The sequence below is a fragment of the Mus caroli genome, unplaced genomic scaffold (genome assembly GCF_978045245.1).
Source record: "Mus caroli unplaced genomic scaffold, Mus_caroli_1 scaffold_13, whole genome shotgun sequence".
In the NCBI taxonomy this organism is placed as follows: domain Eukaryota; kingdom Metazoa; phylum Chordata; class Mammalia; order Rodentia; family Muridae; genus Mus; species Mus caroli.
In genome coordinates, this window is record NW_028227268.1 from 59,131,776 (window position 1) to 59,203,454 (window position 71,679).

The 71,679-nt window shown below is 47.2% G+C and overlaps 1 protein-coding gene across 1 annotated transcript; it reads left to right on the forward strand.

Annotated features, from left to right (window-relative positions):
- Positions 1-17,381: 17,381 nt before the first annotated feature.
- Positions 17,382-52,451, forward strand: Hs3st3b1 (heparan sulfate-glucosamine 3-sulfotransferase 3B1). The gene is made up of 2 exons (XM_021177328.3): positions 17,382-18,370; positions 48,488-52,451. The coding sequence occupies exons 1-2, from the start codon at positions 17,817-17,819 to the stop codon at positions 49,104-49,106; spliced, it is 1,173 nt and encodes a 390-aa protein (XP_021032987.1). The 5' UTR covers positions 17,382-17,816; the 3' UTR covers positions 49,107-52,451.
- Positions 52,452-71,679: the final 19,228 nt, after the last annotated feature.

A 71,679-nucleotide genomic window follows, 5' to 3' on the forward strand; every position in this document is an offset into this window, starting at 1 on the left:
AGAGTTTCATGCTACCCAAGTCACAGGTTTTCAGGTCTAGCCTCCTCACTCTTCTTTGCTGTCATAATAAAGTATAGCATCTTTGAGTGCATGCTTTCGGGCCTTTTGGGTACACAATTAATATAGTAGAATTGCCGAATCCCACAGTGATCCCAGGGTTAAGTGATGAGAGTCTGCCCATGGTTTCCCTGCAGAATTCCCACTGGCAGCACACAAGGACTTCCATTTTCCACTTCTCTATATCCTTGCCCACACTTGGTGCTTCCCTGGATGTTAAAATCTTAAATTTGGAGGTTCATATGTTTAATCAAGCACTGGCCACTGTTAACCAGCATGATTTCCTCTTTTTAAGTTTTGTTATATTGTTTTATAAGTGCTTGTCTGCATATATGTCTGTGTACCATATGTATGCCTGACCAGAAGAGGGTACTGAATCCCCTGGAAATGGAGTTTTGAGCCACCCTGTGGGTGCTAATAATCGAACCCAGGTCCTCTGGAAGAGCAGCCAGTGCACTTGACCAATGAACCACCCCTCCAGCCCAACCATTGCCCATATAGCCCATTGCTACCCCCCGCCACGTGTCTGTCTGTCCATCCATCTGTCTCTGTCTCTCTCCTCATTCTTGGGTTCCTATACATGATATTAGTTCACTTCACTGAGCCTGTGCATCCCTCAGGTTCATGGTTCTTCACTCTCTTTTATTTCAGAGTCTGATAATTTTACCTGTCCTGTCTTTGAGTCTGATGTCTTTCTCCTTTCTTTACTCTCTCTCTCTCTCTCTCTCTCTCTCTCTCTCTCTCTCTCTCTTTCTTTCTTTCTTTCTTTCTTTCTTTCTTTCTTCCCTTGTTTTACCTAATCAGATTTGCTCTGGGGCCGGACATGATGGCACACACCTGTATTTCCATCATTTAGAAGGCTGAGGCAGGAGGATCATCATTACTAAATATCAAGAGTTGACTCCAAAAAGGAAGAGGAGAAGATGGGAAAGCTGGTTTTCAACATTTCTTTTTTTTTTTTTTAAAGATTTATTTATTAGTATATGTAAGTACATTGTGGCTGTCTTCAGACACACCAGAAGAGGGCGTCAGATCTCATTACGGATGGTTGTGAGCCACCATGTGGTTGCTGGGGTTTGAACTCGGGACCTTTGGACGAGCAGTCAGTGCTCTTAACCGCCAAGCCATCTCTCCAGCCCCCTCAACATTTCTTATAAATTTTTCATGTAGGTTTTCTGTTTGATTCTATGATGATGATGATGGTGATGGTGATGATGATGGTGGTGGTGGTGATTTCTATCCCTTTAATGATATCTTCTCTTCATTTGCTCTTTTACACTAGTTCTTTTTTGGTGTGAGAGCACATTTAAGACAGTTCCTTTTAAACCCTTGTCAAATAGCTCTGATTTCTTTGATTCCTTAGGAGTGAGTCAGTTTCTGTCTCCTTGGCCCCTTTCAGCGAGCCAAGCCTTCCTGTGCCCTAGTGCCTTGTGATTTTGCTGTCTCCGACAACTGGATATTTAACTGCACGAGGCTCTAATTGTAGAGATCAGCCCATCTCCCTTCCTGAGGCTTTTAGACGTTTGTTTGTTTTCTTTGGGTTTTGCTCATTTGCTTTGATTGTTGAAGGCTGTAATTGCCCACTGAAAAACAACCACCACAAAAAACGACTTTCTAAGTCACTTTGCAGAAGACAATTACTCCTGTGTAGACCCTGGCCTCTTCTTTTAGCTTGTGTTTAGTCAATGTTTTGACATAGATTCCCTTGAATGGCTTGAAATAAGATGTGTACACAGAGTCCTGCTGCACACAAAGGAAAAGGGGACCTGTTGGTGTTTGCTGTTGACTTTGTTCTGGGACACTCCCTCACTCTCAGCAGGGATTGCACTAAATGGCAGAGGAGCCTAAAACAAAATCCTAATGTCTTTTTGTTCTTTTCCAGAGCTGATTCAGCTAGCCTGAGGCATGTGTGTGGCTCTCTAAATCCTGCCATACCTGTGGCTGGTTTCCTAGCCCTTTGTTTCTGGCAGGCCCTGGGTGGTCTAACTGTAAGACCTGGCCCACTATGTCTCTCTCAGGCATCTCTGAGTCTTTGGTTGGTCAGTCTGGTTTGGGTTTTGGGGGGAGATGTTTGTTTTGTTTTGCTTGAGACAGAGTCTGCAGATTTGAGTCTCCATCTGTAGCCCAGGTTGGATTCCTGCCCCTGCCTTTCTGTAATGCTGCGATCACAGGCAAATCTCAAGCACCTGCTGGTGTCTGTGGGTCTCTGGGATGCACCTCCAGCTTCGCTTCTTGAGAGATGCCCATGTTTCTGTCCACCAGAATGAAAGACCCATCCTTCAAGTTCCTCCAGATAAGTTAGAACAGATCTGCATGCTGGTTTGCTCCCCTTCATTCAAAGAAGCAGAGTCCCAAAGTGGGGGCTCAGGCTGCTGCTCCTTCAAAACCAAGACTGCCAGCATGCTGGGGTTGAGGTGAGGGGTGGGGTGGAGCTCAGCTCAGTGGGGGGTGCCCCCTGCTTTCCTACTGTTTTGAAGACAGATGAGCATGCTTGCTATCATTTGCCATTCACATAATTAATGTAAAACATTGAACTGTTTCCAAACTTCTGACAGAGCTGGTTCTGTGTGCTTCTGTTTGTCTGTTCTACGTCATCATGGGGGGAAAAGACACCCTGCTTTGCCCCATCCCTCTGGTTTGCCATTCTTCCACATCAAGAAGACCAAAGGTGATCCTGGGACATTCACTATGTGACTCTAAGCAAAAGAGACATCAGCACAAAGGAGAAAGATAGAGCCTCTGTCCATATACAGTACCTTTTACAAGACCTTCACGGTACTACGAGGGGAGAAAGACTGATGGACTAGAATGATTGGAGCCATGGAGAATGGGGAAGCTGCTTTCCTGCAATCCCAAGGAAAGCCCCTTTGGGCTGGTCATGTGTGAGTGGGAGCAGGGAGCTGGGAAGCAAAGACCACATGAAGAGCACAGGTCAGTGGATGGTATCATCCAAAGCCATGGTGGACAACGATGCTCCTAAGACTGAAAGGCCACCAAGGAGGTGAAGGGCTAAGAGGAAGGGATGACAGGAGGTGGCCGAGGTGGCTGGATGAGAAGCTGTAAGTCAGACAGGGAGTGACTGGTCCTTTGGCATAGTGCTAAGTGGAAAACTGACTTCAAGGTAGAATGTGGGGGGACCGGAAGGCAAAGATGGGGTGTGTCCTAGTCCAAGAGAGAAGCAAGGTGGTAAGAACTGGGGTGGAGGCAGGGGAGATGCAGATGTCCCTGGAAGTACTGAATGGAAATGCTGGCCTGGGCCTTCAGGAATGAAGGAAGGGTAAAAGAAAGGAAGGAGGGAAGGAAGGAAGGGAGGAGGGAAAGAAGAAAGGAGGGAAGGAAGGGAGAAGGGAAGGAAAGAAGGGAAGGAGGGAGGGGAGGAAGAAAAGAAGAAGGGAGGGAGGGAAGGATACAGAAAGCTTTCGTTCTGATGGATGATTTATGTTTGCACTTACTCTAAGGTTTAAAGCAGACTAGAAACTGGCATTGTGTCAACACTGATGGGTGTTCGGTCTTATTGGGATGCAGAAATCCAAGATGCTCCGTTGCCTTAATTACTTTCAGTTCTAGAAATTTGTTGAACACGTTCTGTAAGTCTTGGACTGGGCCAGGCAGTGGGGTGGGAAAGGGAATGCAGTTTCCAAAGAGACTATGAAGTCATTCCCTGGGTGATGAATCTAGATGTGTGTGTAAGGAAGAAAGGTCAACCAGGCAGAGACAGACTGGGTGGTAAAGTTGATCCACACAGCTCTGAGGGCCACTCCTGGTACTAGAGGCCCATGGGTGCTGGGGACACCCCTGATGATCTGGGTGCCCTTCAAAAGTCACCTCCGCACTGGCAATGGCCTTCTCATCTATGGGAGAAGCTTACATTCTGTGCACAGGGGAGCCATTTCTGCTTTAATGCTCTCTTTTCCTCTGGACTTTGGGATCTGAAAAAGGGGGACAGGCTGTGTAGGCCACAGGCTGAAGGTCAAAACTCCACAGGTCTTGCCTGTAGTGCAGACCATGTTCGGCTAAATCATGACTGGCTCTGTGCATCTTCAAATTCAGTTTCAAATTTGTAACATTTAAGGTCAATTACTGTTTGATCTACAGGTGACTTCCTGTGAATGCCAATCTAACAATCCCTAGCCTGCAAGGTACCCTAGCCTGCAAGGCTCAGCCCTGCAGCCCCCAACTTCAGAATAAATACAGTGAACAGGAGTTGCAAATTTGTCTTACAAGAAAGCGACTCTCACCACGTCAATAGAAAGAGGAGGTAGATGGTGTTCTCTGGTATCAGCAGAAATGGAACTGGTTATGGGGATGGAAAGGCAATTATTAGCAAAGCATTACTTCATGCTGCTTCTATGAGGGAGGATATGAGATGGGGGGCTATGGGGGTTATGAGGTGTATGCAAGGGTATGGTGTGTGGGGAGGATATGGTGTGTATGTGGGGGTAGGGGGTATGTGGGAGAGATTGTTGTGTAGGGAGGTATAGGGTGGAGGGTATGGTGTGTGTGTGTGTGTGTGTGTGTGTGTGAGAGAGAGAGAGAGAGAGAGAGAGAGAGAGAGAGAATGTGGTGTACTCATATGTGCAGGTATGTGCATGTGGAAGGGAGCCAAAAGACCATCTGTTGATGTTGTTAGTTAGGAACATACACCTTTTGAGATATGGTTTCTCATTGACTGGGATCTTGCTGATTAGTCTAGGCTAGGCTGGCTGGCCAACGAGCTTCAGGATCCGTCTGTCTCTGCCTCATCTGTTTTATGTGGGTTTGGGGGATCCATCTCAGGTCTTCATACTTAGATGTAAGCAATTTACTGACTGTATCTCATTAGCTCCCACTGTTTATTTCCTAAAACAAACAAACAAACAAACAAAAACCCAAACAAATTAAAGAAGCAAACCAGGAGGCCATTCTGAGTTTTCTGACCATGGCCTTGGCGTGGGTTTATCCTTGTCACCTCTGCGCTGTCTGAGCAGAGCCCCTGGAGGTTTAGAAACTGGACTGAACGTCGAGAAGGGAAGCTTGCCATTCGGAAGGTAACCACTTCTCATGGGTGGCTTCTGACAGTCAGCCTTGAAGCTTCAGGCTCACACACTTCCATCAGCGGAGTGCCAGGCACCTGTGTGTGACATAGGTCTCCCAAAAGTCCCAGGTTAAGGGACTCCCAACATGATACAGAAAAGCACTGGGCAGGCTCAAGTCTGAGAACAGCCAAGTGTCTACAGGGCATTGCATGATGTGGGGGAGACGGCAGCCATGGGAAGGACAGGAACTCATCTATCTGTTTCTCCAGCTTGTTTGGCAACGTCCGGAGGGGGAAGGAGTGGGGAATGGAGAAGCAGTAAACCACATTAACAGTGGGAATGAAGGGGCCACAAACGTCTGTGGAAACCTCTGGACCCAGCAGCGCCTCAGCTAAGAGAGGAACTTAGCACCTGCACTTATTTTAAACCCTTATTATTTTATGTAAATGGTGTTTTGTAAGGATATATGTCTGTGCAGTTGTGTGTAGTGTCCCTGGAGGCCAGAAGACGGCGTTGGATTTCCTTGAAACTGAGGTAAAGGTGATTGTGAGCTGCCATGTGGGTGCTGAGAACCAAAATGGGTTTCCTAGAAACTAAGTGCTTTTAGCTTCTGAGCATCTTTGTAGCCCCAGAATCTGCATCTATTAAAGTCAAGCTGGGTGTAGGGTGGAGCTCTAGGACAGAACCTACAATGCTCAAAGCCTTGAGTTTGATGCCCAGCAACACACACACACACACACACACACACACACACACACACTCCAGCTGAAGAACATAGTGGCTTGTCAGAAATCCAAGACAACAAATTCCTGGCTATAGGGGGACTCTGGAGTAAATATACATCTCAAGACTCAGAAAGGGGACTGGAGAGATGGCTCAGCGGTTAAGAGCACTGGCTACTCTTCCAGAGGTCCTGAGTTCAAATCCCAGCAAACACATGGTGGCTCACAACCATCTGTAATGAGATCTGATGCCCTCGTCTGGTGTGTCTTAAAGATAAATACAGTGTACTACTTCTATATAATAAATAAATCTAAAAAAAAAAAAAAGACTCAAAAAGGACCTCCAGTTTGAGTTCCATGGAATTGTTAGTCTGTGCTGACAGCCAGCAGGACATAAGTCAATAACTTCTTGCTGCCTTAAGCCACATCAGCTTGGAATGTTGGATACACAAATGCAGACCTTGGGGAGACATGTTCTAAGTGCCTCTGATGCCCCAGATACCTCTGAAGATTTTCTCTTCGATTAAAGCACCATGATTCCTTTTTTTGCCAATAAGCAAATAGAATCTGGTTCAAAGACTTACAAACTGCCACCTGCTACTTCAAAAGCTCCTTCAATTCCCTGAGCAATTTACTGAGGCATCTGGACTCCTGGGTGTGGCTCCACAGCTCTCTCTCTCTCTCTCTCTCTCTCTCTCTCTCTCTCTCTCTCTCTCTCTCTCTCTCGTGGTGTGTGTGTGTGTGTGTGTGTGTGTGTGTGTGTGTGTGTGTGTGAGGTTCTCAGTGAACACACCCTCTCAGGTAGAAGCCTTTGTGGCTGTGGCGGTAGAAACAGAAGAGGGCTGATTTTGATGGTCTAAGTGTTTAAGGGCATGGGGAAAAACCTGGATTATGCTGGAGTGGCAGGAAAAGCCTCACTGGTGGGTGGCCGTGCTGCTGAGTCTGCAACCTGTGTAAAGAAAGCATTCTTGGTGTCAGATTTATTAGGGAACCAAAACCAATGCCACGTTGAGAACTTCACACCCATGAGGACCACTGCTGCTAAAGAAACAGAATTCACTATGTAGCCCAGGCTAGCTTTGAACTCTTAATCCTTCTACCTCATCCTCTTGATTTCTGGCCCCGTGGCAGCAGGCTTTGGATTCTTGGTGGGGTGCAGATTATTTAAGTAGCACATACAAGATCTTGGCTCCAACCTCAAGTAACAAAAACAAATGAAAGAAAGAAAGGAGAAGGAGAAGGAGGAGAAGGAGGAGAAGAGAAGGAGGAGGAGAAGAAGAGAAGGAGAAGGAGAGAGTAGAAGAAGAAGAAGAAGAAAAGATATGGAGAACAAGGTTCATGAAGCTGTAGAAAAGCTGGAACCCTTATGTACTGTTGTGAGATTGTAAAATGGTGCATCCATTACTGAAAACAAATGTCGTTCAGTTAAAAAAAAATACAATAAAGACTAGGATAACTCAATGATTTTATTCCTGGGTATATGATTTCAAAAACTCCAGTCAGTCTCGGTGAGATATTTGGTCCATGTCCTTAGAAGCATGATTCACAGGTGGAAGAGAAGTGGAAGCGTCCCACTTGTGCACTGATGCGAGATAAACACTTTGTGAGATGGGGCAGTCAGACTGTTGCTTAGGAGGGGAGGGCATTCAGGAGGCTTTGTGTTCAACTCTTCCTCTGAAAAACCAAAGATCAGTATGCACTATAGAGAGGCAATGGAATATTATATGGCCTGGAAAAGAAGAGACGTAAATTATGACCCATGCTATAACATGGATAAACCTTGAGGGATTATACTAAGTGAAACACGGGAGTCATTAAAGGGCAAAGCCGAATGGCTGTCCTTGTGTGAAGATAGGCAGGGCAGTCGCATGCAGAGACACAATGGGGGCCTAGAGCTGGGGATGGGTTAGAAACTTTGTACATAATGAGACCATTTCACTTTTTCCAGATAAAAAGAACCTCGAGGCTTACAAATAATATGAACATAGTTGTGTAGGAAAAATGGCCGAGATGTTGTTGCTCATTGGAGCTGAAGATGGGATTCCATGAAACAGCACTAGGATGCTTTTAGCATGCACAGAGTAACTTTTGTGTTAGGCAACATCAATACCGACAAAAAAAGAGTAATACAACAAAAGTCCACGAGTTCTAAATCTGCATTGGGGTGGAACAACAAGCCCATCCTGGTTATATAGAAGTTTTGATGTGTCAGTGAGAAATCCAAGTTGAATTGTTATCATTCAGTTAGATGGTGTGATGGTTTGCATATGTTCAGCCCAGGGAGTAGCACTAATAGAAGGTGTGGCCCTGTTGGAGTAGGTGTGACCTTGTTGGAGTAGGTGTTGCCTTGTTGGAGTAGGTGTGTGACTGTGGGTGTGGGCTTTATACCCTCATCATAGCTATCTGGATAGTCAGTCTTCCACTATCAGCCTTCAAATGAAGATGTAGAAGTCTCAGCTCTACCTCCGCCATGCCAGTCTAGATGTGCCCTTGATGATAATGGACTGAACCGCTGAACCTGTAAGCCAGCCCCAATTAAATATTGTCTTTATAAGAGTTGCTTTGGTCATGGTGTTTGCTCACAGCAGTAAAACCCTAACTAAGACAGGTGACTTCATCCAAACCTTGAAAATCAGGTCTGGGTTGCAGGGGCACATCGGGGTTCGTCAGAAAATGCAAAGTGTTTGGGCTAGGCAGAATCATACTGCATCCCCATGTAGTACAGCTCCTTCTGGTCCTGTGGGTATTGGGGCTGGAGTACTTGTAAAGGTCTGGCTGCCTGAGCCTTGCAGCAAGTTTAGCGGTAAGCAAGCTTTTGCCTACTAGATGCAACAACCAACAAAATGTCCCCATATATTGTTAAATGTCACTAGAAAGAGGGTGAAGGTAAAATCTGTCCTGAGTGAGACAGGCTGAGTCAGGGAAAGGGGTCCAGGAGAGCTGGAAGAATATGTACATTTGGAAACAAGGGAACTACGACAAGAGGAAGGGCTGCAGACAGTGATGTAAGATGAAAACAAAACCGGCTAAAGCCTGCAGTGTGGAGGAGACAGTGTGAAGCTGAACTCAGTGTGGACGGAAGAGTGTCTTCTGGCTTCCTTGGATTCTGGAAACATGCTATCTCAGACGTGTTCAGCTCCAAGATTCTCCTAAGAGAGAAGTAGCAGGGCTGGCCCTGGGGCTTAGTGGTAGGGCACAGAGCACTGAATAGCTTCATCTGCACAGTGTCCTGGAGATTCTCTCCAGAGGGAAGCTGTAGCTGTCCATGAGAGGTGAGAAGAGGTCTGTATCCCAGTCCTCTGTCCCGTACAAGATAGGTCTGGTTTTTCCCCTCAGCCCCATGCTGCCAGAAATAAGACTCAGGCTCAAAATATATTTACGAATACCTTGGGTGTTTAGCTAGACTCCTCTCTAACTAGCTCATAACTTAAAACAACCCATTTATTCTAATCTATATTCTTCCGAGTGGCTGGTTACCTGTGCTCAGGTTCCATGCATCTGTCTCTTTACATCTTCCTGGGGGGAATCTCCTGCCTGGCACTATCCCGGAATCCTTTGTCTCCCGGATGTTCCACGTCCTATTTCCTACCTCCTATCTTTGATGCCAGAGGCCATCAGATGTATTTTGTCAGGTGCCACATGCATACAGACATAACATATTCTCTCTATGCTGTCCCTGTTGACCACTCCATAGAATGACAACACTGCCTCCCTGAAGGCACACAGCAACAGAGGCTGCCCCTGGACTCAGGACTACCCCACTGCAGGCACAGCCTCAGTAAACAGGAGATATCCCCACTGAAGGGCCCAGGGAAGACAGAACACAACAAGGGGACCTAGCAGAAAGAGGAGACGAAGAAAGCAGAACTGTGACTAATAAATACAGTAATACATTCTGCAAGAAAGCCCTTAAGCCCAGGAGGGCGTGGCCTCTCAGCAGCACAGGTGAGGGAGTACCTAAGTAGGGCCAGCAAAAAGAACCACCCAGCTGCTATAGATGCACATGAAATAAATGCAACAATAGGGCTGTTGAGATGGCCCAGGGGGTAAGAGCACTGACTGCTCTTCTGAAGGTCCTGAGTTCAGATCCCAGCAACTGTATGGTGGCTCACAACCACCCATGTCTTAGTCAGGGTTTCTATTCCTGCACAAACATCATGACCAAGAAGCAAAATGGGGAGGAAAGGGTTTATTTGGCTTACACTTCCATACTGCTGTTCATCACCAAAGGAAGTCAGGACTCGAACTCAAGCAGGTCAGAAAGCAGGAGCTGATGCAGAGGCCATGGAGGGATGTTCCTTACTGTCTTGTCTCCCCTAGCTTGCTCAGCCTGCTCTCTTATAGAACCCAAGACTACCAGCCCAGAGATGGTCCCACCCACAAGGGGCTTTTCCCCCTTGATCACTAATTGAGAAAATGCCTTACAGTTGAATCTCATGGAGGCATTTCCTCAACTGAAGCTCCTTTCTCTGTGATAACTCCAGCTGTGTCAAGTTGACACAAAATTAGCCAGTACACACCCATAATGAGATCTGACACCCTCTTCTGGTGCGTCTGAAGTCAGCTACAGTGTATTTATGTATAATAATAAATAAATCTTTGGGTCGGTGCAAGCGAGGCCGACTAGAGAGAGTGGAGTTGACCAGAGTTGACCAGAGCAAGCAGAGGTCCTAAAAAAATTCAGTTCCCAACAACCACATGAAGGCTTACAACCATCTGTACAGCTACAGTACAGTAACATACATAAAATAAATAAATAAAGCTTTAAAAAAATCAAAAAAATGCAAGAGTAAATAGAGCAAGTAGGACAGAATGAATGCAAGAGCTGCCATTCTGGTGATACTGCCACTGGCTGGAGACATGGCTGGGTAGCTAGGAGCACTGACTGCCCTTAGAGAAGACCCAAGTTCAGTTCCCCATACCCACATGGCAGCTTATATGTGTCTGTAGCGCCAGCTCCATGACACCGTTTTGTGGCTTCTGTTGGACACACGGTACACATACATACAGGCAAATACTCATACTCATAAAATTAAAATAAAATAAACCCTTGAAAAACAAAGTTCACCGTAATTGAAGATTTGAGCCTTTAACCAGAAGAGTTTTATAGGTAGATAGAAGGAAATGAAGGACAGCGTACCGTGTCAGACATATGCCCCTGAGAACACATTTACATGAGACAAATAATTTGAAAAAAAAAAGTTTCTTCTATATTTGAGGGTATGCTCTGTTCCTGTTATCAGCTACTTCAGAAGAATCCACTTCAAAATTCAATGACTTCAAAGCTCGGTGCTCAGAGGGTAAGGGTGCTAGCTGCTCAGAGGGTAAGGGTGCTAGCTGCTGGACAAGAGAACCCGGATATGATACCTGGGACCCACATGGAAGAGGGAGAGAACCAATTCCCGAAAGTTGTCCTCTGACTTCCACATGAATGCTATGGCATGTGTGCGTACTACCCTTGAATGAATGAATGAATGAATGAATGAATGAATGTAAAGCCTCAAGTTAGTGACTTCAAGTTACCACGATTTGTTTCATCATTAAGTGGTGGAACCATTCGGAAACAGAAGCACTGGTAGGAGTCTGGTGGGTGTCCTCTTGCAGTGGGGCCTCATTGCCTTCTCCTCTGGAGGGAGGGATGCTATATCTCAAGTGGCCAGAGAGATGGGGGAGGGGCCATGAGGCTGAAGCTTCATGGCTCCATCAGCTCCCAAGATCATGCATCTTTAATGACATAGCATTAGGTACTGAGGCTCAGGAAAATACAGAAGACCCTGTAGTGACATCTGGGGAGAAAAAAAAAAAAAGAAACTATAAAGACGTTAAAAGTTCATGAAGGAGGGCAGTGTCGGAATACTGGTCTTTTAGGGCAGGAACCTGTTCTGTAGGTCCTTAATAATGATGGATTCTTGCCATTATCCACTTGTCAAACCTCACAGAATGTTCTACACTGAGGCCAAAGCCTAATGCAAACTGTGGGTCTTTAGTTAATACCCTATCAATACTGGCCATCAATCGTAACAATAGTGTAGCATTGAAGTTACCTATATACACACACTGATAGGCCATGGTCACCCATGTCAGGGGAGAGTTGCTATTTAATACTCCCAGCTTTTAAAAATGAAGTGCAGGGCTGGAGAGATGTACCAGCGATTAAAAACACCTGTTGCTTTGTTCCCAGCCCCCTCATGGTGGTTCATAACTATTTCTATCCACAGTTCCGGGAGGTCTGTTGCCTTCTTCTGATTTCCGTGGGCACCAGGCACCCACATGGTACATGTACACACATGTGGGCAAAACATTCAAACACATAAAAAAATACATGTAGAGAACTGTATTAGACTGTGTACTTAGCAACTATGGCTGTGTCTGGTTTGGTTCTGAAAGAAGCGTAATCTATATTTCTTGTACATTTGACTTTTTACTTTTTCAGGAGCTATGTGATTTTCCATCCTTAACAAGTAAAGGTAGTTCAACACAGATGAACTAACAGGTGCGAGGATAGAAACTGTACACAGATATTGCTGCGGAAACCGAATAGGAATAGGCTGGGGTCGCTGGTATGAACCATGCCAGAAATGGTAGGCACAGATGGGTCCCGTGAAGTGTGCAGGTGCCCTGTTCACCCTTCCCCAACTGCAGAAGGGTCAGGAAGCAAGTTTGGGCAGAGGGCAGAAGTGGAATTGAGACATGGGTCCACACCTTTCACCCTTTCCTGACTCCATAGGAGGCTCTGGAGCGTACATGATTTCAGCCAATCAGCAGAGGATGCCCTGTGACAGGACCGCCCTTAAGCCCCGCTCCACTACTCTCTCTATAGGGACTCTGCAATCAGAAAAGGCAGCTGGATGAATAGCCTGCTCTCAGCTGGTAGCTGGGAAAGAGATATCCTTGGGGCTAGAAAGTGCTACTGGGCTCACTCCAGGGAGCCCGCAGCTTCCTCTACAGTGAAAGCAGGGACAGAAGGCAAGGCAGACCTGTTGGAGAAGCTCGATACCCTGCCGTCTATGTGGTCTCAGAGATGTTCCAGAAACCCTTGTCTTGTTGTAGAGTATTAAAGCTCCCCCCTCGCACTTCTTTAATCCGGGCACTCAAGAGGCAGAGGCAGGAGGATCTCTGTGAGTTCAAGACCAACCTGGTCTACAGAGTGAGTTCCAGGAGAGCCAGGACTACATACATAGTGAGGCCATGTCTCAAAAAACAAAACAAAACAAACAACAGCCAAATAAACAAAGAAAGCTTGTTTTAGACAGTGGGGAGTTGGGTGTCCTGAAGACACATAGTAGGGTTGTAGCACAACTTTGTCTCCATAGGAAGTTTCTAGTGGAAAAATTAAATGGGATTAGTTTTTTTTTTTTTTTTCAGACTTCTGTCCGTCCCTGGGAGAACGGAAGACAGAACTGGTGGGGATGATGATGATGATGATGACGGTGATGGTGTGTGTGTGTGGATGGGGGGGGGGGGGAGGGTCTGCTTCTAAGAGGAAGGGCTGAATACAAATCTATGGCCTGATCTTCTGCGGCTCAGGAGAGCGACTTGACTTTGACCAGTCCTGACCCGCAGGCAGGTAGCGGGGAGGCAGATTATAGAAGCAGTGCAGATCTTCTGGAGCACAGGTCAGTGTCCGCACGGGAAGAATCACTCCTTCCAATTGGAGGCCTGACGAAAGTATAATCACAGAACTCTTTAATTGGCTGGAGAGTCCCAGCTGTGGCAAGGCACAGCTGAGTGAAGGGCTTCCACCTGAGAAGACCTCCTGGTAGGGCCTGCTGACAACCAAGCTATAGGTGGAGGACATCCTGACAGAAACTGTGACTTCCAGAGCAGGGAAACATCCATCCTGAAAGGCTCAGGAAGTTTCTGGGTTCTCTCACTTCCCATGCCTTGCCGAGGTCTCCAGGGTACAGGGTAGGGTGGGCGGGGAGGACCCCGGCCCAGTGTGCTGTGCATGGTGCAGGAAAACTACAGAATGAGCGCATCACTTAATCCTCACGTCATAAATTCAATCTGAGCATCACACTCTTTTCCCCCATTATGAAATGGGAACTCGCATCCCTAGCGAGGCTGGCAGCTGAGTCACTCAAAGACCCCAGACTTTACTCAGAATCCAGGCTCAGCTCTCCGTTAGGGCTGATGTTGCCTCTCATAGAGGGACTTGGGGTCTGAAGCTTTTCTAGCCTATTGGTCAGCCACCGCCTCCACCCCTACCCCCCCATCGCCATCTCCAGGAATTCCTTACCCATTCTCCCCATCCTATGCTTAGCTTCTAGGCTGGGGCGCCTATAGCCTTTTGGGGAAACAGAGAGGACACTGGCGCCTGTGACGTCCAGGAGGCGCCAGCAGCCGTAGGTGCCGAATCTAAGCCAAAGTTGAAGCCTTTCCGCCCTGCTCTGCTGAAACCAGATTGCCGCAGCCATCAGTCCAGCAGCAGCGCAGGTCGGAGCGCTCCCTGGTGGGCGGGCAGGGTACCCGCGGCCGCGCTCACAGCCCGTCCCTCCAGCCCGTTCTAGGAGAGCAGATCCGACTCGCAGCTGCTCAGTTCCAGGGGCGGCAGAGCTGGCAGCGGGCAATGCAGAGGGTTCCGGTGGCAGGAACTGGGGCTCTGGGCCACCGGTTCAGGCCGCCCAGGAAATGCCTGCTCTGCCGTTCCGCCGGGACTAGCGGGGGATGGGAGGGCGAAGCCATCAGAAAGGAGGCGGGTCAGACGCAGCTGCTAGGATAGAAGCCGGAGAGTGTGTTCTGCTGGAATCTTAGCACAGGCCATTCCTTTTTAGAAAGTTTGGAGTCACAAGAGGTTGCTAGCTACAGGACCCAGGGAAAGAAGGCAAGGACCACCACTGCCTTGCAGATTAGAACCTCCCTTCAGGCTCTGGGTACTCGCTCTCATTAGGTAACCATGAATAAACGAACCCAAATAAGACATAAACCTCACAGGTGTGCTGAAGTTGAATTCTCTCCTTAACATATTTTCCAAAGAGTAAGCATTGTGGAAAGGTTTATTGGAGGTCATTTTTTTTTTTTTCTGGTTGTGGTGGTAGCACTTGGTGGATACCCAGGAACGATAGATAAAGGTAGGGTGTTCCAGTCAGCTTGGCATCAGCTCTGCCCAAGATCGAATCTCAGGCTTCGCGTTTGGTGTGTAAGGCCAAGCAAGAAATGGCATGTGCTGAGGTCTGAACGAGGGGAACTGTAGCACAAGAGTAACTCCCAAATCACCCCAGGACAGCTCCTGGGGAGTTTGAAGGCCAAAGAACCAAAGCTTGCGGTCGCAGCCTGCAACTTGCGCCGAACTGCAAATTCTGACCCCGCCCACCCGCTGACCTTGGACGGCCGAGGCCCTGGCTTGGCGCATAGAGAGAACTCCCCTATTGTTCTCCGCAACAGGACCTAGTAGGCAAGCTGCGATTTAGCCCTGAGGCACTCAGCTCAGCGCCACACTCTTGGCAATTTCCGACGCCCACGTCTTTGCTTCCACTTGTTGGCTTCCTCCCTCCACCCCCGGAAAAAAAAGAGACTCCAAATATATCCGGTGGTCTCGATGTGTAATCGCTCACTTAATGGCCTTTGCTAACCCTCAGGACAGGGACCATTTCTATTTACACGTAGTCAGGCCTTCAGGGAGCCACGTGGGAACTGCAATTCACCACTTTCAAATCAGCAACTTCCTTCCCATCTAAATAACGAGAACTTGAAAAGGCTCCGGTCGGACACCCTGATCTTTCCTTCTCGATCTGAAAACAAAAAGCCGGACTAGTGCTCAAAGATGCATTTGTTCCTACATTGACTGATTAACTTTTTGTTAAAATGAGGGCTATTAAATCACTTCGAAGAACCCACATCTCAGCGACGGCGGTGGGGAGGGGTGTGGAAACCCTAGAAATCCTAACAGCTGCAATAAATGAGAAGAAAGAAAAGTGTCCTCCGACTAAATGATTTCCCTCTCAACCGTTTTGTAGGAAATTGTCTTGGGCTAGACACATAGGGATGTCAAAAGAGTTTAGCAAGAGCGCATAGGTCCGGTGGCGGCCGCTCTGTCACCTTTGGTCACCGCTATAGCTAAGATGCACTTTCAAATCCGAGGTGCACAACTCAAACCTACTTCTTTAGCTTGGCTCTACCGTCCGGAAGCCGGACCGTGGAGGAGCAGCAAGAGCTCTGGACACTTGGGGACATTAATTCCGGGAGGGAGACAGTATGCGCTCTGATTACCCCCACACTGTTCCCAAATAGTTGAGTAAAGGGAGAAAGGATAAGGTCGGTTCCGCTTCGCTCGCCCGTGCCCACCGGGAAGTGCAAGGCGCCTGTGGCCGCAGAGTGAGTCACCTCCTGCATCCCCGCGGCCTGCACGGGGGTCGGAAGGAATGAAAATTCTGTCCCGGAACCGCACGCAGCCTGGCGTTGGAGGCCTTTCGGTCTTGCGGAAAATGGATTCCAGGCACCGAAAGGCTCTCAAGCCGTCACTTGGGTTAACGTCCCTATCCCGACTTTCCTAACTCCGATCGCCAGCGCAGGAATTTGGCCAAGCCCGAGCTTCCCGCACCAGAGCTGACAGTTTCTAAGAAGACCACTTTCCGGGCCGCCCCCCTGGACAAAGGTGCGAAACAAGGAAGAGCCTCGGAGTGGATTTTCACCATTAAATAAGTGCTACTCACTACTCCTGAATTTGCCCCATATCGACATTCGACTTAAAAAAAAAAGTTATGGGGGAAAACGCCTAGGATTCAGTACAGTGTCATAGGTCAGAAACCCAACCGATCTTCTAAGCAGGGGCAGATGCCGGCTTAATTGTTTGTTCAAGAGAAAGAAGTTAGAACATCTATCAAATTAATGATGCCAAGGAACAGATACCCATATAAAATTCCGACATGTGACTTTAAGTTTCAACTAGTGTCTTTAAACTAAACAACCCCCCTTCTCTCTGTTCGCCTCCCAGGCCTTTTCAAGAGAGTTTGGAAAGCGTGAGATAGTGTTTACGTCCGTCCCTATTAAGCGGCAGGCGCAGGGAAATCATTCTGGACAATACTGAGAGAGCCGGGAAAGTTAGTGACTTCCGCCGAGGTTTCCCCTGCTTAAACTTCCTAAATCAGAGTCTGTTGGGGGCCCTTCCCTGAGCCCCGATTATGAAACTGGGTTTGCGGGTGGGGCTGGAAACACGTCTGGTCGGCTTTCCCTCTTCCATCCCTGTCTCTTTTCTGCAGCTCTTACACTCAGGAGCCGGATGGCGGGACACTTGGATGGGGACTGGCGTCTTTGTCACATAGGCGACTACAGCCAAGACTGGCCTCAGAAGCGAGTGTGGAAAAGCGCGCGTGTATAGGAGAGCGCCACTCAACCCGGTGGGACCTCTTTCAGCGTCGGGTCACTCCAGCATCCTCACCATCTGCTCCTGTCACCAGCCGGTGGCCTCGCCTCCCCGAATTCTGAAGCCAATAGCAACCCGAGACTGCTCTACCCCCCTTCGCGAACCCTTTCCACACCCCCACGTTCCGAGAGACGATTGGCTGTTTCGACTTGGGTGAAGCTCCGGCATTTGCATGCTGCTCGCGCTTCCTGGTAGGTAGCGCAGCCCGTCACTCGGAAGGCCGGGACCGCCCACTCCACCTCAGTGCTGGGCTCTCTTCCTGCGCAGTTCTCCGCCGCAGCCTCCGCGGGCAAGCGCCGGGGCTGCTTTCAATCTCCTGGCTGCGAGGAGGCAGCCCCGGCGAGCTGTCGTGCGCCCCGTCCAGAGGAACTGAGTGCGGGGCACAGCGTAACTGACAGCGCGTCTGCTCACAGTTCCCGCCGCCCGGACTTAGCTTTCCAACCCCGGCTTCTCGTAGGCATCATGTCAAGAGCCGTCGCCGCTGCAACCGCCGCCGCCACCCGGAGAAGAGCCGCAGCTTCGGCAGCCGCGCGCGCACGAGGGCAATAAACCGAATCACTCCGGGCTCAAAGTGGCAGGGGACCGTCGCGGTGCTCTCTGTTCCGGCGGGACTCGTGCCATGTGCTGAGCCATGCCCCTGGCCGCGCCCGCGGGCCGCGTATGGGGCAGCGCCTGAGCGGCGGCCGGTCCTGTCTCGATGTCCCGGGCCGGTTCCTGCCGCAGCCGCCGCTGCCCCCGCCGCCGGTGAGGAGGAAGCTCGCGCTGCTCTTCGCCATGCTTTGCATCTGGCTGTACATGTTCTTGTACTCGTGCGCCGGCTCCTGTACCGCAGCTCCCGGCCTGCTGCTCCTGGGCTCGGGGTCCCGCGCCACTCACGCTCAGCCAGCCCTGGTCACAGCTCCGAATGAGACATCCCCTAAGATGCTCTTCCGGGCACCTCCGGCCAACTCGCTGGCTGCAGGCAAGGATAAGACAGTAGGCGCCGGGAGCCAGGAGGAGCAGAGTCCCGAGGCGCCGGACTCCCCCAGTCCCATCTCCAGCTTCTTCAGCGGCGCTGGGAGCAAGCAGCTGCCGCAGGCCATCATCATCGGGGTGAAGAAGGGCGGCACGCGGGCGTTGCTGGAGTTCCTGCGCGTGCACCCCGACGTGCGCGCCGTGGGCGCCGAGCCCCACTTTTTCGACCGCAGCTACCACAAGGGTCTTGCCTGGTACCGGTGAGTTTCCTCTCCAGGGGCCGCTGCGCCGGCCGCGATCCCGACCGTGAGCCCCCACCGGCCGTTGCGCGTCAGGTCGGGAGGGAAGCAGGGGTACAACTTTGGTCAATTTAGGGCGGGCGGGAACCAAAGTGCGACCGCACACTGCGGGTGGACAGTTGAGAAATCATTGCTCCGGAGTAGGCTGAGACAGCCACCTACAGAAACTTTTAGCTTGACACCGTTGGCTAGTATGCTGCGCCCTAGAACCATTTAGGTGACCTCGCTACAAAGACACCCACCCGGCAGCTACTGGGAAAGCGCCGGAGGAATGGGTTACCTTTTGGCTGTGGCCGCATCCCACGCGAATAACTCGGAGTGGGTTAGGATTTTTGTCGTCTCTCTTGCAGCCAGGGACGCGGGGAGGAGTGTTGTGCGCCTCTGGGTCACAGCCTTTAACGAGCACCAACTGCTAGAGTCGCTTCTGCTGCCCAGATGGGGAGAGGGGCGCAGGCTAAGGCGCAGAGCCAAGGGCGTTTCGAGTCTGTTAACTTTTTGTTACAATTTTCCTTGTTGCTAGAACCCGAAGGGGGTCTGACTCGCTCAGCTTGCGAGCCGCTTGTGCTAGGGAGGGTAGCCGGGAGGCTGTGCGACTTTGCTGGCTGCGGCGCGCCGGGCGTGGAGCTGTGCTGGTCCCTGTCGGGCAAAAGCGCGCACTGCAGCGCGCAGCCTCTTTGAAGGCTTCTGGGCGCCCGAGGCGCTGCGGGCGCTGCCGCTTCGCCTCCCGGGTCTCGGTGCTGGGAGGGCCAGGACAAGGACGTGTACTTCTGCGGACCCGGTACATGTCCGACCTCAAAGAATATCCCTGGGCCATTGATTGAGAAATGAGGGTTGTTTCGGGGTCGTGGCTTCCGGCTGTGAGCCCAGTTCTAAAGGGACCGAGGCTCCTGGGTCACATTCACGACCTCTGCCCACTGCATCCTGGGCTGCTGGTCTGGTGTGAGTTGCTGGAGGGGTCACACCCCAGTTTCCGGAAACCCAGCCGGATCCTCAGCGCTTTAAGTCATCACCCAGCACTAGCGTCTCCCTAGATTCCCCCCCCCCCCCAGACCCAATTACTTTCAAAGAGCATCAGGATTTCCGAAAACAAGGAGAAACACGAACCGAACCCCGCTTTCTGCCTCGACCATACTTTCTAGGACACGGATGGCGTGGCAAATAAAAGGGCCTGACCCTGAGGATTAAAGCAGCTTCTTTCCCAGCCTCTCTCGCCCCCTCCCCTTTGTTCTTTACTATTATTATTATTTTAAATTGTGAAGAGTTGCCCAATTCAGGAGGTTTAAGCCAGCAGTGACGGTCTCCTTTCTCACAGTTCCCAGAACACTGCTGGCTAAGAATGGAGACTCGGGTGCAACGCTCCGGATTCTAGTCCGATGGGTCCTGGTGCTCTCATCCGGGCACAGGGAATAACGTGGATTCTGGCTGGGCCTGGAAGGGCGAAACCTTGGGTGCAGCCAAGAGCAGTTTACCACGGGGGCCTTCGCTATCTGTAGGCTGTTGCCATCGATGTGTTGTTGATGCCATTACCTCTTTGCCACCACTCGTCCCTTACACAACGGGCTCCTGGGATAAGGTTCCGAGGATCCGGTGGCAGGCTAATCTTTAGAATAATTTCTGGCGGAGCCGAACCTGAGGCAGCTTGGGTGTTTTTTTTTTTTTTTTTGATCAGACCCACTCCGGGATGGGTTGGTAGCAAGTGGCGGGCGAGTCGCTGAGCTCTTGAAGGTTTTAGAGGCACCTGGGGCAGGTGGTGGAAATCCCCACTGGAAGATTCACGCAGAGGCGGAGGCAGAGGTGGCTGCCTCCACCTGCCACCGCCCTTGGGGCTCTGGAGGCCCTCGCTTCTCTTGGGCGGCGACGGAGAGCACAACCGAAGAGCGTGGCGGGGACCGGCGACCCGAAACCGCGCCGCCAGCAGCCTTGCGGGCCACCCGGGCTCCAACAGGCCGCGGGGGGCCGGGGTCCTTTTCCTTCGGAAGCCATCGGGAGGCACGGGCCTCGCAGCGGAGACCTGGTGCTCTAGCTGCAGTAGCAGTAGCGCAAGTGTCCTGTCTGAGCGGCCTTCCCTGGCTGTACCACCAGCGACCAGTATGCCAGCAGAGTTACTGAATATTTTCTTAAAGAAAAAAAATTAATGCTGTTTATTTAGAACTTATAAATCATTTTAGACTGTTCGGAGAGCCTGGAGCAATGTAAGGACTTCACGATTTATTTGAAAGCAACCTTGAAACTCTAAATCCAACAGGCTCAGGAGCCGCTGACCCAGAGCGCTGCAACTATCCCTTCCCGGCTGGAGTCCACCGGGCACACAAGGCTGTGCTCCAAACCAGGCCTGTAGGGTCCCTCCTGCTCTGTCCCGATATGGGCCACCCGCTGGAGAACAGCATAAATAATGATTAACTAGAATGTTGTTGCAAGGCACAATCAGTGGTTAAAACAAGTCCTCAAAGCCGAAGTGTGAGCAAGGCGAGGCGCTTTTAAGGCCTTTGAGACAAAATGGGAGGGGGTGTGGAATGGATGGTTGAGTTCTGGGGTCAGCAGGCAATCGGTTGTAGAATGAGGGTCGTGGCTGTGTCTGAGCGAGTTGTTAATGAGTTTAATGGGTTAATACACCGACCTGCCAGGGTCCAGAACCTCGTGGATTTTCCTGGATGCCAGGGAATTTGCAGTCTTTATAGCTCCCTACCAATGCATCATCAGCCAACGCCGCGGGTGGAGGGGTGGGAGGGTGGTGCAGAATCCTGGGAGTCCAGAGCCTGCTTTGGTGGCAACTTGGAGCTGACCCTGCTGCTGCCACCACCCAAGTTTGCAAAATCGAGCTAATGCGAGCTAGTTCCAGTCTGTTTGAGGCCCAGTTTGTCCAAAGTTCTGAGCTGACTTTCCAGTTCATATCCAGGGTTCTCTGATCACTTTCCAAACTTAGTGCCCGCCCGATCATGATGTCTAAGGGGCTCATGGGGCTGTGGTGCCTGAGAGGATTGGGGTTAGGGGACCAGGAATTTACAGGCCTTGGAGCAAGCCACCAGCCGGCCTGGTATAAAGATTTAAACTGACAGAGAGACACTGATGTTTTAAAAAAGGATTTCTTCTTGATCCAGCTCAAGTTTTTGTAAATTTCCAAGAATTTGATGACCAGAGTTTAGGAGTTAAGTTTGTCATTTGCTCCACAGTAGTGGGAACTTCTTTCAGGTCCCCTTTCAATTTCTGTTGTACAAAATAAGCGGCAGAGGGGGATGGGGGTAGGGAGGGGGGCAGGGAGTGAGTGGGGGTATCGATCTCTGTGGGTGTGTGTATGTGTGTGACTCTCTGTCTCTCTCTCTCTCTCTCTGTGTGTGTGTGTGTGTGTATGTGTGTGTGTGGTTTAACAATATTGTTAATATGTACTAAACATTTGTTCCAGGCACTGTTTCAAGTGTTATGGTTAGCTGATTTAATCCTCATTACCATCCTGTGAAGTGGATACTTTGACAGGTGAGGAAACACAGGCCGAAACAGAGAGGTTAATCGACTTGCTCAAAGTCTCACAGCTAGAAAGTGACAAGAGTTCTTCCAACAGGACAGCCTTCTGTGCCAGGCTCCCTGACTTTAGTGACTAAAACGTGCTGTTAGTCATGTGTAATTCTTCAAAGTGATGTCTGCTCTAATAGTGTTTGAAGGTTTCCTGCCTACCTCCGGTGGCCCCCCGTGCTGAGCGCCCACTTTGTCATTTATCTTAAAACCTTTGTAATGTGGGGACAATTGACTGGGAATCATCTTGCATTGGTTTCTAACTAGATGAGGATAATCATACCACTCTGGCACTTTTATTTCTCTGCACAGGACAGCTAGAATCAAAGGAGTCATTAAAATGACAAAAATAGCCCTCAAGTATAGTGGCTGAAAAAACAGCCAGTGTCTCCTGGAGGAAGCGGTTTATTCAGTGCCATTTGCCCTTTTCAGGCTGGGAGGCCCAGGTTAAGTGACATCTTCCTAAGCTCTTTGGAATTAATTTGTTCATTTAAAACGATAGAATGATCCCAAGTCAAGAAGGACACAGTGATTACTTTGTGCTCATTAATCAGAAGGCAGATGTAGCTAGAACTCGAAGTTTTCCTAGAGATACTAAAATCCAGTAATAAATGTCTCCCAGTGACAGCCGAAAACAGTAATTTCCTCTATATTTTTAGCTGATCTCCTGCCTCCACAAGCCTCGTTGGTTTCTAAAAACTTGGTGGCCAGTCCTGACTTCCCTGGAGGCTCTGATCTCACTGGGGATAATCTGTTCTTAAATAATTGTTCTTATGGTTCTGGTGTTTAACACAAGTCCACGGCTCACTTCCAGGCTGCTGGGAGAAGGTCAGCCATCCACATTGAGATGCAACAATTTGAAACACAAACCATTATGTTAGAATGCTGTCAAGATTTACCAGCAGCACTGTGTAGCATGTGTTGAGCTCTGTTTTTAATTAGGCCCCTAAATTACACCATAAAATGGTTGATTAATCTTTTACAAGTTGGGGGGCAAATATAACATAAATTAACCTAATCATAAGTGTTTTCCCAGATGCTGAGTTAATAAAATTGTCAATATTTAATAGTGGCCTATTAGTTTTAGATAAATAAAATGCCAAAATGTATGAATTAAATTGCATTTATTATCTTCCAAGTGGTAGGTTATTATCCAGCAGGTCTGTCTCTGAAAATGAGTTTGGAGTCCTTATCTTAGGAGACATTCTTAAAAGATAGGCTGCTACAGTAAATAGAAATTAAATGCTGGCTACAGTAGATTTTGTTTTTTAAAAAGGAATCTGCTTATTAAAAAAGCAGTAGTTTAATGTCCACTAATAATGACAAGATGTATTCTCCCAGTCTGCAGTCTCCCATTTGCCTCTGCAAAGCGATCTTACACATCTCTTGTTTCTTTGATTTTTTTTTTTATGTTTTGATAATTAGTCAGCACTCACAAATTCTTGTTCTAAATAGGCATGCTTCCGTTTGAGCCCTTCAGTTTAAAACAGATTTAACACAAGGTTTTCTTTTTTTTTTTTTCTACAAAATGACTATCCAAATCACTAAAACTATTTACAATAAGTTCACTCGGAATAAAAAATAAACAAACAAATAAATAAAGCAAAACAAACACCACTGGCAGCTCTGAGGTTAGAGGCGCTGTGTTTACCAAGCCTCAGAACTGAAGCCCAGGACCAAGACAGCTTACCCACTGCTCTGGGCCGTTTGGAATGTTCTGTGTTCTCACTCTATGAACATGGAAGTTAAACTGATGGACAGAAGCACAAAATGCCTACCCTACAGGCGCAGCACAACAGCTTCTATTGCTATAAAGAGAGCTTCATCAGAACTTCACCCCTCACGTCAACAAGACTATTTCAGAGAGTAAGAGAAACTTAAGGGCAGGGCGGGGCTGGTGGGAGAGGCTCTACTCCCCCAAGTACATGGCATAGTGTCAAGGGTAATGAGAGCCTATCCTGCCTTCCTCAAGAGACAAGAAAGAAGAGATGGGGTACCAGTGTCATTGAAGACCAGAAAAGTTTTTTTATACTTAAATCCTTACCTTGTTAGGACTGTCTTATTCCCTGTTCTCAAGACTATCCAAACTCAAATAAAAATGGCTGCTTCTGCATGCCAGACTAGTTCTTCTTGTCCAGAGATAGGGGAGGTTAGCTGTGAGAAGCAACAATTATTCTTAGTAACTTGATAGTAAATTCCATTATAGCCAAGAGGCTAAGTGTTACAACATCCCTGCGGTTCAAGAACCCCACAGCAAAGTTTTGTGCTGCGGAGGAGTGGCTTTCTCTATTTAAAATTCTTTTATATCTGCACCTCACACACTCGGCGGTCGTTTGACAAATATTTAGAAAATAGTTTGTTACTGACTCACTCAAAAACTTGCTTTCCTGTGACGTGTAAGAAGCATGGCTAAATGAAGCTGTACTGCTCCATCTTTGCCCCCACAACAATATGATGTTCTGTAGAACAGCAGGGAGAATCCAGTTAACAATAGTATATTATAGAACAGAATAGGAGAACGTCTATGTACCCACCACGAAGGGATGATAAAAGGTTAAGGTGATGGATATGCTAATGACCCCAAGACTATACAGGAATTAAGACATCACATTCAACCACAAGACTACTACAAACAGTTTCAGTCAAAAAAAAAAATCAAACTTAAAATTGAGTGAGTCATGGAAATAGACGTGATTAATATCCAGTCGTGTAAATAGACCTTTGTAAAGAGGAGTTCGCCTTTCTCAATATTTAAAAGGGCATGCAGTGTGTTAGAATGAGATATTTTCCTTGTAAGCCTGGCAGATTCGTGAGCCTTGAGCGCCCCTGTTTATGGCAGGCCTCTGGCACTTCAGCTCAGACTACTTTGAATTGTCTTGGAGGAGAGGCCGTGACCATTCCATGTGTGTATGTCCGCGAGTTGGTGGGGCGCAGGATACAGAATTTCTGGGTTCCAGGATTTGCCACAAACCACCCTGCAACCTTATATTAAACCAGAAAAAAGATTTTTTTAAAAGGAGTTTCTGGGCATTGAGATTAGGAGTAGCCAGTGAAAAGTGAAAAAAATACCGGGAGAAGCCGAAAGAAGCCGCTTGCCACGCCCTCTCCTGATATAAGGGAGGAGTCTCCCCCTCTCTAGGCCTGGTGACATTAGTGTGCAATAGGGCCCACGCCTGCTGGCCGCTGCCACGCGTGCGCTTCTGGCGGGTCCTCACCTGTGGGGTTGCGCTGCCTCGGCCCGCGCTGATTGGTCGTAGGGACTGCCCGGAGACCAATGGCAACGGACCTGTACGAAGCTCCGCCCCCGGGCTTTCTCAGAGCGATTCTGTCTGTGCTGTCTGCCCAATTCTAGCCTCTTTTTAGCCTTGCTTCTCTGTATTAGACTCGGCTTTAGAGGCTCCTGCTCTGCGGGGTCAGCCTTCAAGACACCAGCCTGCAAGCATTCAGTGGAAACTAACTTCATTTTGACCTGGGGAGAGGGGAGGAGTTGTTTCCTTATGGTGGTGCTGGGGGAAAAAAAAAAACAAAAAACAAAAAAACCCAAGATTTATTCCGTTCTTCCTGCACAAAAGTGCACTCTGTCAGGAAAGCTGACATAATTAGAGACGCCCATCTCCTCCAGACCCCTCCCAGAGCCTTCTGGAAACTGGTCCTCATTCAGTCCAGCCCTTACTCTTGGCTGGCTGTTTGGCTGGTCCCTGGAGTCCTCCCATATGATTGTTCCAGAGGCTCCAGGCATTTAGCATATGCCAGCTCCACCAGTTAACACAGATACACAAAGAAGAAACATCCTGTTTCCACCCACGAGCTTCTCAGAAGCCCCAAATGGGTGGGTATGTGTGTGCTGGAGGGGGCACAACAAAGCTTACTTCTGAGGCCAAGTCCAGTTAAGTCACCCAGGCTGACCTATACCTTGGGGGTCCTTCTGGCAGCTGAGTAACTTGGATTAGAGGCGTGTGTCACCAGGTTCAATGAATAATGCACTCTCATAAATTGTATTTAAGCCCCTCCCACAACTGATCAGACAAGGGCATATTTATTGAGCACTTGTGGTAAAAAAAGATAAGACTTCATTTTCTGGAGCACTTTGTTCATTTTCTGGAACAAATGTGATGCACAGAGCACGGACCTTCATTTCTACATAGCATTCTCCCAAGACCCTCTCTTCAGCAAGGGATGATTTCATATGGTGGATGAGTTTGGGCATACAGGTCTTTCAGGCCCTGGTTCGAATCACAGCGCTGGAATAAGGGCCTCTGCCACCAACCCGGCTTTTTATAGGAGTTTGGCAGCCTGTAAACATGCCACCAGTGTTGATGTGGACTGCAAACAGAGTCCAGATATGGTGCTACTATGGCAAAGAGTCCCTCCCACTGGGTAGCCCCTCTCAGCTGTACTGGGCATGGAAGACAGTGTTGTCCATCTCTGCCCCTATCCCTTGTCATCCTATAAAGAGCCTGTTTCCTTCATTTGTAACTTGGCATAGGACAGAGCAATATGCCCTGTTCCATATCAAGAATATGCTTTCATGGTGCAATTTCCACAGCCCCATTCCTCACAGACATTCTGAAAGAGGTTGTTCCTCACAGACAGACATTCTAAATGAGGTTGTTCCTCACAATCAGACATTCTGAAAGAGGTTGTTCTTCACAAACAGACATTCTGAAAGAGTTATTCCTCACAGACAGACATTCTGAATGAGGTTGTTCCTCACAGACAGACATTCTGAATGAGGTTGTTCCTCACAGACAGACATTCTGAAATAGTTGTTCCTCACAGACAGACATTCTGAAAGAGGTTGTTCCTCACAGACAGACATTCTGAATGAGGTTTTTCCTCACAGACATTCTGAAAGAGGTTGTTCCTCACAGACAGACATTCTGAAAGAGGTTGTTCCTCAGAGACAGACATTCTGAATGAGATTTGCCATCTATTTTTATCCACTTCACTTCATTTGCATTTTGAACCTTTGTAGCCATCCTGGGACAGGTTAGCTTAGCCTTACCTGAGTCAGTTTCAGTGAGAAATTTTTGTTTTTATTTATTTATTTTTTTTAACTTCTCTAATAGAATTCTCCCACCTGTTGTTGGTAAGTCTTAAGGTCGGTCCTTTGCTACAGACACTTTTGTACCTGAGAAAGTCACCTGTCTCTAATGCCAGTATCCTTTCATACAGCTGAGGCTGGGCCCAACAGTGTGGCTGAACCAATGATACACTCTGTGTGTGTGAGTGTGTGTAGCCTCATATCTCCCACCCTGTCACACAGAGCTGCCACACATAGAGTGTTGTGAGCCTGTGGTGTTTTACAGAGCACACTGGCCCATTCTCTGTTCAGTGAGCTCTCTGGCTTAAGTTATTAGAATCGTGAGTGTCTAATTGTGTGTGTGTGTGAAAGATCATATATGTGACACATATAAATATATGTTTAATTTATTTAACCTAGCATTTGCTCTTGAGCCAGAATCCTGCATCTTGTTTTCATTCATATCACCCACATCATCTTGTGAAGTGATGGTTTGGATGCCGATTTGGAGTGTGTTGGTGGAGCAAACCTCTGAGCATTTGACCTCCTGATCTCTTGAGCTTATTTGACCTCCTGATCTTTGTTCTCTGTCTCTGCTTTTGCCTCCCCTTCCCTCCATCTTTACTCTAGGAACCTGGATTTGGTTGAATCAAATCCCATATATAAATCTATCTCCTGGGGTGTCTGCTCAGACCTAATAGGGCTGCATCCTCCAAGATGTTTGCTATGAAATGAACAATAAAGAAGGAGAAGCAATCGACTGTAAATCAAAGGCAGGATTAGGAAGTGGAAAAGGATGAGGAGTGGGAAGCAGTCTTGCTAGTGAGTGTTTCAAGTCGGGTCTTGCCACCAGCTTCTTCAGCAGGCCTCCCCTGCCTGTTGTTCCCCTGAGCAGGCTAATTGCAGGTTCGGCTTCCACGGAGCAGCTTAGGTCTGCTTTCAAAGGCGAATCTTGTGAGTCCTGGTGGTTTTTGCAGAGCAGGATATTTGCCTGTATTGGAAAAGATGGAGCTAGTCTCTGACCTGCTCAGCTCTGTACTCCTGCGGTCTGTGTGTGTTTTGTCCTGACCCCAAGATCATTGTTGTTCCTGGATGCAGCACTGAAGTCTTCACTAAATAATGTGAACAACTGGTAGAAACATCAGCAGCCTGGGGCTGGAAACAAAGCCAGTAACTTTAAAAGGAGGAGGGGGAGGAAAAGGGGGAAGAGGAGGAAGAAGAGGAGGAGGAGGAGGAAGAAGAGGAGAGCACATGTTCTGTCTTTGTGTTTGCAGCCACAGAGATACTGAAAGGCACCCTGAGACCCACAGCACCAGAAACAGAGGAGCCCTCTGGATTAGGTGTCATTAGGACAGGAGGCAGGTGGGACCTTTTAGCTGAAGAACTTGGGGTTGATTACTGCTGATGTACACTTAGGTTTCAGGGGTGTCTGAATTTCAGCCTGCTGGGATCACCTTATCTCCTGGCTCACTGTCTCGGGTAGGCTCCTCCCACTTAGTGACAGTCTCGAACCTGCCAGAATGCCCACCCCACAGCTCAGAGGCAGGCATTTGGCAGAGCCAGTCCAAAGGGCAGAGAGTGAGCAGCCTGGCACAGTGGGATCCTGTTGGCTGGTCCTTGGCTAGCTTTGCATGCTTATCTCGTTTCTCGCCCTCTAAAGTTCCATGTCTGTTTGGGGGACATTTGATGCCCCTCTTCTATTTCCTTGGGACCTGGGAGGAAGTCGGGCAGTGAGTTACAGGGTAGACTTACTGTCAGTCATGCAGCTGGAAACCCCAAAACAGGCTCCTGAGGATTTTGTGTTCTGAATAAAGAACAGGGAGTGCCTGGGCAGCCTACTATATATCTCCTTATGTAAGGAGATGAGGGAGGCCTTAGATGAGCACAGGTGACAGACACCAGTTATGAAGAGGATAGAAAGCTAATTGTTTTTCTTCTTCTAACTCTGTGGAGGGGGTTTTAGTGTGGAGTGGTGGGTAAGTGCATAAGATATATTTGACACTGAAAGTGTGAAGTTTTTTTGTTTGTTTTGATTTTTTTAAAAGATTTATTTATTTTACACACACACACACACACACACACACACACACACACACACGAGTACACTGTCTCTGTCTTCAGACACACCAGAAGAGGGCATCGGACCTCATTACAGATGGTTGTGAGCCGCCATGTGGTTGCTGGGAGTTGAACTCAGGACCTCGGGAAGAGCGGCCAGTGCTCTTAACCGCTGAGTCATCTCTCCAGCCCTGAAAGAGTAAAGTTTAACGTGGAACTTCACAACATTCTGCTGTGGATGCTGTTCTAACCGAATATATGTTCATTAGGTTTTATAGACTTTGGGTCTGGTTAGCTATAGTGTGTGATTTGTTTATTTATTCTCAAGTTTTTCTTAATAATAAGTTTACGCAAAAAAAAAAAAACACCCAAAAATTTGTTCTACTTGATGCCCACGTGTCAATTGTGCTTTGACTTGGACTTAATTGGGATTTTGCCCCGGTTCTAAAACCCCTCTGCTTCTCCTTCCCCATAGAATAACTTCTAGAGATCTTTCTGTCTGAGGACTGTCATGGGGACCAGCGATGGAACCAGGTAGCAGGAAGAAGGCATGAGGGGGTCTTCAGAAAGCATTTGTTTTGTTATTTGGATGCTTCCTGCTTTGGGTTTTGCTCTTTGGAGTTGCTCTTGTGTTTGGATGGGAGATGCTCTCCACCTGCACACAGCTTTAAATGGTTGTTCACAGCTGGTGCTGCCTGGAAGGTCCTGAACCTTCTTCAGCAGGCTGCCCTTCCTGTTCACACTGTACTTCCTGTGACTGCTCTGGGACCCAGGCAACTTCCTGTTTCCGCCACCATATCTTTCTTGCCGTGATAGATTGTATCTCTCTGAAACTACAACCCACAGAAGTACTTTCTCCCTTCAGTTTGTTCGGGGTAGTTTTTTTTATCACAGTCACAGAACTAAGACAGATGCAGTTTGATATACTCTGCAGTGTATCGGGCACTTGCTTTTTGTTTGTCCTGACTAGCATGCTTTTGCCAATAGTTGAGGTGAGGGTTCCCGCCTATACACTCCTATCATGATGATGCTGTCTGCCTTTCCCTCAGTAGAACTCTGTGCCTTGTTAAGTCCTTCCACTCTCAGGGTGCTTCTTATCAGGTGTTTGGTCACAATGATGAACGACTAATGAGCGCTATCCTGTGCTTCCATGCCCGTGCCCCAAGTATTTCATCCCAGAAGCCAAAATTACAATTCTGTTGAACAGTTTTCAGCAAGGACTGCGAGCAGAGAAGATGGCGCCTAGAATCAAAGGCCATTGCTAGAGCGCCTTCATGATGAGGGAGAGGGTGTACATCCTCAAAGTGGCTGCTGGTTGTTGGGGTAGAGTCTGTCATTAAAGGAAAGCCCTGTAATTAGAAATTCTACTTCCAAGAGAGACCTGCAGCTGAAGCAGCTGCAGACTCTCCACACAGCATTCCTGGATGCTGAAGAGGGGGATGCTGGAGCCAGGGTACCCATTCGGCAGTCAATGGGTGGACCTGTAGGTAGCCATCTGTCTGAGGATGTGGTCAACCCCCTCCCCGTTCCAGGGGCCAGGGATGAGGGCTATATGGCTGATTCTATCCTCATTGGCTCCTTATTTCCAACAACCCCACCCTTTTGGTTCCTTCTTCCTTTCTGATCTCAACACTCCTTCATTTTCATCCCCCTCATTGTCAAACTTCTTCCTGAGCATTGAACCCGGGTCCTTGTACATGCTAGCCAAGTATACTGTAGGCATGAGCCATCAACTTCAGGCCTCAGTTGCCAAACGTCATTAAGATGTCAACTCTAGGAAAGACTGTGTAGTGCACACCTAAACTCCCAGCACTTGGTAGGCAAGCAGGAGGATCTCGGCTTGAGGCTACTTAGTACAAACTCCATCTCAAAACACAGCAGCAACAACAAAAAACCCTCTTCAGTCTTTTGCACACTGTAAACTGTGTTGCTGTGCCCTTTTATCTGACCACCAAAGGAGAGGCTGGGCCAGGGGACAAGAAATTATAGAGACCTAGCCAGTGGCTGGGGTCTGTCCCCCCCCAATCACTGACTCAACAGACAAATCCACTGTCTGGTTTATAGCTAGGCTAATTCAATTTTCAGCTCAGAGGCCACCCCCTTGCCCATTTGGTGGTAATCTCAGATGGTTAATGAGCTAGAAGGAGAGCCAGCCTATGGGATGGCCTCTCACTCCTTGCCTCAGTGACTTAGCAGGCCTGATTTATTAGCCGTTTGTTCCTGGTGTGAGTGGGCCCAGGCAGTCTGACACAGCTTCCTGACTCTCCCCTCTTCTAAAGACCCACCGAGCTCTGGCTTCTGGCCTTAGCTTTTGGACCTCTTTCTTCCTTTCACAGCTGGGGTTGAGTGGAAGGGAGGAGAGCCTAGGACACAGAGAGCCTCAGGCCAGCTCCTCTGCCCAGCCAGCCTGCCTGGCCTGTGAAACTCCTCCAGCTCTTTATTTCGGAAGCATTTGTCCCCAGCCAAGCCAGCATTGAGCAATTCTGGCCTGAAATTCGGTCTCAACATTTGGGCAAGTGCTTTCCTTCTGTAGGACTGTGATACACTTGAGAAAAGACTGAATGCCTGCTCTGTAAAGCGGGCTCGGCGGAGCTGGGGAAGGCAAAGAAGTGGGCTTTTAGCTTTGTGACGACTGGCTTTAGGGAAGGTTTCACTTCTGCTTCCTAAATTAATCTGCTTTCCTCACACACAATGGTCCGTTATGCCATCACACCCTCTGTGTCAACCAACATCTGAGTACACTTATCACCTGGATGGTATCTGGGACCCTCTGAGGCCACGTGGGACTCCAGTTACATAGGTAGCTTGTTAATAACCAACCCCTGTTGTATGTCCATACCACTTCATATATGGTGTCTCACGGATACGAACATATAGTTCCATATAATAAAGATGTGGTTCGTATCATTGCAAACAACATTAATTTGAAACCGGACCTTTTCAGGTTTGACTGGCAGGCAGGGAGGACAGAGACCGAACTCTTTCCAAAGGAGGTTGGCGTTAATGGATGGGTCAGAGAGCAATGGTGATGATATTTGCACATGTTGATCCCATAGGTTGGCTTCCCTTCTAGCTCCTTAACCATCTGAGATTACCACCACGTGGGGGTGGGCGGTGGGGACCATAGCCTCGGGATGGACATGACCCTAGAAATTCAGCTGTCTAGAGTCTGCATTCCTGCTTCCCTGTTGCCCTGTATAAAGCTTGGGATCCAGAGGCTTCTCCTCCCTAAGCTACTTTGCCCCCTCCTTTAGATGTAAAGCACCAGAGGGTCCCCTTGTGTCCCCATCCTTTGCTTGCTCCATCTGCAGGGCTCCATGGTAACATGGCTGATGTAGGGCAAGGCTGCCTCTTCCTTACCAGAGGCAAGTTGCTGTGGTTCTGTAGCGGGGACTTTGAGCATCGTGCAGGTCGGTGTCTTGGAGGTTTGGCTGAACTGCTTAGACCCCACCCTTTCAAAGCTTAATGAAAGACAATGAAGGGCCTCAACCTCACAGCCAATATCAGAGAATGAGCTGAACCCATGGACCCTATGGGATGGGATCAGAAAACCCAGACAATACCATCATCTCTGTCCACTCTGGCCTGTTAGCACCTTGAGCAGGCTCGTGGCCAGTGGGTGGGCCGGCATCGGGAGCTCTTACCCTGTGTCTGTGCACTCCTGAAGCTGAGGGTCAGCTTCCATTTATTTGCTGCACAGAGGACTCTTAGCTTTCTCAGGGTCTGTAACTCCTAAACACTGAGGAACTGTCCAGGGGCACGGGATTCCGTTGCTATTGTTTGTTTCTTTGCATTTTTTGCTCCCTGCCCAGTGCCGCCCCCAACCCCACATGCTTTTGTCCAGCAAGAGTCTTGCCGTGTGGCATAGCTCAGGATTTCCTCCAACTTGCCTTGCAGGTTCCAGACGTACTTCACTATCCGTGGCTGCACGTACTTCTTGCTTACTGTAATATTTAATGAGTTTAATTTAATTTCATTTCTGTTCTTCTGACAGGATCTTCAGTGGCTGTGACTTTTCCTCTGTGATGTACGGTACCCTCAAACCATGAACAAAACCAGACCTTGCCTTCTTCTTTAACCTGCTCTTGCCAAGCGTTTTGTTACAGCAAAAATGAAGGCACAACTAAGCCAGGGCCTTGTGGAGCTAGGGCCCATGCTGGATAAGGAGGCTAGGAGCAGGGCCTCTTCATACTGTGCTTGGTCCCAGGCTGTCTGTCACTTGGGAGTCTTGGCACCTCTGAATGACAAGTTACTCTGCATTTAGCAAACCCAGGAGAGCTTTCAGTTTGATTTGTTTCCCAAACATGCTAATAGGGCTGAGGAAAAACGGGCTCTGATCCTTTCTTTAGGTAATGTTTACTTATGGGCTTAGAGTGTGTTCTCAGCCAGGGACTTGGGAGTGGATTTCCAGGGGAGAGAAGTTAGATTTGGCTTTGTCAGACTCCAGAGAACCCAGAGGCTCAGTGGCGCCTCTCTGAGGGAGGCAATCACTGGCTTACAGGGTCAATACCTAGCTCACACCAGGCGTCCCCCTACCCCACTCTCCACCCCCCACCCCTACCATGGCCAAATGTCTTAGCAGCAGCTTGATAGACTAGAATCTTAAACGGCACGGGTCTGCTGTCCATTTCTGTCTAGGCTTACTTGTGGGTTGAGACCCTGAATCTTCTTGGTTTTTGATCTTTCTTGAATGACCCCCCCAACCCCCCTAAAAAGTTCTGGGGAAGTGAGAGGGGGCTGTTCCTTAGGTGGATCAGAGCACACACGGGTGCCACATCAGTTTCCTTAGGCCTTCCTCTTAGCTTTCCTCTTGCCAGCTTTCCCCTCTTTCAAAGTCACTTTTGAGTGTGTTGACTTTCACTCCTAATGGCTCCCCACCCCTGTCTTCAGACACACAGCATTTCATTTATTTTGATATATCTTTCTGGGTAGGTCCACAAAGTGTTCTGTGTGTGTGTCTAAATACACATATAAAATATGACCTTGAAAGAAGAAAGAATCAACCACATTTGGTGCCTCTTATGTGACTGTATCTTTTCAGCATTCATGGATAACTGAGCAGCAGTTATTCAAGTTCAGAGTCCTGCTGTGGAGAACAGCTCAGGATTATCTCCAACTTGAAATCCTCCTGCCTCGGGTTTTACACACACACACGCCCACACACACCCACACCCACACCACCACCACCATGCTTGGCTGCACACCATTCTTGCTTGCTGTAATATTTAATGAGCCTCGTTTCTGTTCTTCCCAGACAGGAGCTCTAGGGCCATGATTTTCCCCCTCTATGATGGATGCCTGTCTGGGCAAAAGAAAGGATGACTGGGATGACTGTTCTGGTGTAGAGATGGGAGTCTGGCCACTGACACACACACACACACACACACACACACACACACAACTAAATCTCAAAGTTCATCCAACTTTATTGTTCTAGGATAATAAAAGGGAAAGAAGGATGAAAGAAGGAGTGAGAAAAGAGGTAGGAAAAGAGGCAGGACTGCCACTCCTTCCCAGTTGGACAGACCAAGATCACGCTAAGGGTTTTTATCTCACATTGTTAGTGAAGGCAACAGGCAAGTCTTACTGCTTTAAGGGAAAAAAGCCAAGAGAATTTGTGAGTTTCCTTCTTGTAAGGGGATGTTGACATAAATTTACAAATGGATGATGAACCTTGACATAGAGAGGCGAGAAGGAAGATCCGTGGACCTTGGACCAGAAAAGCTTGCGCTGCATCTCCACGTTCATGATCTCCAGAACTCCCAAGTCACCGAGTCTCTAATCTTGACAGTGCATAGCTTTCCAGTGGAGACATCTCTTAATGTTTTCTTATTATTCCAAACACATTTCTGGACTTCTGTATTGATTTATTTAAAAACTAGTCTTTGGCAGACCCATGGAATTGATAATTGGTTAAGACCTCAAATCTTTTTGAAGTCCTCTCCATGTGTCTCCTCCTGAGGTAGCACTTCATGGCACTCATCTCCTGCATGGTGTGACTTTTCATTCCATCTGTGGCCAAAGGCAGGTTCTACCTGCCTCTCGCTCGTTTGCTTACTCTTCATTTCTCTAGCAGTCATCTACGTTTGCCAGTGTGCAAAGAAGACACAGCCCAGCCCCTGAGGACTGGTCATAGTGGACCGATAAAGGTTATGGTGAGGCACACCTGTTTGCTGGGAAGAGAGCGGTTACTAAAGTCAGCAAGGGTTGCATTCAGATTCATTACGTTGTTCCTGGAGGTGGACGGTCTCTGGGGATTAAGGAACATCAGGATGCCTTGAAGAAACAGCTCTTAGTTAGGCTGAACAGTTGGAGAGAAAACTACCAAAGGAACTTCATCACTCACTTGGAGGAAGCATTTGAAAATCATACTTAAAGCACCATGAAAGGCTTACAAGGTCTTGAGATTTGTCACTCAAGAAGATGTCTGTCATCAAGGATGGGCAGGGTAGGTAAGGGCATCCTCATCCTGCCTCCCAATATGGACGGGAAGTAAGAAACAGTTTGTTTTCTGAGCCTGCTGGGGGTAGGGTAATGTTCTCAGGTGAACTCAGCTCCTGGATGGCTAAAGCAGGAGGAAGTTCTGAGCCAGCATGGGCTACAAAACAGGATCCTGTCATTGAGAGTGGGAGGGATGCAAAAGAGAGGGAGCAGGGGAGAGAGAGGTGGGTGAAAGGGAGAGAGGGGGGGAGGGAGAGAGGGAGGGAGGGAGAGAAAGAGAAGCTGTTCCTTTTTAGAAACAAATATGAGTTATGAACAACAGAAATTCAGGTTGCCTCAATTGGCATAGATTACCATCAAAATGGTTACATATGCTTTTATAGTCATAGAACAAACACTGTCACAGATCAATATGTTTCCAGATTCACTCATGGGGACATCAGCACAAAGGCAGCTGTAGGAGGAGTCTGCTATCGATCTGATAGATTGATAGCATCTGGGGGTGTGCTACACTAATACATTCTATAGGTTTTAACTGATAGTCAGGAGAATGTCAGTTTGAGTATAGAGGTGAGAGGTAAATGGCTATTAGAGTAAAGATAGCCCAAGATTGTTTCAGCTTTTAATCTGTGACAGTTCAACTTCTCACACACCAAGGTTCAAGTCAGCCAGTCTCCAATCTCCAACATAAGCGTGGCTTTTTACCGGGAACTTAGTTTCACCCTTTTGGGCTCAATCCATTGGGAGGTCACATGAGTGTTAGAGGCTTCCAGAAGTCATCTTACTAACTCATCTCCCATGGAGGACACAGTGCTTAAATGGTAGCCTGCTTTTTCTCTTGCTGCTGGTCCTGTCAGACGTCTTGACTATCTCAGCCTGCCATTGCCTGATGGATGCCTGGACATGCAACCTCATGTTAAGAACAACTGAGACAGAGCATCCTGTGACTGCTCACCAGAGCCATCTTCCTCACTGTCACTAACCATTGTGTTTTATGGGTTTGAACCAGGGGCCGTAGCTTATTACCAGCCAACACTCAAGGGCTGCTCGCTCATGCCCCACAAGTGGCCTAGATCTTCTGATCTCAGAGCACACTTGTTCTTTGCTTTTGATTGACATTCAAGCCTGGGACCTTCTTAATGTCGATGGCCTCTTAATGTAATTGTGTCACTTAATGTAATGGGAGTGGTGATACATAAACGTGACATCGTTGAGAGTTGGAGGCTGAGCCCCCGTGATAATTTATCCTTCCAGGTTGCCCTCAATTCTCTTTACATGTCTGCCCCGTGACCTTCCATTCTGTGCAGTAAGCATAGCTTGCTGCTTGCTTTTTGACGCCTTGACAGCTTTCGAGTGCTGGCTTGGTATTTTGCTGACTTCCTTACTGATCCTTATTTAGAAGATTGACATCTTTAAAATCCTCAGTGCAATTAAGTACAAAGCAAAATATGAAAGTTTGTAAGCTGTAGTAAAATATTTTGCTCTCAGACATACAGGTTTGGGTCTGGAGAGATGATGCAGCAGTTCGGAGCATGGGGTATTGTTCCAGAGGACTGAGTTCAGTTCTCATTACCCACATGCTGGCACATATCTGTAATTCCATTCCCGGGAAGGTCCAATATACCTTTCTTCCAAGGCAGGAAAGTGGTACTCAGTCATATATGCAGGCAAAACACCCAGATTAATACAATAAGAGAGAAATTAAAAAAAAAAAAACCAGATATATAGGCTGCCGATATAAAAAGAAGTTGCTGGGCTAGTTTTCAGTGAGACTTGTGCAAGGCAAATGGCTAATCTCTTGTCATTCTTAGTCCCCTTGGTAACTGTGTAACCATACTTGATTTCCTTGTTGTGTCTACTTTTGTTCCCTTGGAGTGGGAAGGGTGAGGATGCTTTCTTAGAACACAAAGGATGCTGAAGATTTTGATCTGAGGATTCACCAGTCAGGCAACACCACCATAGGCTATAGTAACCGCGACGGGACATAGTCAGATCCTGTGCGATATTTACCAATTGCTTCGGCCACCAAAGTTTTCCCCCTTTTCCTGTCCTCCAATGTGAAATATACCAGGCCAAATGGAGTCTGTAGAGATCTGTGGCTTATTCGTGGCTGACTATAACTATGAAAAAGTGAGCCTAGACAGTATGGGGAGCCATTTTCTCCTGCTGAAGGCTGACTCTGGAAGCTTCTAATCAATAGCAAAAGTGGTCTTTCCTCCCCTCCCCTCAGGGGGAGCTGTGCTGGGGTTTCCAACTGCTGTTAGCCTAAGGGTTACCACCCCCTCCCCCGTCAGCTTTAAGCCATCCAGGAAACACACTGAGAGAAGTTGGGCAAAATGAGGGGCAGCAGCTGGTCCTTGGTCCTTGTCAGCAGTGCTTCCAAGTTCACAGCTCCTGAGTTGCTGTGTTAGAAGTACTTCTTTAGTTTTTAAAAATATTCGTGGGTCCTTTAAAATCTGTGACAAGAGGATCGGACTGCATCCTCCTCATCCTTGAACCTGCCTTCCTTGGAGAGTGTCAGTGGATAAACAGAAAGGGGCTGGTGAGGGAGGGTTGCTGGCTGAGTAGAGGAGGGCGGGGCAGGGTGCTGGATTATCCATTCTCTCCTATTTAATTCCCGGGGTGGGGGTGGGGGACAGCAAGGGCTGGGGCGGGGGGGGGGGGGGAGGCAGCGCACTGATGGCTTGGATCATGACTTTTCATCAGCCTCTGGTGGACCTCTGTCTCCATACTCTTGTCTGCTGCCTCATCCTGGGTCCTGTCTCAGTTATCTTTGTGCCCTTGGTGGGCCTGAGAAGAGAGTGTATGCAGTGAGAGGGGATGCAGGGAATCAGGACTCTTAAACAAGATGTTGAACTTGAGAATCGAACCTGTGCAGTGTCTGTTTCCTTCCAGCTGTTCATCCCTCACCCCGGAGCTAGGAATCAGCAGAAGGAATGAGAGCAGACAGACCAACCTCTCCCATCCTTGAAAGACTTCTGTTGCTTTCAAAGCTCATTTACTTTCAAACTATGTTGGAGGAGGAGAAGGAGGAAGAGGAAGAAGAGGAGGAGGAACAGGAGGAGGGGGAAGAGGAGGAGGGAAAGGAGAAAGGAAGGAAGGAAGGAAGAAAGGAAGGAAGGAAGTTAAGTAAATGGAAGGACAAACATTTCTGTTTCACAGAAGTGAAAAAAAAAATAGCCAGCCAGACCTGGACCACTTTTCTTTCAAACTAAACAGCTTATAGTCAGGTGCCTAGGTTAAGGCATATTTGACACTGGACTCTCCCAGATTATGTATCCTGAGGTCTGTGCTACGCCCCCGAGGAGCATCTTGTAAGTGTTCACCATCAAGTGCAGATGGTTCCTGCTTATCCTTCACGGGCTCTTGCCAACTTAATGCTGGCTACAGGGGAAGGTAATTGTAAGGGTTGCTTTACACAACCTGCAAGCTGATCTGTTAATTCTACTAAAAAGTTAGTGTGTTGTTGTTGTTGTTGTTGCTTATGTGTAGGTGCCCGCATGCTCCTGCTTGTGTTGTTGTGAAGACAACATCTGGGACTTAGTTCTCTCCTTCTACCTTCCGCTCTGGGAACCAAACTCAGGTCATGGAGTTTGGGGGCAAATGCTTTCACCTTCTGAGTGGTTTCACTGGTTCAAATGTAGTTATTTGTATTCATTGGAAAAACTGAGTCCAAGGCTTGGTATGGTTGGTTCAAGGTCCCAGTCTGATGCAAGGCAGGATGGGAACAGAAGTCCAGGCTTTCTTAGGCTCGTGGGCCACTGTGTAGAGAATGGCTTTCTAACCCTCCCTGAATTTTTGGAGACAGATGGGGTGGGGTCTTACTCAGCATTTTCCATTGGCTCTTGAGTGAGTCTGCGCTCGCGCGCACACACGCACACACACACACACACACACACACACACACACACACACACACCACAGGAAACTGCCTAAGCCTGGATCCAGTATGAAGGTGAAGGCACAGGGCTGGATCTGCACTCCTGACTCTTGGGACCAATCATCGTGTGGTGGGACTCTACAAGTAGGATTCTGGATCATTCAGTTTTTTTCTGGAACTCCAGCTGCCTTCTCCACTGTCTGGGCCTCTTTTTTTTGCTTTTGCTTCTGCTTTCTACAAAGACTGCCTGCCAGAAAAACTTCTGCCTTTCTAATGATTTTAAGGTCTCTTTTCTTTTCCAGGAAACGGGGGCACAGATCCCTCAAATTTCGCAAGATTTGTCCTTCTCAGGCCTTGGTGAGGCGCAGTAAGCTGAAGCAGGGAGCTTGGAGCTGGAACACAAAAGCCCATTAGCTTTTCACTCCCCCTCCAAGGCCCAGCCCCTTCCCGGAACAGGAACCACCCCCTTTGTGAGCAGGGCCTAAGACCCAGGCAAAGGCCTGGAGGAGAGGGGGCTCCAGCTGCCTGGGCAGTGAGATGCTCATTCGCTCCCCACCCCCCAGCATTGAAAAGCTTTTATTTTCAGAGCAGCATTGAAACTCCAGGACAATGGAGGCCAAATCCTTGGGCAGCGGTTGGGGCCAGGATGGGGGGAGGCAGCCTTTGTCATGTCTCTTCTTTCCAACCCATTACCTTAAAAAAGAAAAAGAAAGAAAGAAAGAATGAAAAGAGAAAGGACCGAAAGGACCCATGAACTCTTTAAGAATCGTGACATCACTTCCGCCAGACCTGAAATCTAGACTATTTACAGTTTCATTTGAAATTAGTTTAAACTCTCCCAAAGGAGTGCTTTGATATGCAAACATCTCCCCAAAGGGAGACAGTTACTTATGGAGATGTGGCCCTTTGAAGGGGCTCAGTGTTGGTGGGCTCCAGACCTCTGAGGAAGTGAGAAGGCCCAGATGAAGGCCCACACTGACAACTGATAGCACCGTCCTCCTCTACCAAATGGAGTCCCCTGGGAAGAAGGAGGAGTGTGCCATAAAGGAGAAGCGATCTCGGTTCCGCTTAAACTTTTCGCTCTCCCAGCCTGCAGTCCCAGCGCACACAGGCTAACTCCCAGCTCCGCTTCTTTTCCCAGCCCCAGCTGCGGCTGCGAACTGTCTTCCTACAGAAGGGGACAAGGGAGGAACTGCTGTTCGCTCACTCCTGACTCACTGTGACTTACCGCATCACCAGGTGCAAACACAGCAGAGAATTTGGGGTTGCCAGGCAGGCTTTCAGTGGGTTTTAGCGCGCATGCCTGCTACTGCGCATGCCTGCACAGCCTGTGATGAAGACTCGACTGCCTTGGTGCACTGTGTCTGCCTGGAGCTCCAGTTGCCTGCTGCTGCCCAAACACTCCTGCTCGGTTGGCAGCTGTTAGGGCTTTCGGTAGCTTACCCCAGTAAAGGGAAGTTAAGTTACAGGGGCTGTGCCTGCTTTTGTCACTGACCTGCTACAAGCCTAAAGACAATAAGGGCCCAGGGACCATGATACAAAACCTCTGGGATAATGAGCCAAGCGACCCTTTCTTCCCTGGAAGTGGTTTCTCTCAGGTAATTGTCACAGCAATGGAAAGCTGGCTAGGATTTCCCATACCCCACTGTTAGTGTCCTAGGAGGGCTTCCTGCCCTGGGACACACCCCACCTACTCATCCCTCCCTCCCTAGATCGCAGTACAGTTTCAACTCCACTACTAGTGTTTATGAGTTTACCAAATGCTATTTAAAAAAAAAAAAAAAAAGACACTTGGTTTACTTTCCCCCATTGGATGGCAGCTTCCTCATTGCTGAGACCTGCCCGTGACTGTACAGATTCCAAGGAGCTGTTTTTTTTTTCCTTTGGGCCACAATCTTCCTAGAAACCTTGGTTCTTCTGTCCCGTGACTGAATTGTCAGAGGCTTCTGGGAAATGCTACAGCTGGTGGGTCATCACAGTTTCCTGGCCTGGGCCTTGAGTTTTTGGTCAGTATTGTGGAACCAAAGGGGCAGAACCATTTAGCTTCTTCTGCAGGCTAATTTAACAGATGTGAAATCTAAGGCCTGAGAATTTGGGAATATAGCCAAGGGGTCATGCCGATTGGAAGTGAAGAGACTCACATCACAACTTAATTTCAATGCTTCCGAAACGATACCTATTTAACGAAATCTCTAAGTATTGAGTGACTGTTTTCTCATTTTACCCGTATTTTCCCTGGAATGGCATCAAAACAAGGACTTGTCAGCCTTTGGCCCTGTATTAGGGGAGGTGCCAAGCCTTGGTGGCCAAGGGCAACAGAGGGAGCTTGGGTGCGTCAGGGCTGCTCTGTCCTGATTGTAATGGTGGCGTTTCAACTGTGCACCTGCCGCTGTGCTTAGTCCTGGGCATGAATGTAAGTTTAAAGTGTAAAACTTTTAAAAGAAGAAAAAATTCCCTTTGGCATTCAGAAAACATGGAGTATTTCCATGACTTGGTAGAAAGTGATCATCTATGGAAGTGGAAGAGGGCTTCATAGCCCCTGATTGCTCAGCTCCTCTCTGTAGACTGCAGACTGAAGACCAGACCTCCCCACACCAGCCTTGTCTCTCTCTGAATTTCATTAATGCCGCACATCAGCTGTTTTGTGTGACTGTTGCTGTGTTGAGCTACAGCGAGGGGGTTGCACACCCATTTTAATAATCTTCCTTTTCGCCGCATTGTTATCCCATTCAAATAGTAAATTCAGTTGCTGGATGGTCAGACTCTGGGTGTTGCTAAAGGGGGTGGGATGAGAACAAAGAAAGAAAAGCAGGGCAGTGTTTGGAACCAGGGAAATCAGAGGCTGTGTGGAACTCCTCTGGTCCATTCCTCATTTTTTATTCCCCCCGGCTTCGGTTTTTAACCACCTACTCCCAACAGAGCTTAGGAGTTCTACTAGGGCTGGGGATGTTGCTAGTGAACTGGGAACCTCTTCCCCGGGAAACGTGGCAGCAGTGATAGACTCCACTTTTATACTGAGTTCTCCAGACTTCAGACAAAGGCACGGAGGAGTTGATACCCTGACCCCAGGCTGGTCATTACCTTTCTCTTCCTGCCTGGATAATAGAGAGGAAGACCCAAGTCTGGCCATGCAGGCCTGTAAATGCAGTGGCTTTGGAAGCTGAGGCAGGAGGATCACGAGTTCAAGACAAGACTGGAAGACTTGTGTCTGTATCAAAATAAAAAGAGGATTTAGAGTACAGGTCAGTGATGAGAACTTAACCTAGCATAGGCAAGATCCTGGGCTCAGGGTCTAACATCTAACATCACCACCAACAGAGGGACAGTGGAACCAGCTCAACAGCCTTTCCTCCCTCATCTCTCTCTCCTTTTTGGTGGGCTGCTGTACTGGCCTCCTACTGGAAACAGTTTTCCTGCCTCTGCTACCCAAGTACTGGGATTCTAGGCATGTGCCACGATGCCCAGCTCTGGTAGCTAATTCCTGCATTCATTTGAATACTGTGGAACTTAAAAAAAAATACAGGGTTCAAGCCACCAGCTCTGAGCAAAGCAAGAAGCGCTGCAATGGAGAGTTTGTTCTTTCTTCAGTTTGGCACTGTGTGAGCCGACTCTGGGCAATGGAAAGAGACATACCCGTTGGTTTCTCTTGGTCCCACGAATAAGGATGTACTTCGTTGGCTGCAGTTTTAGTTTGCCTCATTATAATTTACTCATAGTCAGATCTGTGTGTCGGAGAGAGGGAGAGGGAGAGAGGAGAGAGCACTGTTGAAGACAGAACACCCTTCACTTCTGTTTGCAGTAAGCCGCACTGTATTTGTCTGTTCTTGTCTGAGACCTTGTCTGACCACCAGGAGCACAATCTCATTCTTGTGAGTTACAATGGGAGCTGAGAGAGTGTGGCCTGCCCTCCGTTCTCCTGACCTCTAGGACTTGGACTCAAATAGTCTTAGACTCACCAAATGACTTGTATTTCTGCTCACAATATTGTGTCCTATGCACACTTAGAAAACAAGATTTATTTCACTTTATATGTGTGTGTCCACAGAGGCTAGAAGAATGCATTGGATCTCTTAAAGCTGGAATTACAGGCAGTTGAGAGCTGCCTCCTGGTGCAGGCGGTGGGACTCAAACTCAGTCCTCTCCAGGACATCGCACACTCTGGACTACTGAATTGTCCGTCTCCCCAGCCTCCTCTCCCCACATATTTTTTTTTGACGACAGGATCATATGATAAACCCAGATAGGCCTGGAATTCACTATGGAGCTGAAGCAGGCCTCAGGCTGTAGGTCCTGGGTGTGTGCCTCCCTCTTAACCTTCATAGTAGCTCTAAAATCCACGCAGCACCTCTGTTTAGGTGCAAATGCCAATGGGGGAGGGGAATAACCCAACGTGCAAGATAGAGTCCAAGGCCAAGGATGCCCCATCCTGTCTGCACAGGAGAATCATTAAAGAGTCCTGTGCTGGAGCCATGCCCAGGCAGGGCCTGGTTCATTCAGTCTGTCTGGGTGGAGCCCAGACATTTAGTCCTTGTTAAACCACCCTCCATGGTTCTAATGTGCACCCAGAGGTAAACTTGGCCAGCAGTGAGATACACATGACTTTCTTGTAAATATTCCCACAAGGTCAAAGGCCTCCATGACCCTCTAAGCCCAGCTGGCTTGCAGAGTGCTGCTTTTGAGATCTAGCTCTTTTTAGGCATCCGGTGTTCCTGGAAGTTCATGGGCATTTCTAGGCCCTAAGATATGGTGACATGCCTCCCTCACTCTGCAGGTTTCACCAGATGAGCGAATCCTTTCTGCTCTCTGTCACTTCTGTTTCTGTTCTGTGGTTCCCAGACAGTGTCTCTCAGGCCATCCTAAGGGACCTTTGCATCTGTGATCTATGTATGAGTGAGTAGTGTCTCTTTTTCTTAGCCTTGAACTGAGATAGCCTGTGCCTTCAGCTTCCCAAGCACTTATTCACGATGTGTGCCAGGTGTTTGTGCTCTCGGAGTGTATTTTCCCACCTAGGTGACAAAGAGGAGAGGAGGGGCTGAGCCAGTGGTGCAGGAGGACAGGGGCTGTCTGGACTCATTGGTGATTTTCCAAGCACCGTAAATTGCAGGTAACAATGGGAATATGTGAACCAAAGAGGCTTTTTTTGTTTCGAAATCTGACTCCTATTTGAGCAATTATGATCAGCAGTGATCTGATTGGGACTTAAGTATCTACCATTAAGATCATAATCTCTGAGCTAGAGGTATTTAACCTGTGAGCACACAGGTGTCTAAAGAAAGACATGCTAAGCTCTGTGCACTCTTCGACTTGCTCAGACACAGGGATCGCTGAAAAGGAGACATCCCAATGGGTGGGAAGGGATGCACCAGAGGTCTCAGCTCTGTGACCTGGGCATCACCCTCTCTGCTTTCGACTCAGCTTCTTCATCAGTAAATTGGGGATTACATACCTACCTCAAAGGCCTGTGGCGAGGGATTAAATCAGATAATGCATGTGAAAGTTCCTTTGTGAGCCTCCAAAGCACAGTATAATTATTAGCTGTGACTATCCATTTGAAAAACTGGCTTTCGTAATGAACAGCTCAATTACCCCATGGGATGTGCTTTTGTGGGGGCCAACTTGGGGCCGCAGCCGCCTCTGAGATGTCTGGGATGGGCAGGCAGCCTGCTCAAGAGGGAAGGTCTTGCCCTTGCCTGCAAGCTTGTCCTTTCTCCTCTGACCCTACTGTTGAGCTCAGAAAAGTTATGGAGTGTGTGTGTGTGTGTGTGTGTGTGTGTGTAATGCCTGGAAAGCCAAACTTGGTTTTGGAACCTGCTGATGGGATTGGGGTGACGGGAATGGACAGCTCTAAGTAGAAGGAAGGGACTAATCTGCAAGCACCTGGAAAGTTCCATGCAAGGAGTTCTGTATATTCTTAGATGGTGCTGTTCCCTTGCTTGGTGAGACAAAGGTTCAGTGCTTGACCAAATTTGAGTCAGGCCTCTGAGCCTTCACTTACCTGTTGCTGGGTATGTTGGAGATCAATGCCTGGTCTTTCAGATCTCAGAGCCTGATAGAGATTTGAAGTCTGAAGTCTACAGAGGGGGTTCTGGAGGCTTTTAGTGGTGGAGAAGACAGAGACACATCCCTGACTACCTACTACCTGCATCCAGCTCAGTGGAGACAGCAGCCTCAGATTCTCACAGTCTCCAGAAGTAGGGATTGAGTCTCACGGTCTCAGAAGTAGGTCCCCTGGCTCCGTGATTTCAGCAGCTGTCAAAGTCCTGTAGCTCGAGGAGTGTCCTATTTGGTATGTCTGGAGACAGGGTTTCCCCCAGTCAATGCTAGAGCTATAATGCTCTAGCAAAGTAGCAAGTGTTTGGGCACAGTAAGTACTTATGACTTTGGGACTTTGTAACATATCTACCGTTCCTTTTTACTGGTCATGTGTGGCTTCTGATTCACAAATGACTTGATATTTTTATTCAGTTACCGCCAGACCCTCTTTAGGGATGCTGGGATTGAAAGAAGGCTGTGGAGCCAGGCACACTGAGATCAGGTCCTTGTGTCTATTGCCCTCTGTGGAAAGAGCTGTTTGAGTGACCAGTGCTCTGGGTGAAGAGACTCTTGCTCTGTCTTGCCAAGATCTTGGCAGAAGGTGCTGGGTACCATTTTCCAGGTGCCCGTAAGGTACTGATCCAGGCACCAAGATCAGCTTCCCAGTTTCCTAAAACCTTATCAGAGCAGACACCATCCTTGCTGTCTGTGTTCAGCTGAGGAAAATGTCAAACAGATGGGCAGGTCATCCATTCAGGGCTACGCACACTATAATACATACTGGTCTTGAGAGCTACACCTGGCAGATAGACTTCAAAGTCTATGTTAAGTCAAAGTGAATCTCTGAAGACAGACATCCTCTTCTCTACACCCATTCCCAGTGGCTGTAGCCACCTGGGGTTGGGGGACTGGATTGCCTCTTAACATGGCCATATTGCTTTTATTTTGAGTCTGAATTTCTTATAAGCTGCCCAGTTGCAGAGAGCTCAGCACAGAGAAGAAACCCAGCCGGTGTCTGAGCTGACCCGTTTTCCAGAGACATGCTAAGTAAGCTGAGAGCTGGAACTCCTTAATCCTTGATTACCTTAGCCTGATGGCCCCGCTGCTACCGTATACTAAGTGAACAAAGTGGGTTAATCTGGCTTTAGCACCCAGCGGGCCTGTGAGGAGCTTCCTCTAAGCCAGGCGAAGTGTGCTTGTGTGCCACTCTCAGTGGGCTTGTCTTGGAACGAGCTGCCCCCTCCAGGAAACCAAACTTTCTGTCTTGTGTAATAAAGTTATGTTGTCACTTCTAAAAAATGTGCTCTGATTACCGCCTCAGGCAACATGATGGCTCGAAATTAGACCTGTGGAATGTTCTACTGAGAAGGGTATATTTACCAAAACAGCAACAGCAACAACAAAAAGATGTGACAGCTGTCTCTCTTTTTATTTCAGCTTTGTGCTCTGGCAAAAATCAGTCAGATAGTACCTACTTCTTTAATGCTTAACTTTTAATATTTAATTCTTTTATATAGTGAAACTGTTAAGAATCATATACCCGAGATAATAACGAAGACAGAGTGATGTTATCAGACACGCATCAGTCATGCCTGCTCTAAGCCTATTGATCACTGACGGTTTAGATTTTCGTGAAACCCCCATGAGGTAGCTATTACTTTCTCCAGATGACGAGAAGGTACCCCCCTAGCCCCCAAATCAAGGTAACAAGCCACAGGGCCAGGAAGGAGGAGTTGACTAGGCCAGACCTCCAGAACCACATCCTTCCAAGTGTTACGCTAAAGCACTGTGGCTCTGAAATACTCCTTTAGTTCTCCAGGAACTCAGCAGAGAGATGGAATTATTCTGCTTTTGCACATTCGGGTGCCAAAGCTCAGAGATGTTAAATAGCGCATCTTCTGGTCACACAGCTGTAGAGAGGGATTCCCAGTCCAGTCCACTCCTACTGTGAGATGCCAGGGAAACACTGTTAGCAGCATGCGTGTGCGTGCACGTGCATGCGTGTACACATGGCTTCTGCCTTCATGGAGCCTTTTTAGAACTATCCATACATCTGGACACCTCATTGTAGTAGGATGTGTCACTCAGATCCTCTCTCCATGTCCTTCAGTTTGTCAACCGCAGAGATGTTGCAGAACCTTAACTCTGAGGCATGTCTGTATGTCATATTCACATTCTTGTCTGCCACCCCCACCCGCAGCCCCACCCCACCCAAGGTTTCCTGATTCTGTTTCTCCCATGTTTCCCTTTGCTGGTCTTTGCCTGGTACTGTTTCTGCTTCCTAGAGCTTCTTTATCCAGTTTACTGAGGGTGGCCTCACATGGACTGACAGGCCCCCACTTACCCACAGGGTCACAGCAGTCATCCCACAGGCACGGAACAGAATCTCTGGAATAGCACAAACTCCTACAAATGGCTTCTACTCCACCGGCCTTCTGTTTTCACATCTTGTAGTCAAGGTGCCTCCCCACACCACTGATTAATGTAGTCAACATGACTGTCATTTACCAATGACCAAAAAACCCAGACCAAACCCCATGGCCTTATAGTGACTGTTTTTGGTAAAATTTTATCAGCTGGTAGATATCTTGAAATGAGTTTGCCCTAATGGAATCTAAGATATTTTCGGAAGCTCCCGCACACACACAATGTTTGAGAGTTTAGTTTCACTTGGTATGTTTCTGTTTGTGCCCATTTTGTGTAGCTTTTAGGTAATGACTGCTCGGTTGCTTTTTGAACATTTTGTCAAGTCACATTTCTGGTGCCCGAGACCATTTGGGCTTGGTGGACATGGGAAGGACAGGGAACCTGAGTTCGCGGTGCCATTTCTGAGCAAAGACCCAGTCAGGGCTGTGTGGGGCCATGTGACACTTAGGGAGTTTTAGGGAGAGATAACGCCTACACCAGCGCTCTTCTGCCTACGAGGAAGGAGATTCAGCTGGGAGCTATTTGGCCTTCAAGTCAGGGTGTGGGGTGCAGAGTATTAATGCACCCTAACTCTAAAATCCTGTTGCATTTTTTTGTTAAAAAAAAAAGGCCTCACTAATAAGAGGGAACCGAGTTATATGTGATATTGAGCACAGAAGCTAAAGAAGCGCCACTTTCTAACTCCAGATTGCTTCTTTGCCTTCGGCAGGGACCTGATGCCCAGAACCCTCGAGGGACAGATCACCATGGAGAAGACGCCCAGCTACTTTGTGACCCGGGAGGCACCTGCGCGCATCTCGGCCATGTCCAAGGACACAAAGCTCATCGTGGTGGTGCGCGACCCGGTGACCAGGGCCATCTCGGACTACACGCAGACGCTGTCCAAGCGGCCGGACATCCCCAGCTTCGAGAGCCTGACGTTCCGCAACCGCAGCGCGGGCCTCATAGACACGTCCTGGAGCGCCATCCAGATCGGCCTGTACGCCAAGCACCTGGAGCCCTGGCTGCGCCACTTCCCGCTCGGCCAGATGCTCTTCGTGAGCGGGGAGCGGCTGGTCAGCGACCCGGCCGGTGAGCTGCGCCGCGTGCAGGATTTCCTGGGCCTCAAGCGCATCATCACCGACAAGCACTTCTACTTCAACCAGACCAAGGGCTTCCCGTGCCTCAAGAAGGCGGAGGGCAGCGGCAAGCCGCACTGCCTGGGCAAGACTAAGGGCCGCGCGCACCCCACCATCGCGCGCGAGGTGCTGCGGCAGCTGCGTGACTTTTACCGGCCCTTCAACCGCAAGTTCTACCAGATGACCGGCCGCGACTTCGGCTGGGACTGAGTCTCCCCTCACAGCTTATCTATTGAGAGAGAGTATATGTATGTAAAATGTACAGAAATCTATTTTATAATAATTTATTTTTAATTCACGAGCAATTAATTCACTAAGCTGCCTAGCCACAATCTGCAGAGAGTTCGAATCACGGTCTGTTAACATTCCAAAGTGTTTAACTCCGATGTTTTGTTCTGTCCCTCACAATCGATGGTGCTTCCACGTTCTCTTCCCCCTCTCCCCACTGTATTTAAGAAGAAGAAGAAAAGCACAACTTGAGAATTTTTGTTACGGGTATTCAGCCTTCAGTCACCTTGGGTCTTCCACCTGCTATCTCCTTGGGTCTTGGCTGCCTCAGCTGGGTGTGGTATTTTCTTGTCTGGATACCCTCCCGGAAGCACTGAGCTGCCTCAGTGTGCTGTAGTCGGAAGGTGGAAGTTCACTTAAGCAGTTCGTTACCCTCAGTGACGTAGCACCAAGGTGCATTTCTCCCGCCTCCCTTACAGGGATGTCCTTATGAGCCTGACTCTCCTCCTCTTCTACCCTCTGTCCATTATTCAGCTGGAAGTGTGTGCAAACACTTGATCCCTTTCCCAGGTCCCATGAGTCAGAGGCTTGGGTGCTGCTTTAAAAAAAAAAAAGTGACATCTCCTTTGCATAAGAGGGTGCCACACTCCTTTCTTCAGTCAGACAGTCATGCTATGACACACCAAAGACTCTCCCAGGATTCCATACATAGGCAGCGGCACAAACCTAGGATGCTGGATGTTGAGGCCCACAGGGGCCAGATGTACCTCTTGACATGCAGCATTTATAGAGGTGTTGCTCTGTGTAGACCAACCTAGTGTTGGGCAGGAAGCTCATGGCCTCAGTAGAGAGATCTGGCAAGCAGCCCAGCAGAGGAAGAGGGTGCCCAGCATTACAGACAAAAGCCTCTGGGTTCTTAGCCCATCCCAGAGATTATGACATGGTCTGTAGGCAGTGTCCACAGCAGGCTTTGAAGGATGGACCTATTGGGCCTAGGCTGGGAAAGCTGGCTGCTCGCAGTACTCGAGTCTGACTCTTGTGCAGCGTCCTCTGAGGTAGTGGAGTTTTAGCAGAGAAGTCCCCAGCTTTGCTGCTAATATGTAGATGGTACTCCCTGTGCCTCTGTGTTGGGAGGACACTGGAGGGTCCTTTGGCTAGTTAGTGGCAGTTGGATAACTGTACTTAGATGACATCATGATTCAGTTAATCTTCAGTTTCTTAAACCAGAAGGCTTCTACCCCCAAAAGGATTGGTGTCTGAGTTAGACTTTCATCAAGAATGAGTAGATGGTTGAAATGACTGCATTGTGAACTTTGCAGAGGATTTTTTTTTTTTTTTGATACTTTTTGGGCTAACTTGACGGGATAAGCAAAGTTACATGGAAAGAGAAGATATACTGTCTTTAGAAACTAGTGAGAGAGGTGTCTCTAAGGATATTTTGATAACCAAGTTTGTGGTTTTCTACAAGTTATAGCCCAGCTTGAATTAGCTCATTCTGGGCCACAAAATGGTCCCTGGGCTATATTCATCCTTTAGATGTTACACCTATTTCTTCCCTCTTTTCTTTTTGCTTCTGCAGAGCTGGGGGTAGAATCCTGGGCCTATTGCATACTAGGCAAACACTGAGCCACATTCCCCAGCCCATTTCACAGTCGTTTGCTCATTTTCTTCTGTCCATACTTAGTATGGTGCACATTGAAGCTAACCCCACACTGCCAGCAGAATTCCCTGGCTGGCAGCTGTGTGGAGACCCCTGCACGCAAGGTGCTCACCCGCCTGTGCTCCTACTGTGCAGAAGGCTGCTTGCCATCAGAACAAGGGTCACTCCCCTCACATACAGCAGAATCTTGCTCACAGCCAGAGGCAGTTGTCAAAGGCCTTCAACCAAGGCTTGCTGGCTGCTCCCGGAGTCTGATGTGACTCATGAAGTAGAAAAAGCAAAAAGAGTTCAGAGAATGGTACATAGCCAAGTGGGGGGAGGGAGGGGAGAGATGTGTGAGCCCTCCTGCTCTCTTCCCAAGCTGGACACCTTTAATTTTTTTTTTAATTAAGTTGTTTATTTTTTTAATTATTATTATTATTTTGCTTGAGAATATAACAAAAACAAGACATACTGAGGTAGAAGGAAGTCATTTAGTCATGAGCACTGAAGTGAGTTAGGAGTCTGTTCTGGGTCAAATCCTTGGATCTGAGCAGATGTCGATAATTAGTGGTGATGGAGCAGGGTGAGATTTTCAGTGTTAGTCAAATAAATCAAACAACATGTGCACCTCTTTGGTCAGGCCCCACTGCTTGTAGTCCCTGGATGATCGGATGCTGCATCTGCCCAAGATGCCGCTCCATCATCATGTGATAGTCGTTAAACACAGGGCCTCTTCTCGGAGGAGTTAGGGAACATGGAGAATTAAGCCTTAGGTCTGTCTCTTCCTGCACTGGCCATCTGCAAGCCCACTGAGTGTCACTTCTGAGCTGCTAGGCTGCTAGGAGACAGACACCAGTTCCTGTCCTGGCAGTTTGTCCTGCTAGGAGACAGACACCAGTTCATGTCCTGGCAGTTTGTCCTGCTACGTGTTTGGTATTTTTTCCCCCAGTTTATAGAAAAGCTATGGCATATTCCTGGTGTACTTTATTTCTGAAAAGTTTCATTTCTTTCCTTGTTTGAAAACAAAAAAGTACACCCCCACCCCCCGTGTTTGTTTGTTTTTTAAATTCCTATCCATGGAAAGCCTTCTCTCTGGGGATGTTTGCATGTAGGTCTGTGTTCGTTTACTCTAGCATTTACAAAGGTAACTTCAGGCAGAGTGACTATGGAATAAAGTCTTCATTGAGTGGTGGAGAGATGGGGGGTGGGCTCTTTGGGAGTCCTTCCCAGTGACAGATGCACTTCAGTCTTTGGGAGAAACCCAGGTGTAGATCATGCCTGACTGCTCTCCTAAGAACGGGAAATGGAGGCTCCAACAAGTCAGTGAGAATCAGAGGTGTTGATGTGGGCGCCGGGGGTCAGTTCTCTTTTCAGTTTTCCATATAAATGGTTAATGAATTTTGAAGGTGTGGTTAGTTTTTTATTTCATTTTTATAACATTAATTTATGACTTGAGTTTCATTCAGCCCAGTAATCAAAAGTGCTGTGCAAATTCTCGCAGTATGTCTTCTATAACGTGGATGTTAGAATAGCCAATATGTACAAAAAAAAGAATTAAATCAAGTATTTTGTCCTATGTATAACACAAATTAATTTTACACAGAGAAAGATGTTTCTAGGAAAATGAAATTCTGGTAATTCATACTTTTTCTTTGTATGAACAAATAAAATATATTTTACCAACATGTGAGTATGTTCCTATTTTGCTGTGTACATCGATTGGAAAATTTAATATTGATATTTTTATATTTTGAAATATCTATTGATATTTTTCAATAACTTGTCAGGTGTGGGCATGTTTACACACTGTCAAAGGCAGGTAGATTTTTTTTGGGGAGGGGGAACTTCTTTGTTGTTTGTGTTTTTGAGACAGTCTTACACTGTAGCCTAGGCTGGCTTCAAACTAACAGCGTTCCTGTGTCAGTCTCCTGAGTGCTGGAATTACAGGCTCTGCTGATTTTTCAGCCTAATTTGTTATTACATTAAAATAACTCTGTTTAGGGTGTGTGTGTGCACATGTGTGTGCTGTGTGTGTGTGTGTGTGCCTGCAATATCTGATTCCTATCATGTAGTCTCAGGGTTGAACGCAAGTCATCAGAATTGGTAGCAAGCACCCTTACCCACTGAGCCATCTTGCCAGAACTGATTGTTCATATTTTTTAAAAGTGAAGTAACAGAAGCCAATTGATCCATAAGTATTGTGGATAGATTTTTCTGGTAAATGTCTGGGAAAGCCAGAGTGTAGGAGCCCTGTGCTCTGGAGAGAGCTTCTACCACCCACCACGTATTACCCAAATACTCAGGATCCTACCAGCTACTGCGGCCACTGTGTGCAAGGGCTTTCAGAGCCAAGGTGGATAGGAGTGGGCAGCCACAGATACTGTGACAGTGTGGGGAGGGCATGTGGCATGGGCGGTGAAATAGCGCTGTTTCCTTTGCATACCTGCTGCGTGTGCTCATGGTAAAGTGGGACCTTTATCTGTGAGGAAAAGGCAGACTGGACAAGACGATGCAGATCTCCAGTTTTTCCAAAACCACCATAGATTTCTTCCTGACACAGCATAGCATCTGCATGATTATAGGATTTACATTTAAAACAAAAAAACCCAACCGATTCTTATTGTACTTACGTTTTTAAAACAAAAACCTGTTTTATTTTCCCAGATCCAGAAGTTTGCATGTTGCACCAACATTGCTTCAGGGTAGCCTTCGTGTGAGGAGAGCCTTCTGTCAGTAGCATGCAAACACAAATGTGTATCCCAGGCGCTGTGCTGGCTCAGCAAGGATCCATCTTACACGCAATTGCTGTTTAAGCAAAATGACTAATCAAACCAGAACTGTCTGGCAAGGTGATTTCCTGTAGGTGGATTGTTCTCAGAAAAAAAGAACCCCAAAACTGTAGGCAGTTCACACAGATGTTATTAGTACTGTCTGCAAATAACAGATTCAGGGGCTCCAACTTAGGAGCTAATGGACTTTGACCCAAGAATTGAGAGAGGAGACTGTCAACATGGCTTTAGGGTAGGGAAGAACTGCAGTTCCCAGAACATGGCCAGTCATCCTTGCTTCTCCAAGAATAAAAGTCACAGTGAAACCAGTTTTTCTTCCTTCACAAAACCTAAATAATAAACCCAGAAATGACCCCTTGGCAACATTAGAATTGCTTAGTTTCTCCTTCTGTCTTTGATCAAGACATAGAATTGACGGCCTTCAAAGTTACAGCTTCCCCAGATGTGATACTCAAGTGTAGTTATAAAAGAAAAGCCTTAATAAACCCTGTTATGTTTGCTTGGTTGTGTGTGTGTTTGTGTGTGTGTACAGCTCGGAATCCAACTTGGAGAAGTTCTCTCCTTCTACCACATGGGCCCTAGAGATAGAGAGTGCTGAAGTAAAACTATAGATTTGAAGTCAGCATGGACAGACACTACCAAGCAAATGTCTGCTCCCCGAGGGTGTAATAAAGCATATGAAAAATAACATTAATTTCTGCATAGACTGTGGCAGAAGCCCCATTAGTCTTGGTTGGGCTCACTATTGGCAAAATGGACACTTGATGAAATTCAGGGTCTCACTTGAAGAACAGATTATTGAAAGCATCACCTGCTACCAAGTGTTATTTGGGGTTGATCCTAGGCATGCATTAAACAGGATCACCCTTCCCCCAATCATCAGCTTTCCCATGCTGGAAAACACAGACTCTCACAGAGAGAGAGTAGAGGCACAGAGATGGAGATTAGAAAGCTGTTTTGGGAAGGGTAGGAGAAAAGATGAGGCAAGTTGGTTAGCCAGCATTCATGTTTGTGGAGAGCAGGTCACTAGCAATATGCCATGAGGTGACCTGTGTGTCAACATTGTGATTCTAACGTCCCAGCCCATCAGTTTCTATGGAGACACAGCAAGGTGGGTGGGCAGTCCATCTACTAATTAACCTGACAGTGCAGGTTAGAGCCGAAGGGTTTGACCTTGGGCAATAGATAACCTGGCCTTAATCCTAAAGTTCAAGCAGACCCCAGACTGTTTTACATGTATAATAACATGTATAATCCCTATGAGACTCTAAACAGGTAGTCTGATGCTATATCTCTAATCTAAAAGCCCGACATCCAAAATGCTTCAGAAAACAAAACCCTTTCAGCACCAACATGAAGCCCCAAGAAGATGATCCCATGGTGCCCATGACTGGTCGTCCTTAAAACAACTACGGTGGGAGAGTGGTATGGGTTCGATACAGTTATCTTTTGGCTATGGAACGTAAGTGAGAGTCTTGTTTAGATCCGTGTTTCGCTCCCAGCGTATTCTACCGTGCAGACATAGATTCCCCTAAATCTGATAAACAGCCACAATTTGATGTGTACTTTTAACCCCAAATATTTCAGATATTTTCTCAGTCTGTGTTGAAAGTGCATCTTCATGATTCTGGTGGTTCTCAAAGTGAAGTTTCCTGATGATATCAGCACCACTGGGAAATGTGTCACAAGTGTTCATTTTTTGGCCTCTACTCAGACCTCCTGAATTTTTTTTTTTAATATTTGAACACGATTTCCATGTGTGTATTAACTTTTCTCATGGCTTCCATTAAATATCTGATGAAAACCGACTTGAGCGAGTAAGGGTTTGTTTGAACCACGGTTTAGGGAGGGATGCAGTCTCCCACCCCCCAATAGAGGGACTGTGGGGTCAGGAGCACAGACACAGCTCTTACACTGTGCCTGCTGTCAGAAGCAGACAGGCACTGGGTTGGATTATTAACCCAAAGCCCTCCTCTGGTGACCCATTTCCTCCAGAGAGGCTCACAAAGATTCCTCAACCTTCTAAGAGAGAGCTGTCAGCTGGAGACCAAATATTCAAACATGATGAACCCATTGGGGACTGTTCACAGTCAAATTACAAGGTTACTTTGACAAAAGTTTAAGAAACCCAGGGCTTGAACATGGACATTATATCATGCTGAAAATAGAAAGTTGGAATTTCTAAAGCACATTTTCCTCTGTTACGTGATTTTTATCAAAAAGGGAGAGGGCAGTGGACCATAAAGTCACCCATTATAACTCTGAGCCTCCCTTATAGAGAGCTCCTTCACTATTGACTGGCAGCCTTCGAATAGTGCTCAGAGCTTATGGTTGCTGAGGCCATCTGTATGATGTGCGTCTGGAACTGCACCGAAGCAGAGCTATGCACTCCAGGGTTCTCCAAAGAGATTTTGTTTTTCCTTACCTAGCAGAGTCAGGCTTCCAGGAGTGCATCCAGTGTTTTGTGGATAATCTGTAACTGATCATTATTATATCCTATCCCTTGCAACTGAGCACATCTTGGTTACTTACTGGCTATTCAGCAGCAGCCCTGGTCCCCAAGTCATCTTCCAGGGAAATGAACATAGTCCTACCTGCAGTTCCCAGCCCTGGCATGTCTTTAACTCTCACTTATTATCCTTATGTGCAAAACATGGTAACATACATAACAGCACAAAGTCAACTGTAGTCTTGTCTACAGATTCATTGCTAACCCCCAGCTGAGGATATGGGATGCTCTCATTCCTATCCAATAGTCTATATTTTGTGATCTAAAAGTGGCTGTGTAGGGCCTCCGTGAGTTAGGGATTTTTTGAGAAAGGTGACTGGCAAGGAATTGAGTCTGTTCCCTGAAACCTGCTTTTTTCCCTTTAAAATATTTCCTTTCCTCACCTCCACGACTGCCAGCTTCTTCCTTTGCTGTATAGAAGCCATCCATAATTCATCCAAAAGATCCAAAAGATCCTGACATCAGAGCATCTGGGACTTCCCTGATTCTCTTGTGATGTAGTCTCTAAGAGAAGAGAGAGCTGCAGCCTCCCTTGAAGCAAGAAACTGCAAGAAGTTTCTAGATAACCTTAAAAAAGGAGGTCCCGGGCAAGAGGGATGCTGGGAAGATCATACGTGGGAGATGGTTTCCCCATTGACTGGAGCAAGAGTAGATCAGAGTCCCGTTGGTTCATTCATTGAATAGATTTGCCAGAGCCTGCTACACCAGGGATGTGCATCCTGCCTCAAGGAATTTACTTTCTGTGGTGAAGTAGAAGGACCCATAAATGATGTCACAGAGGTGCCTTGTGACTAGGACTCGAATGGGGTTTAGCCAAGTATTGGTCATGTTTTCTGGGTAACAATATTAAATAAATATAGTTCTTAGACTGGATCAGATGACTGCAGGAGCTGAGACATTTTCCAACAGGTCGTTGGAAAGAGGAATGGGTCGTGTGGCTCAGTCTACAAAGACACAAACTTCAGAAACAGGGTTGTGGGGTAAGGGTGTGGCCAATGCTGCCTCTGCTGGTCCACAGCTAAAAGCCTGGAAGCCCCTGGAGGGACACTGACACAAGTTCCAGAGGCCAAAGGACCTGATGTCTGATGTGCAAAGGCAATGAGCCGGGGAAACTCATCTGGAAGGACAAACCAGGCCGAGTCACTCTCAGTCCACTCTTCTCTTCCATGTCGACTCCAGCGGAATGGATGGTATAGTGTGTGCATCCACAGCAGGCCTTTCAATTCCGTTTGCTGACCCACATGGCAATCTTCTCTGGAGACACCAGTCTGCCTACCAGCTGCCTAGACATCTCTCTAGCCAGATAGCGCCAACTACAGGGCACTCAACAGAGATACAGCGTGGGGCTCTCCCAGAAGAGGAAAGGGGAGGGTTAAGGGGAAAAGCCTGCAGGTCCACTGCAGCCCAGCACGCTGAGCTCCAAAGTCTCTGCTTCTGTTCCAGGCATCGTTTACAGTCCTCACTAAGTCCCATCAGGGTGACTTCCGTACAAGCTCCCAAACCCGTTCACCCTAGTCTGTCTCCTCTGAAACTATCCTGTTTTGTGTGCTAAGCTCTTGTGGGAGAGAGCCATGCCCCTGGCCACCCACACAAGTCCCCTCTGCCCTCAGATCAATTCTGTACACAATAGATTAGGGATCTTTACGACACTAGTTGGACTGCGTGTTTCCATGTGAATACCCCTCAGCTCATCTTCTGTTTCATCTCAGACACACTTACAGCCTCAGCTATTCAGGATAGGGAGGCAGAGGCCAGGGGTACTAGCCTGTAACCTCAGAACTAAGGAGGCTGTGGCAGGAGGATCACAAGTGTGAGCCCAGCCTGGGCTACATAGTGAGCTCAAAGCCAGCCTGTGCTGTATAGGAAGAGATGTCTCACAAGTAATCAAGATGCCCATCATACTAGATCAGGTTGGGAACTGGATGTTTAAATAGGATACCAGTGTGAGCACGTCATGATAGTGTGTTGTAGGCGAAAGTGGAAGGTTGATCCTAGATGAGGAAGGAAGGGTCTTAGGGAATGATTTCATCTCAATCTAGTTACATGTGCAAAAGCTTAGTGTGTCCAAACAAGATCACCAGCACAGGTGCTGGGGCATAGTACTTTAATACGTCTTTGGGGAGGGACACCATTCTACCTATGGAAGCCTCAGATTCAGTGTGTTTACTGGGTTATGCTTTAGTTTCCTTCCAATGTGCACCCCACTGGCTGTGCTGCGATAGTTTTGTGACCCTTTATAGTGTAATAGCAGAGACTTTAGCTCTGCCTTTGGGAAAGAAGGGGGCTACTTGGGGAACCGTGCGGGAGAGAGGTGATACACAGCAAGACCCCCAGGAGATACGAGCCTCAACGTGGAAGATAAGTGTGGCCTTCCTGTGGTTTTCATCTGGTTATTTTATTTGGCTGTGAAATAAAAGCAAGGACTTGGAAGGCTGTGGGACTTGGGGGAAGCTCGTGTTGCAATCAGATTAGCACTTTAGAAAGATGGTGCTGGCCGGCGGCTCTAGAGACTAGATTGATAAATTAGGAGCCGAGGCAGAGAATCCCTTAGGGACTTTCAAGGACTCGGAGGACGGGTGTGGTGACCAGGATATGGAAATGAGTGGGAAATGGAGGGAAGCCAATAGTTATGGGAACCACAGAGAGTAAACTGAAAGATTTAGGGGTAAAAAGTCCCCAGGAGGACAAACGGGTTGGGTTCATGACTCAAACGCTTGGGTGGAGAGCAGAGCTGTGACAGGAAACTGGAGGAGCATACTGCTGCAGTAATGCAGAAGTTGAGAGCAGGAATTGGAGCTGGCCCGGCAGGCCTCTGACTTGCTGATGAATGCTTGATTTTCCAGCCGGCCGGCAACTGTCATGTCAGATCTCAGGAGCTCTTAGGTGCTTAGCTTGCTGAACATCAGGTGGGACCATCAGAAGTCAGGAGACACTGACACCAGCTTACTTGGGACTGTAGAAACATGCCCAGATGAACATTGCTTTTTATTTTTTTCAGGGAACTCTAGCTGACTATGCCCCCAGGAAGCCAAGCTGCCTCAGCTGAGGATTTATTGACACAAATACAACCATATAAAAACATAAGTAACAGAACACAGTCACTATGTACCCCCAATCCCTAAAACCCAAGTCTCTGAGCCCCCTTCTGTGGGAGGTCCAGGAGATGGCAAACCCCAAAACTATGAAGAACACCATAGCTCCAGGGTACGCAGGGCCATCTGGGTGCCACCTCAGCACATCCGGCAGTCAGTGGAAAAGAAGAACTCCAAAGTCCAAGTGCACGGGGAGCTTCAGGTCATGATCATTCTTGGTGTTGGGTCACACATTGATCAGGTATCAAAGGTCTCCTTGCTGTCTTCACCACCAGGTACTATTTCATGTACACTGATTCTAGGGCATGTGTGAGGACTTGGGACTGGTGGGAATGTTGGTCTGCTTTCAAAAGCAGGTGAACCCAGTGTCTAAGTAGGATAAGAGTGTGGGCATGTTGTCATCTTGCTTCTTGGTAGGTAGAAGTAGGAGATCAAGGTTGAACCTTCCACACTGATGGTATAGATGCCCATTTTCTTTATGAGGTTGGAACTTGTGACCAGCTGCTTCAGGTCCATCATGTCTACCAGAGACTGGGAATGTCAAAGCCATATATGATCTCTTATGGGTGACTTTTGTAGTCTTTGTACTGCTGGTCCTCTATGGCCATTATATGCAGGGTCACCATGTCTGGGAAGACAAGGCATTGGGTGTGAACTACTTGTCACAGGTGTGCAGCACTGAACATGGAGATGTCTACATTCTCCACCTTGCCCTTGATAATGATCACCACATGGTCTATGTTCCCGGCTTTGAAGATCTCAGCCTAATTAGAGATGTTGGAACACTCATTCCCAAAGACCTGTGAGCCAGGTCATGGAGGTGAACATGCAAAAGATGCCCATACTCGAGCATATGCCCGACACTACCTTGCCCTAGGAGAGGAGCTGCCTGAGACACAGGAGGTTGTAGCATATGAGGATGGACAGCTCATCTTTCAGCATCTTTTTGGGGATGCCACAGTGAGTGCATCATCAGAGCAGCCATCTTTGGATGTATTGTCTGCAGCACTGGGCTTCTTGCTGCTTTTGGTCTGACCAGAGGAAACCTTCATGATGCACTTTATGGTCTTGGCTGAAGCCATATTCATCCACATCTTCCTGTCTCTCAGACCCCACCCCAGCCCCTTCTTTTCTTATTGAGTTCTAAAGGTTTTCATGTTTTCTCTAGAATTAGAGTCTGCTCTGGATTTTGATCTGATGTGACGCCCCCATTGGTCAGCTTTCTATTGCTAGGGAAACACTTGAGACAATCAACATATAGAGAGGAAAGACTGATTTAGGCTCACAGTTTGTTTGTTTGGTGTTTTTTGTTTTGTTTTGTTTTGTATTTGTTTTGTTTTGGTTTTGGTTTTTCAAGACAGGGTTTCTCTGTGTAGCCCTGGCTGTCCTGGAACTCACTCTGTAGACCAGGCTGGCCTCAAACTCAGAAATCCACCTGCCTCTGCCTCCCAAATACTGGGAATAAAGGCGTGCGCCACCACCGCCCGGCTAGGCTCACAGTTTTGAAGCCTAATAAATGACCAATTGCAGTGACAGTGCTTGACAGAAAGGATCCTGCTTTCTTCCTATCTATAACGTGTGAGACAGACCAGCAACCAAAACCTTCATCAACTTTCGATTCCCATTGATTTGACTGCCTTCCTTCCCACGCTCCATCTCTTAAAATTTTACACGACAGTCCAAGCAAAACAAGCCAAAGACCAAGCCTTTAGCCTGTGTTCTTCATAGAATGACTCATATACATATGGCATCAGGTGCCTAATACCCTTGGCAACTCTGACTGCCAGTTCTGACCACTGATGCTCTCTAACCACAGGCTTGAAATCGCAGCCAGGTGAAGTAAATCATGAGCTTCAATAGTCAAATGTTGTAACACACTATTATACTCCCAAGATTCTGAAGGCTGAGACAGGAGGATTACCACAAGTCTAATGTTACGCTGAACTACTCTTATCTATACTGGGTATGGTGGTACATGCATTTGATCCCAGTACTCGGGAAGCAGGGGCAGATGAGTCTCTGGGAATTTGAGCTTGAGGCTAGCCTGATCTTCATAGTAAGTTCCAGAACAGATGGGGTTACATAGTGAGACCCTGTTTCAAAAAATAAAGCACAATATAGTAGACTGTAAAAACTGGGGCTGGAGAGATGGTCGGGCAGTTAAGGGCATGGTGCACTGCTTCTGAAACTTACCTGCGTTAGATTCTCATCCTTCACAACGAGGAGCCTACGTGTTTCATGACTGCTTGCAATTCCAGCTCTAGGGGCTCGAATGTCCTCTTTTGGCTCTTTTGGCTTCTCAGCTCTCATGTACACACACACACACACACACACACACACACACACACACACATACACATTTTAAAAAGATAGGCAAAAAAGGAAGTTAAGCAGCTTTTGGGGGCTAAGCCAAGAGACCTCTGAAGTCTGTTTTATTGCCTACTTTGTATAAACATAAAAAATTACAAAGAGTGCCAGGCATCTTGGCATATGCATTTATGACCAGCACATGGTAAACAGAGGCAGGTGGATCTATGAGTTCAGGATCAGCATGGTCTACATTCCGACTTCCAGGATAGTCAGAACTACATAGAAAGACTTCATCTCAAAAAGAGGGAGAAGGAGGAGGAGGAGGAGGAGGAAGAGGAAGAAGAGGAAGAGAAGAAGAAGAAGAAGAAGAAGAACAACAACAACAACAAAAATAGAGGTTTGTTATTGCACCATTAAGATATCAGAAATTCGCTTTATAATTCAGGAACTCTTGGTTCTTGCTCATCAGCCTGCTGAGCAGTTCCTTTTGCAGACACAGCTGTCATCCAAAACTTAACCTGTGTACTTGATTTTTATTTCTGTGGCTTCCTGGACCAGGGATGATAAATTTGACAGAAGTTCGGGGCCATTTCCTCAAAAGAGAAAGTCATCTTCTGGGACCTGAGTCACCGGCCAGGCAGCTCCCTCCTCATTTGGTCCCAAGGTTGTTTGTACCCTGGAAATTGTGGGTTTCAAAAGAGGCCCATTCTCTGGACAGTTACTTACGTGATCCCTCAGGCATCCTGGTGGGCAGGGCTATGTCACTCTGCCCCTGACTGGAGGTAGTGAGGACAATAGCCAGCTCCATTTCTCTTGTTAAGCTGGTGCATCGTTTTCTTCTCAAGGGGCCAAGCCCCATCCAGTGTTGATATGACTCGGACATTCCTCGGAGGTCCTCTACAGTAGCTGCATCTTTACAGAGTTATGCTTTATTTTCTAGGGTATCCATATTATGAACACTGAACTTTTGGGGGATGCAGTAGGAAAGATTCAGTCATAACTTCTAAGGGACAATGTATCCTAGGCTGGTGGTCTGCTCTCCAGCAACTCTCCCATATGTGAAGGGTCCCTCCTATTTGTTCTTCTCTGCTTCTTTCCTCTCTCCCAGGGCTATGTTGCTACTTGAGGGTCACATTGCGGATGCTTAAATGGTTGCAGTTTTTCTGCAGGCCATTTTCGTCTTTTCTTGCATCTGGAATCCTGTGAATGGACTGGATTGCATTACTTAGAAGTAGAAGCAAGACTCTGAAAAAGTAAATTTTTGACCTGAAGAGTCTGTAAAACTCAATTTTCCATCGTCTTTGATCGTCTTTTGCAGTCCCAACATTGGTGAAATAACATTTCAAAATATTGCCAAAAACTAGGCCTGCGTATGAGGACTGAGCCATGTGTCTGACAGTTCTGGAGCTTATCTTGGGATTATGAAGCCGAAGATTAAAATTAAACCCAAGGACGTTTCCTTTGATGTACTACCGTTCTCACCCAGTGAAAGACAGCCACACAGCTATGATTCACTAACCGCTCTCCTTCATGAGGAGAGTAAGATGCTCTGAGAACCCAGAGATCTTTGTGCATTCACTAAAATGGAGGTATTTCTAGAATGTATTTCCTTCAAGATTAAAATAATTAACATCTGTTTACACGAAACTTGGAGATTACAGAAAAAAAATCACAGAGAAAATAAAAGTTATTAGAATGTAACTAGATGCAATCATGGCAAACACTAAAGGCCTTAGAATTTGTTTTAATATACAGTAACACATGCATTTATATATGTGGGTTATAAAACGAAAAGACATGAGTTTGGATTTTGCTTTATTTATCTAGCATTGTATCATAATTTGTCAAGTAGTGTTCCTAGAAAACAATTTTTATGGCTTCCAGGATATACATTTGGCTTCCTTCCTAAACGTTTTTATCCCTTTTTTGTGTTATCAGAAATTCTAGTTACTCCCTGTTTTCTATTTTTGCTATTATAAACAATATTTTAATGACTGGTTTGTGTAACCAGTTTGGATTGTTTTCTTCATCTGGATATGAGTAATTTGGTAGGATGAATATCTAGTCAAATCGTTTGACTTTTAGAGAGATTTTGACAGGGTAGCTGCTGCTGTTAGGCATGGCTGCTGTTGCCTGGGACAACAGGTGAGTGCCTCTCACATCCAGAAATTCTGTATCTTTTGTAACAGTAGATACTTGAGAAAAAATGATTTCGCAGCATCTTCTGAAAAGAGTAGGATGTCAGGATCTGTCTTCTTATTGAACCACTTAAAACACAAAGGAAAGATTCACGGAAATGTCCCCAAGTGATTGTCAGAATGACCAGGGTCAGACTTCCAGGCAGCTAGGATTTCTCTGGTTGGTGGATCTGAACTTGTCCTCAAGTGATAGTCTGTTGTCATTATTGTTGATTTCTAGTTTCCATTTGCTCAGAGGCAGGGTCTCGTGCAGTGACAGTGGCTTCTACCTGGCTGTGTAGCTGAAATGACACTCAAGCCCTAGAAAGACAGGCATGCAGCACCATGCACAAGTCAGACATTAAAAAAGTTGTATTATTTTATTTTAAATTACGCTTACCTGTGTGTGCCTGCGTGTGGGTGTGTGCACATGAGTGCAGGGCCCATGGAGGCCAGAAGAGGGCAGTGGACGTCCTGGAGCTGGAGTTATAGGCAGTCGTGATCTGCCTGACACAGGTACTGGGAATCAGACTTAGGTTCTCTGGAAGACCAGAATGTACTAGTAACAGCTGAGTCATCTTCCAGCCTCCCACTTTATACATACATACATACATACATACATACATACATACACCCACATGGCACTATTTGTGCTGTCATAATATACCACACCCATCTCTGACTATGACCTGGTTTCTTCTTTTCATTTTCTTTCATGTATTGTTGTTGTCTTGTTTTGTTTTGAGGTGTTTCTTTAAGACTTCTAACAGGAACCACACTGTCCAGTGTGGCTTCTTTCCCATCCTCAGAGACACTTGGTCAACACGATTTGATGCTTACTTCACAACATCTTACATCTCTCTTAAATCTTTCTGAAGCCAGATTACCCTAATACCCCATTCTGTTCGTGTGAACACAAATAAATGAGTGCTGAAAGTTCAAAGGATTTTTGGTATTAATCACATCAAAGACAACATTCAAGGTAAGTTGGCGTTGAGGTTTCCTTGGGTTGAGGACACGGCAGGATTAGGTTAAAGCATGACTAAGAACCATTAGACTCGTGGTGAGAAGAGCTACATTGTATGTAACATAACTGTATCAAAGAGTTTGCTGCTTGCTGTCCTTAAAAGGTTTGAGTTAGTACATATATTTAGCAAAACTTTTTTTTTTTTTGAAGAGCAACCACATTCTCAGCAGTTGCCTGCAACAGTGGGGAAAATGGCGGTTTGTGGAAGGGAGAGAGAGAGAGAGAGAGAGAGAGAGAGAGAGAGAGAGAGAGAGAGAGAGAAACTCGGGGACAGCTGAACTCTTCTCATGTTTTATTCTTGATTATTTTGTACACCTATATGATGAAATAAGATTATATCCAGCCCATTTCTCTCTTTCAACTATTCCATGACCCCAGTCCCCACATTCCATGTCTTCCCTTTAATGACCCACTGAGTCTAGTTACTGAGTCTAATGCCCAGTGTGTGCATGGGTGTGGGGCATCAGTGAGGCTCGCCCAAGAGGTTCTTTTTATAATAATGCACTTTCCTGGGAACTAACTGGGATTCCCTGAGAATACATTAGTTCCCTCTGAACATGGCCCTGCCCCCAAGGACCTAATTATTCCTCCCAGTTTTCATTCTATGGGTTTTCCAGCTCAGCATTGTCATAGCAGGTACCAACTTGCAACATAGCAACCTCTGGGAGACATACTCAAGCCACACCCAAGCAACTGCAGCATCCAAAGGAATGCCTCTCACTTCCAGAAGACACTAATCCAGAAACACACTGTAGCACAGGGAATCCGAGCACACTTTGGAAAGCAAAAGAAGCAGATCACAAAAATAATCATACTGAGCTGGGCTTGATGGCAAATGCCTTTAATTCCAACACTCAGGAGGCAGAGGCAGGTGGATCTCTATTAGTTTGAGGTCAGCCTGGTCTACACAGTGAGTTCCAGGACAGTCAGGGCTACAGAGTGAGACCCTGTTTCAAAAACAAACAAATAAAAACAAAAATTACTTTATAATTTCACTTCCTTGAGATGGTTAGAGCAGTCAGATTCCTGGAGACAACACAGAGATGAATGGTGGTAAGGACTGCCCAACAATGTCAACGTATGCAACACCAGTAAGCTGTGCACTGAAGAATGGTCAACAGAATGCACTGTAGAAATGATCAAAACAAGCAAATAAAGGAAAAGAAAGGAAGAATAAAAAGGAAGGAAGAAAGAAAGGAAGATGAAGAATAACAAATGTTGTTTAGGCATTTGCCTCTACGGCAGTCCCAAGCTCAGTATGTGTAGGGGTCACTTGGGCACCCCAAGTGATGAGAGCCTCCAGAGGCCACTGTTCCCACCAGACAGCAGAGGTTTGCTTGGGCTGATGTAGCGCCTGCTCTTCAGCCTTTAGCATGAGCATCTAACAGAGGCAAATGGAAGGATAGACTAGAAGGGTAGCCGGTGAAGCATCTGAGAGGGAAATGTCAAAGTGTAGAACTGTACCAACCAGAGAGTCCCAGAGGGCAGCTCTAGGGAATGACGCTTACAGAAGACTCAGACCCTTGCTGAGACTCACTAGGAGCTTTTGGTGCGTTAAGGAGCCCACTGTGAGGGCAGAATGCCACTGAGCAAGGATCAAGAAACCCTAGAAGCAGCAGCGACCGGCCACTTCGTTCCTTCTCTGAGAGTCTCCCCCCCATGATGCTCTTTTCTGGTCTCTCTCAGGCTCAGGACCCAGCTTGGGGGTCCTCTCAGTCACACTCTCAACTGCTTGGTTCCCACCCTTTGTGTTTCTGTTTATACAGAGCCGGTTACACAGCCCCACGGTTCTGAGTGTTAATCTCAGGCATTGTGACTGCATTGCAATGTGACCGCAGGTTCTCAGGACACAAAATCGAGAGACTGAAGTTTCTAGTTCTAGAGTCACATCCCCCACTCTATTCTCTGCCTACATCTAATGGTCTCAGTTCTTGCTTTGCAAGATCAAGACATGAGCTCTGGGATCTCTGAGCCACTCTTCAGGTAGCATCTTCTCATCCCTCCTGGTTACTTTAGCAAACACATGGACATCTGATGGATGTTCAGGACCATGTTTTTCCCTCAGACAGAGGCAGTCCTCTGTGGTTGGTAATAACTAGCTCCCTGATGGGCTAATGGTTACTTATGGAGCCTGTCAAGCACACTGAGAGATTTCTAAGTGGTATTGTTACAAGTCTGCCTTGAAAGCACACCACTCCAGGTATGGCTACTGAACACCAGCTCAAGTCAGTGCATTCGAACTTGTCAGTTGCTGGCGGGAGCACTGATCCTCTGATGATTTTACACAAATCATCTCTTACAGAGAAGAGCCTCAGGAATGGCTCAGGATGAAAAAAGTCCCTTGACAAAGAAGAGATGTTTGGTCTGGCCTTGTGTTCACTGCACACTCAGGCTGTTGGTTAGTACAGCTCAGCCCCAGGTCGTTGTCACAGGCATCAAACTGCAGCCCAACACACAAAGGATGGTTGATGAATGGAGACTGACTACTGTGGATGATAAAGAATATAAGCAAATCTAGAGATGTCATGAACTCACTGCTCATTTGAGAAAATCGAGCAGATGGTGAGGGATCTGCCTTAGTTGTCCTGGTCAAGAAAGGTAGAAACAGTATTCTTCTCAAGAGCTCAGAAGAACTGAAAAATCCCAGAGGCAGGAAAAGATTTGGTTTGCTTGGAGGTCAAAAGGACACAATTGACCAGGTGTGGTGGCATCAGCCTGTGTATTGCTTACTTTCTTTTGCTGTGATAAAATCATGGCCAGAAGCAACTTCCATAAGACTATTTGGGTTTCCAGAAGGAGAAGGGCCCATTTTGGTTGGGAGGCATGGCAATATGTGGGAATGATGGTTGGAGCAGTAGGTTGAGAACACATATCTTCAATGGTAAGCAGGAAACACACACATACAGGGCCGGGGGGTGGGGGAAGGAGGGAGCGAGGGAGGGAGGGAGGGAGAGAGAGAGAGAGAGCATGAGCAAAATTGGGGATAGACCAAGTCTCTGAAATCTGCCTGTCTCTAGTGATATACTTTCTCTCAGCAAGGCCACACCTTCCAAATATTAACTTAGGACCAAATGTTCAATGACTGAAACTAAGGGGGCAAGTCTCATTTAAGCCACCACAGTCTATACTTCCAGCACTTGGAGGCTGAGGCAGGTCGATCATGAATTTGAAGCCAGTCTGGGCTATCTATAGAAAAAAAAAAGTGGAAAATGGCCAGAAGTCAGTTATCGAGGGAAGGGCTGAGCACGTGCACAAAGTTTAGGTTTGACTCTAAGCACAAAGGGAAGCTGTAGGGAAGGTTTTTATTATTTTTTAAATATGGTTTACTTCGTTTTATGTGTATGAATGTTTTGCCTTCATGAGCATGCATGCATGGTGCCTGTGGAGTCAGAAGAGGGTGATGGATCCTGTGGAATTACCGTTAGGATCGTTTCCTGCTACTATGTGGGTGAGAATCAAACCTAGTCCTTTGTAAGAGCAACATGTGCTCTCAATTGTTGAGCCATCTCTCCAGTCCCAGCTGTTACGAAGTTTTAATCCAAAGAGTGACATGTTCCTGTTTCTGCTTCTAAAAAAGCATCATGGCTACTCTCTGAACACACACACATGCGTACACACACACACACACACACACACACACACACACACACACACACACATGCTCGCACTCATGCCAGCAGGTGCTCTGAAAATCGTATGTACTGCTGAGAGGTTTGGCACTTTCCCACATTTCGTGGCTGTATGATGCTGATCTGGTTTGGACCCTATGGGGCGCCTGCAGGTGTTACCAATAAGCTTAATGTTACAAAAGTTTTAGTCATCCAAACTTTGGGTTTTGTATTGTTTTGTTTTAGGAGGTTTTAATAAAAAGAGAAACAATAGTGTCTGATATGGAGTGCATACTTTTTCTTTTATTGCCTGGCAAAGGGTTATTTTAACCATCTTCACCATCTTCATTTTCCAGCTAAGTGAAGGGGTACTTTAGACCTGGGTCAGCTCCCGGCAGTTCAATCACACAACAGGTAGCTGTTGGCGGTAACTGATCTCCACATGCTGCCCTCTCCTGCAGATTCTCCTGTGATTCAAGAAGAATAATTATGTCTTCCTACCACACAACCTTTACCTTTGTCTCTAAAAAGCCTGAGAGGGCTTTCTGGTGAGTTTACATGAGGTCAGCGCATCCTTCCTGTCCAATGAAAACAGTGGTCGTGGCCCTTTGGGCTCCAGGCTTCTTGTTTCTCTGGATCCCTCTCTGGCATGCGGGTGGTTCTGTCTCCTCCACCCTGTTCCAACACAGCTGAGAAGCCTTTCAGAAGCCCCCGCCCCCCAACTAGGCTGTCTGATCTTGAGCTTCCTAAAACTGAGCTAAACAGACCTCCTTTCTTCTAACATTTCAGCCTCAGGCATTTTGTGACAATGGAGTTACGCCATATTTTCTTTACTCATCCCTTGGTTGGCAGACACTGGAGTAGATTGTGCTGTTAGGAATATGGAATATAGTATCAGAGACCTTTCTTTTGCCTCCAGACCCTTAAATAGTCTTTAGGGATATAATCCTGCCATTGAACACCATAGGACTGCAAGCAGATTGTTCCTCAATTCATGAACTGGAGGTGGAAGGGGTTAATTTTGGGGGCAGAACCTCTCTCAGTTTTACAGGGCCTGAGACATTTTTAGTGCAGGCAGCAGGAAGATCTTCTCAGAATGACTCTCAACTGTTGCAGTCAGCAAGGCAGTACTGGGGATTCTGGGTTCAATGCCATGGCTGACTTCTTCCACCTCCCTTTCAATGGCTGTACAAATGGGGGTGTATGTGGGTAAAGGATAATTTTTATCTTAATTATTTTCAATTCTTGAGAAATTAATCAGTGTCTCCTGGTAATTGTTTACATTAGGCCATGAAGAACTGATCCTAGCCCAGGCAATCCCTCCAGCTGTTCAGAGATGTTGAAAGGGACCATCCAGAACATCTGTGAGGCTTCTGAAGGGTGAATCAAACATGGGCTGTGTGCTTATACCTCAATTTTAGTTTTTAGTCGTAACCTTTTTTTTTTTTTGGTCAGAAATAGGGGGTCTGGCCGGGCGTAGTGGAGCATGCCTTTAATCCCAGCACTCGGGAGGCAGAGGCAGGTGGATTTCTGAGTGTGAGGCCAACCTGGCCTACAAAGTGAGTTCCAGGATATCCAGGGCTATACAGAGAAACCCTGTCTCAACCCCCCCAAGCCTCCCCCCCAAAAAAAAAGAAAAGAAAAGAAATAGGGGGTCTGAAGGAGCACTATAAAGGCTGAACTCTTTTTGAAAATTTTTTTGAAAATTAATAATTTCATCATTTTCCCCCCTCTTTCCTCTTCCCTCTGTCTCAGGGTTTTACTGCTGTGAACAGACACCAAAACCAAGGCAACTCTTTTTTTTTTTTTTTTTTTTTTTGTTGGTTTTTCGAAACAGGGTTTCTCTGTGTAGCCCTGGCTGTCCTGGAACTCACTTTGTAGACCAGACTGGTCTTGAACTCAGAAATCTGCCTGCCTCTGCCTCCCAAGTGCTGGGATTAAAGGTGTGGGCCATCACCACCATGACCAAGGCAACTCTTATAAGGACAACATTTAATTGGGGCTGGCTTACAGGTTCAGAGGTTCAGCCCATTATCATCAAGGCAGGAGCATGGCAGGGTTCAGGCAGGCATAGCATAGTAAGAGCTAAGAGTTTTACATCTCCATCTGAAGGCTGCTAGGAGAAGACTGGCTTCCAAGCAGCTAGGATTAGGGTTTTAAAGGCCATACCCACAGGGACACACCTACTCCAACAAGGCCACACCTCCAAATAGTGCCACTTCCTGGGCCAGGCATATTCAAACCACCAACCCTCCCATATATCCCACCCCTTATGCTTTTTCAATTTTCATGGCTTCTGATTTCATTAATGGTTGTTGCACACACACACACACCACACATATTCCTAAACACATAAATACAACTCTCTCAGTCTGTATTAACCAGTGGTTCTCAGCTTTCCTAATGCTATGATCCTTTAATACAGTTCCTCATGTTATGGTAACCCCCACAACTACAAAATTATTTCATTGTTACTTCATAACTGCAATTTTGTAATATGAATATCGGATATGCAGGATATCTGATATGTGATCCCAAAGGGATTGAGAGCCGCTGGTATAAGTCCTTTTGAATATAGCTCTCTTCCTGGGTGAAAGGAAAACTTCCATTACTCGAAGAATTTGGCCATAGGGTGAAGGCCTGGGCTGACAGAGACTTTGTTCAGCTGTGTGTGTAACTTGTAAACAGCACTGCATTGTTTTCTGAGCCAAGGAAAACAAGTTCACCCTTGAAATTCCCTTCACTGATCCCTCTTGTAGACTAGTTTATACCAATAATGTCATGTTATATGCCAGAAAGGACTTTACAACACATTGCTCCCAGATCAGTCATGTTGAGAGTGGATTCAATCATTCTCTCTCTCTTGATTTATTCACTATATGTGAGTACGCTATAGCTGTTTTCAGACACACTAGAAAAGGGCACCAGATCTCATTGTGGATGCTTGTGAACCACCATGTGGTTGCTGGGATTTGAACTCAGGATCTTCAGAAGAGCAGTCAGTGCTCTTAGCCGCTGAGCCATCTAGCCAGCCCCATCCTCCCTTTCAATAAATCCCTGTCTCAGGCCTACAGTCAGCCAAATGGCGCAGCTTGGCTCAAGACGGGGGGCTGGAGACAAGAAATGACGGTACAGGTCGGGTATTTGGTGTGTCACTCATCAAGCAAAGGTAAGATCAGTAGAGATGTAAGATTACAAGGATGGGGAGCCCATGAGGATCCCATTAATGAGGGGCTCAGTCTTGCTGTGGTCATTGAGAAAACATAGAGGATGGGGAAGCAGGTGAGGTGGGGTACCAAACCCTGACCCTCAGCAGTTGATACTTAGCCTGGGAGGCATTGATTTGCCTGTGTTCTTATGGTACCACCCTAGATATCAATGACTGTATGAAGTAGAATGCT

Coding starts and splice junctions, on each gene's coding strand:
- Hs3st3b1 (XM_021177328.3), top strand. CDS start 17,817: ATGGGGCAGCGCCTGAGCGGCGGCCGGTCCTGTCTCGATGTCCCGGGC. Junction 18,371..48,487: donor AAGGGTCTTGCCTGGTACCG/GTGAGTTTCCTC, acceptor TGCCTTCGGCAG/GGACCTGATGCCCAGAACCC.